Source organism: Gossypium hirsutum, chromosome A06, assembly GCF_007990345.1.
Source record: "Gossypium hirsutum isolate 1008001.06 chromosome A06, Gossypium_hirsutum_v2.1, whole genome shotgun sequence".
NCBI classification, from domain to species: Eukaryota; Viridiplantae; Streptophyta; class Magnoliopsida; order Malvales; family Malvaceae; genus Gossypium; species Gossypium hirsutum.
In genome coordinates this window covers 111,365,324-111,437,412 of record NC_053429.1, presented here as the reverse complement: position 1 = coordinate 111,437,412, position 72,089 = coordinate 111,365,324, and the positions used below count along the sequence as shown (strand labels likewise).

General features: G+C 32.1%; 1 protein-coding gene and 2 long non-coding RNA genes across 6 annotated transcripts; 2 read left to right on the top strand and 1 right to left on the bottom strand.

Moving 5' to 3' along the window:
- Nucleotides 1–43,606: 43,606 nt before the first annotated feature.
- On the top strand, nucleotides 43,607–45,233 carry LOC107962275 (BOI-related E3 ubiquitin-protein ligase 1). 4 transcript variants are annotated; one of them, XM_041115609.1, is made up of 4 exons: nucleotides 43,634–43,967; nucleotides 44,087–44,181; nucleotides 44,284–44,447; nucleotides 44,550–45,233. In XM_041115609.1, exons 1-4 carry the CDS (start codon nucleotides 43,906–43,908, stop codon nucleotides 45,120–45,122), a joined length of 894 nt encoding a protein of 297 aa, XP_040971543.1. In that variant the 5' UTR covers nucleotides 43,634–43,905; the 3' UTR covers nucleotides 45,123–45,233. The 4 variants fall into 4 exon arrangements, with proteins under 4 accessions (XP_016754079.1, XP_040971543.1, XP_040971542.1 ...); XM_041115608.1 differs by having other exon boundaries at nucleotides 43,651–43,967; nucleotides 44,084–44,181; XM_016898590.2 differs by having other exon boundaries at nucleotides 43,607–43,967; nucleotides 44,084–44,447.
- Nucleotides 45,234–45,875: 642 nt separating this feature from the next.
- On the top strand, nucleotides 45,876–48,138 carry LOC121230614 (uncharacterized). Its single transcript, XR_005928606.1, has 2 exons — nucleotides 45,876–46,282; nucleotides 47,825–48,138. It is a non-coding gene; the product is annotated as an uncharacterized lncRNA (long non-coding RNA).
- A 4,349-nt stretch (nucleotides 48,139–52,487) lies between these two features.
- LOC121230613 (uncharacterized) lies at nucleotides 52,488–53,360 on the bottom strand. Its single transcript, XR_005928605.1, has 2 exons — nucleotides 53,055–53,360; nucleotides 52,488–52,753 (listed from the first exon to the last, which is right to left on the bottom strand). It is a non-coding gene; the product is annotated as an uncharacterized lncRNA (long non-coding RNA).
- Nucleotides 53,361–72,089: the final 18,729 nt, after the last annotated feature.

Here is a 72,089-nt window from a genome sequence, read left to right as displayed (position 1 = left end):
GTGTCTCTGTTCAATAATTTCGAATATACCTATGTGTATGCCTCTAATTTGTTAATCTGTATGTTCTTACTAGCATGATTTTGAGTTGTTAAAATTGTAAATGAGCATGTCTTGTTTAAGTATGTTTAATTGAGTTATGACATCTACATGTGCATTTGGGTTGGGATATGTGTATGATACAGAAGAAGCTCTGGTAGATTATGATTTGCGATTCTGGCAGTTTACTCGCAATTCTAATTTTGACAATTAATCTGTAATATTTGTTTCTGACAGTACTTATATACTATACTTAGCAACTCGTTTGCATAATACTCTATTGGCTTATGACCATAATTTAGTTTGTTGGATGAATGGGTTCTTAATAACCCTGTTTGGTGTGATGGTTGGTCAGAGATGGTGTGTAGCGGTTGTGGGTAGGATCTGTAACACCCCTAACCCATATTCGTTACTGAAACAGGGTTACGGAGTATTACCAAAATTTACAAAAAATTTACAGATAATTTATACTAGTTACTAAACATTTTTCGATACCAATCATAACGTCCTTTAAATGGACCCTCGAGCCCCCATACGAACATTAGAAATAAATCGGGACTCAATCGGGATCTCATAAAATTTTCCTCAAATTTTTAAAATTTTTGCTTATGAACAGTACCCACACGCCCGTGTGGTCTAGAGACACGCCTGTGTGGTTGTGTCGTGTCACTACACACGCCCGTGTCCCTAACTCGTGTAACACTATGACTTTAAGGCAAGAAGAAATTGAAGTCACATGCCCGTGTGCTAGACCGTGTGGTGAATTTTATTTTCAAAATTTAGGTGCAGTTTTCACACGGTCGTGTAATACACCCGTGCCCAAGACCGTGCCAACCACACGGCTGGACCACATGCCCATGGGACAAGCCGTGTGTCTCCCCGTGTAGAGAAATAAAGTCATTTCCTAGCCTCATTTGTCACTTATAACTCATGATTTTCCTGCACAAAAACTCACAAGCATATATCCACCAATCCAACATCATATTCACATAAAATTTGCCATCAATCATGTGGTATTAACTCATGCATCAATGGATATAAACTCACTCTTATCATAAACTTATATGCTAACATAGTTCCAACAATTAACACATAATAAGCACTCATGTGATTACTAAAGCATCACTTCAAAAATAGCCAAACTTAGACCATCACTAGCCACTCCAATGGCTAGATTACAAAATAACAATTACAAGCCATCATTGGCCAAAGAAGCTTATACATGTCATTATACCAAATGAGATTTCTAATTATACCAAAATAAGACAGTGGAAGTGTGATAATTGCTCCGACCGACTTCCAACCTTCGCGAGCTTTTGAGCACTATAAAAACAGGGAAAATTAAACTGAGTAAGCATTTTATGATTAGTAAGTTCATATAACGAAAAATAACTTACAGGTCATATTTATTATTACAAGCAAACATAAATATACATTCCATCAATTTTGGATAAGTTACCTAAACACATACACTTACTCAAACAAGTTAGTCACATAAGCTCATATCAAGTAAACATAGATGAGCCCATCATAATATAAGCTTTCATTTAATTTCACCTTTCCACATTTCACAAGTCCTTTCTGTTGAACTATTGAAGTTTTGATGGACATCCGGTTAGTTTACTCAAGGTATACTTGTCAACTATTTGACAATTCATACCCAAAAGTACCCATTGGGGCACAAAATCAACGAGTCCATTCTCGAGCCACATACTATATTATAGGATTACCAGTCCAGGCTAAAGCCTTTTCATATCATACGCGCTAAAGAGGTTAATCTGGATTACCCGTCCAGGCTAAATCCAATCTATAGCATATGCTCGAGCGGCTTACATCAGGATTACCCGTCTGGGCTAAATCCTTGATACAACATGTGTAGTATTATTCTCATTCAAGAATATCACCTTATTCCATCGAATTTCAACATTCAACCGGAACATGAAAATTTGTCCACATTTCACAACTTGTGATTAATTTCATTTTGTGTATCATTTCATACATATCAAGATAATCATACAATTCAATTCAAGCATATTAACATACATATTTAAGTTACACGAACTTACCTTGAAAATGGTTCGTATTTGAATGTCAACTAATCTAAAACCTTTTGCTTTCTTCGATCTAGTTCCGTAGTTGGTCTCTACGGATCTATATGGATAAATTTAACTATTAATATATCACATTTCATTTACATTTGCACTCTATTACATCCTAGGCAAAATTACCATTTTGCCCCTATCCTTTTCAAAAATTCTGATTTCGTCTTTACGCTAGAAAAATGAAATTCATGAAATTTAACCTTCTTTCCAAACCTAGCCAAAATTTATATACTACATTTGCAGCACATACATTTCACAAAATTTAGAATTTTCCATGATTTTTACAACTTTTTCATTTTAATCCCTAAATCAGGTTTTCATCAAAAATTGCTTTGTAAAAGTTGTTTATCTATGAATAACTTTTCATTTTCTATCATAAATTTCTAATTTTCAGCATATTCATCCATGACCCAAACTTCATACCTTGATAACTTTTCAAATAAATCCCCTAAATAGAAAGATTAGACTATCCCGATTCCAAAAATGTAGAAATTACTAAAAACGGGACTTGATTTCATACCTTTTTAAGTTTGAAAAGTTTTCTTCCTCTCTCCTAGGGTTTCCATAGAAAAATTGGGGAAGATGATATGAAAATAGATGATTTTTTTGCTTTTTAATTAATTATCATCTATTAATTTTATTGATTTCCAATTTAGTCCCTATCCTTTTTCTAATTTCTCCATGGATGAGTCATTAAAATATCTACTAACTACTCTTCAATGGCCTAATTACCATATCACCTTAAGTTTTGAATTTCATAGCTATTTCATTCCTATAGCTACTAGGACCTAACTTTTGCATTTTATGCAATTTAGTCCTTTCCCTAATTAAACACACAATCGGTAAAATTTTCGTATCAAAATTTTCATATGACCTTCCTATCATGATGCCAACCATAAAATAAAAATAAAATAAATTTTTATTTTTAGCTCAGATTTATGGTCCCGAAACTACTGTTCCTACCTCACCGAAAATAGGCTATTATAGGATCTGATCTGCCTGATACTTTGCATTGCTAATCATGTCATGTCATCTAATATCTGCTCTGATATGACATATATTTTTTTTTTACGTTTTATTTTATTTGATATGCCATTATGCTACGGCATACAGTGGACTTTGACGTTGGGTTTTAGTAGGTTAGAAAAAAATGTGATGCATGATTTTACTATTAATATATTATGAAGACCATTTTCAAATTTTGATAAGCTATTGATTTTTCCACTACAAATCAAATCGCACAAATAAGTTTTCCAAAAATGCCTAATTTAAAAACACCATTTCTAAAGTAACTCGACTTCAAAATAACAAACGTTTTGGTAATAAATTGCTTAACAACAGTAAGTTATCTGAAGTAAATAAAATGGTTTTTTCATAAGACAACTTCATGAGTTTAAACAATATTTTAAAAATGCGCGAGCATTTTAGCCATCACGGTGGCTAATATAATATTTATAATCCGATCGTAACGTCTAGATCAAGTTTGGGTGTTACAATTTAAGTTCCGCATCACTTTAATAATCACAATTCAGATGATAAAACTTTAGTATTGTTAGTAAAAATTGAGGTTATTAATTTTTGAGTATTTAAATTCAAGTTCTACTATTTACTATTATTATATATGAATTTTAATCTAATGAAACGGTTTTAGTCCAACTTATTATAATTCTTAGTATTTAGTATGTTTGTGACTTGTATTATTTTATTTTATTTCAAAATTGTTTGGATATATGCTTATAATTATAATAATATAATTCTATCGTATTGTAATTCTCAAAAGAAAAAAAAAAATCACAACTCATATGCACATGTCCTAAAATTAATGCTATTGGCGGACCCATTTTAGCCTCTTTTCTGGCTTACTAGAAAAGCATAAGCACTTTATCAGACATTTTTTCCCTAAATTATTACTCATTTAACCACCCCCACTTTGAAAAGGCTCTCCCATAGACTTCACTAAGAAGATTATCTATTTTCGTTTCTTTTTCTTCTTTGTTCATTATGTATCTGCTCTCATTTCATGTTTACAGCATTACATTTTTCATAGAAGAATGAAGAAAAAAAGGAAAGTTTTATGGGCTTGAATTTTTAATTCTTTTGCTTCTTTGTGAATGTGATGAAAACCATTTTGACTTGAGGATCATCTCTATGTGAAAAACTGGGTTTATTTTATGATAAAAACATCTATAATCCAAGAAAAGAAAGTAAGCAAGCCCCCAAGGCAAAAAGGGAGGATGGGATGATACTCCTTTTTTTCCCACATTGAAGAGCTTTTTGAATAATGATTGGGATCTCATCTCCCAGTAGTTGGCATATAAAACCTACCTTTGAAGGTATAATATAGAAAGTAAATTAATAAATAGTGGCTGCCTACAAACTCTACTTTTAAAAGTGGAAGTCTGGGATTTCTAGGAATCAGCATTTTATACTTTAGTTGCCTAAATAATTTAATATTCCATGAACTTGGCATTTCTTTTTACGTAATGCAAACATTTCCATTTTACTTTTACCAAACCAAATCTACAGTAAAATGTTTCTTGACTGTGTATAAATTCTTAATCTAATGTTGGTAATCATCATTTTTTATTTTTACTTTAGTGTTACAATTGTGTTGGAATTTAAATATGTTTTTCACGATAGCTATACTTTTATCTTTGTATGTATATTTGTTTATTTAAAATTTTAAAGGGATTAAAATGATAATTTTCTATTTTAAAAGGAGTCAAGGCCTGCCTGCCCCTTAGCATCGCCTTTATCTCACAATGTCTAATCTCACATCTAAAGTATCAAATCTCATCAAAATGGGACAAAATTACTAAGAACTCTACCTATATATGTATAACATGATTATGGTACAATTGATATACGTTTGATCGGAGCAATGATGGATTTAGGTGATCATATCTTCTATCTACAGTTGTACTTTGCTTCTTCCTTTAATTTGTTTCGGTGTGTTAGGATGTAATGGTTCATTGCTTCCTGTTTAGGTTTACTTTTGTTATCTTTAGAGTTGGTTAAAGTGAAAAAAAAAAGGGGGGAAAAACATTGGGAAATGATGGAAGCAAAGCAATAAAAAAAAAGTAGATGAAGAAAAGAAGAGGGTAGAGGTATAATGCATCTCCATCTCTTAACATTTATTTGCTAATCTTTGTTACTTTGTGGTGTCAATTCCCTTTTATCTTTTTAGGAAATAAATATTTCCACTTTTTCTTTTCAATGTGAAAGTGTTTGGAAGGGAACGATGATGATCAAGTAGGTTAAGGGATGTTAGATATTCTCAGACATTAGTGGGGCTTACCTGTCGAAATCATTTTTAAATCGAGTTTTGGAAAATGGGAATCGACTTTAAGAAAAACAAAAACGGGAGTCGTTACCAATATTTTTAGGTGTGATTGGATCACCTTATAAAATGTTTTGTTTCAAAACATTAATTTTTGTCTATGAAAGTCGAGAAAACAGATTCGGGAGTCGGTTACGTATGAGGAAGGGTTAGCACCCTCGTAACGCCCAAAAATTGGTACCTAATTGATTATCAAGTGTCTTTAATGTTGGAAATTTGAAAGTTTTAAGATGTGATCCCCTTTAGAATATTTTGATTAGGGTTCACTTGTATCAAATGAATCAAAATATCACATCCGCAATATTTTTAAGACATTCGAAGCTAAGCTAACCTTTTGAAAATCTCTATCTCGAAACAACAAAACGCCATATTCAGTAAGTTAGGACACAACACTTCGAAATTCCAAGACAGTTGCTCGTATTTTGAAAACCTTAAAAAACTTAGAAGGGTGCTTGACTATTCGAACTCAACGAGAAAAGTTGCAACCTAGTAAGTTAGGGCACTACCTTTCTCGAAGCTTCCAAATACCAAGAATTGCCTTTTGATTTGAAAACTTTGGAATCTCCTTTTTGATTAATGCATGATGAATCATATTAACCTTATAGAATATAACATACAAGATAGCATATTACAAATAATAGCTAGCTAAAGCATGCATTTAAACAATTCAATGGCAATAATGCAAAGATCATACACTAGATACATACGTGTTTAAAATTACATCATGCACATAAAGATACACGTAGCATATATTGAAGATGAATAAGCAGGACATATAAACATGCAAAATAATAATTAACTTAAAAGTGATGCATGATATACAATTTGACATAAATTACACAATATACACTACCACTTTAGGCATATATCATCATAAATGACCTAAATGTTCATGTATCATTGTTTCATGCAAAAATACAATATAAAGTATAATGAATTCAATAACATAACATTTATATAACAACCTTAAATTAATATAAATAATTAGCTTCCATGCACATACGTAACAACAATAACACATAATTTAATAACGAAATATGAAAAATAAGTAAAGTATAAACATATGAAATATAAATCAAATAAAAATATTCATAGGCTTTAGATTAATATGAAAATAATACAAGAAAACCCAAAAAGATTAATATATAAAAACCATATTATAGGGTATACTTTATAATAAAATAAAAATGATGTAAGGAAACATGGTAAAATAGAGTGTATGACATAATTTACAAATAAAATATATACAAATCATATAATAAATAATATAAAAATATAAAATAAAATCTATAATATATATATATATATAAGAAAGATTGATATTACAAGGAACAATAGATAATATAGCATGTAATAAAAATGCATAAATAAAATATAATGAAATACGATATAAAATAATAATATAATAAGTATTTTTATATAATAATATAAAATATATACCATGTAGTAAAATATAAATATAACAGAATGGATAATAAAAAATAATATGTACTGCTTATATAACTAATATTTAAAAATATGTAAAGTATTTAAAATAAATTTAAAAATATAAAAAGATTAAAATTGAATCTAATTAAAGAATTAGGGGTTAATTGCAAAATAAACGAAAACTCTGGGCCTAATTGAAATGTGCATTAAATTCAGAGGACTCCTTAGGAATTAACCCTAATCCTAAAACGACAGCGCTTCCACCAACTTAGTTTTAAAGCCACTATGAGGATCAAATCAAAATAAAATTAAAATATTAGGGTTGAATTAAAAATGAAATTATAAAGATAAAAGAGGACCAATTGAGCAATTAACCCAAGTATCAAAAACACGCGGATCCTCCCCAGGTTACGGGTCAACACGCGGATCTTGAGGCCTTGAAACGACGTCGTTTCAGTCACTAAACGATCACCCCAACACGACGTCGTTCAGGAGGCTTATAAATACAAAAAAAAAACTCTAAAGTTTCATTTTGATCCGTGTTTTTAAAAAAAATTAGAAAGTCCTCTGAAAGAGGAAGAAAAAAGGGCCCTCGGAGCTCTGGACAAGCCTCCGTCATTGGGCGGTTCACGCGCTTTACGCGCCCACATGCCGCCTTTTTCGCCGTCGTACACGACCTTAAGAGCTTAGAGACCTCGATTTCTGACACAAGATGAAAGGTAAAACCCTTTTTCACACTTTAAAACTATTTATCAAGCTGTTTGTGTATGTATATGTTTTGAATATGAAAAATAAAAATAAAATAGAAGATTCACCTCTTAAAAAAACTGCTTGTATTTGTTTTTTTTTCCTTCGTATTCGTATTGTTTATAGGTTACAAAAGGGGCTTTTATAGCCACTGTTTCTATTACATTTTGGGAAAGAAATCTTTTATTTCTTTCCATATCTATTTTGTTCGTTTGCTGCTATTTCCTTCCTTCTTTTGCAGGTAACACCGAAAAATCCGGCGGTGATGGAGGCTTCACGATGGTGACGACAGATCAGTCACTAATCGCGCACTGGCTTGCGGCGCTGATGGAGGGTAGCTGGATCGACGAACGGAAACAAGTCAAAGGGGCGTGACTCTTGGTCTGATTGCGGCGCAAACCCTAACTAGGGTTCCCTGAAGCTGAAGATAGATTGGGCCAATTGGGCCGATTAAGTCCTGGGTTCAGGGGTAAGGTGTAAATGGGTGTGCTGGGTAATTCTAATTTTGGGCCTACGGTCTGTTGTAAATAGACTATTTAAACATTTATTTTTTATTTTTTTTATTTTTTAAGGCCCGGGCAGATTTGGGCTATTACAGCTGCCCCTCTTTGCTCATTGCTGTGTAACAGGAATCGAGCAAAGACTCATAGAAAGACCAAATTTTCCCGGCCTTATCGGATCATGGTCTTCAATCTGCTTGTTGCAAGCTTGAGACTGTCATGTTGATACCTTCGATCTGCTCTCTGTCGAAATGGAGACGCCCAAATCTGTTTCTTCGATTTGTTTTCTGACAAATATAGAAATACCAAATCATCTTAGATCTGCTTCAGCGTAAACACATGAAAGCCAAATCTGCTGTGTCTTTGATTTGCTCCTTGTGAATACAAGGATGCCAAATCATTTTGGATCTGCTTCAGTAAAATCATCTGAAGGTTAGATCTTGCTATGTATCTGCTCTCCGTCGAAATGGAGATGCCATATCTGTTATCTTGGATCTGCTTTGGTGTGAGAACATCCGAAAGTAAAATCTACTATGTCTTCGATTTGTTCCTTGTAAACACAAGAATGCCAAATCATCTTGGATCTGCTTCAGTCTAATCATCTGTAGGCCAGATCTGCTATGTGTCTCCTCTCCGTCGAATATGGAGACGCCAAACTTCGATTTGTTCTCTGACAATACAGAGATGCCAAATCATCTTAGATTTGCTTCATCGCAAGCACGTGAAAGCCAAATCAGCTATGTCTTCGATTTGTTCCTTGTAAGCACAAGGATGCCAAATCATCTTGGATCTTGCTTCAGTATAAACATCTGAAGCCAGATCTGCTATGTGTCTGCTCTCCGTCGAATATGGAGACGCCAAACTTTGTTTGTTCTCTGACAATACAGAGATGCCAAATCATCTTAGATTTGCTTTATCGTAAGCACGTGAAAGCCAAATCAGCTATGATTTTGATTTGTTCCTTGTAAACACAATGATGCCAAATCATCTCTGCTTCAGTCTAATCATCTGAAGGCCAGATCTGCTATGTGTCTGCTCTCCGTCGAATATGGAGACGCCAAACTTCAATTTGTTCTCTGACAATACAGAGATGCCAAATCATCTTAGATTTGCTTCATCGTGAGCACGTGAAAGCCAAATTAGTTATGTCCTTGATATGTTCCTTGTAAGCACAATGATGCCAAATTATCTTGGATCTTGCTTCAGTATAAACATCTGAAGGTCAGATCTACTATGTGCCTGCTCTCCATCGAATATGGAGACGGTAAACTTTGATTTGTTCTCTAACAATACAGATATGCCAAATCATCTTAGATTTGCTTCATCATAAGCACGTGAAAGCCAAATCAACTATGATTTTGATTTTTTCCTTGTAAGCACAAGGATGTCAAATCATCTTGGATCTTGCTTCAGCCAGATCTGCTATGCTGCAGCCTATTACCCTATTACTTAGAGTATTAAAGCGCATCATTTTTGATAACCTGTAGAATGATTATGCCTGAGGATTAGGATGCCATGATCAAAATGAGTCAAATGTTCCTAATTAAACATGTTATGATGCAAAATGTTGTGAACATGACCCCTATCGTAAATGTCACCACTCATTCCTTCATTTGTCTTTTCTTTTCTCAAAGTATTATTCTTACTCAGCCTGTAGGCCTGTACCCTTCCTCCAATGCTACGATCCACTGAGGATGTCTGTAAGATAATCTTAATCTTTCCTTAGAATTGAATCGTTGGTTTTGTCCATTTTTCTTTTGGACTGGAAGAAAGAAATTCCTTGAGTTCCTTCATCCCTTACTTATGTGAATTTCTCGAACAACTATCCTGTTTTAGTTTCTTGTATTATCTAGAAATTCTAGAGTAATGCGCAAAACTTTGTTTGTGAACATATTTAGTTCATCTATCATTATTTCAATGTAACATACTTAAAGAATAATGGAAGATAAATAAATCTCTAAGAATAATTGGATTTGAATGAATTATCGAAAAAGATACAAAGGAAATTAATCTGAAAGCCTATCTTTGAGAAGAGAGAAAAAAAATCTAAAGATAGCAAACAGGCCAAAAATTAGATGCTCTAGATATCGCCGCTTGAGCGCTTATACATCAACTTCATGAAGGCATGTGTTTAGAAGATTCAAAGTACTCTGTCGATGCCCCCAGTATGCAACGTTCTTCGTTCTTTGTTGAGCAAGATTACCGGATGCTTCAAAATTTGAGTCGCCCTTTCGGGTTTTCAACTTAAAACCCTTTTGGTCACAAGGCGCCCTTTGCGGGTTTTCACCTTGGCCTCTCCATTTTTCTCTTTTTCCTCTTTTTTTTTTTAGAAATCTCAAAGCGTCCTTTGCGGGTTTTCACCTTGGATTCTCTTCTCCTTTAGACAAAGTATTTTTTAACTAAGTCTGAGTTCACTAGGTTGGGTAAACTTTTCCCATCCATTTCCATTAAGATCAATGCACTGCCAGAGAAAGCTTTCTTCACGACATATGGCCCCTCCCAATTCGGCATCCATTTCCCCCTAAAGTCCTTTTGAATAGGAAGGATCTTTTTCAGTACAAAGTTTCCCTCGTGGAACTCTCTTGGTAAACTTTCTTGTCATAAGCTCGCATCATTCGTTTCCGATACATCTGACCATGTTGAATGGCTCTTAGCCTTTTTTCCTCAATCAAGTTCAACTGGTCATATCAGGATTGAACCCATTCAGCTTCATCTAACCTTATCTCCGTCAAAATTCGAAGAGAAGGTATTTCTACTTCAATAGGTAACATTGTTTCCATCCTATAAACTAACGAGAATGGGTTTGCCCCAGTAGAGGTTTTGACAGATGTTCGATAGGCCAGGAGTGCAAACGGTAACTTCTCATGCCAATCTCTATAGGTCTCAGTCATCTTCCCTACTATTTTCTTAATGTTCTTGTTGGCGGCTTCCACTGCCCCATTCATTTTTGAACGATAGGGAGAAGAATTGTGATGCTTGATCTTGAACTGGTCACAAACCTCTGCTATCGTTTTGTTGTTCAAGTTCAATGCATTGTCAGATATGATCTTCTCAGGCATTCCATACCGACAAATGATCTCCTTCTTCAAGAATCGACTCACAGCTGACTTAGTAACATTCGCATAAGAAGCGGCCTCTACCCATTTTGTAAAGTAGTCAATTACCATGAAGGTAAACCGATGTCCATTTAAAACTTTCGGTGATATTGGTCCAATGACATCCATGCCCCACATGGAGAAAGGCCATGGAGAAATCATAACATGCAAAGGAGAAGGTGGTATATGAATTTTGTCCCCATAAATCTGACACTTATGGCATTTCTTGGTATAGTTGATACAGTCCCCTTCCATAGTGGCTCAATAATAGCAAAACCTCATGATTTGCCTTGCCATCCTGAACCGATTTGCATACGTCCCACATACACCTTCATGAACTTCTTCTAAAATTAGCTTAGCTTCCATAGCATCGACATATCTCAAAAGTACTTGGTCTTTCCTTCTCTTGTACAGGATATCCCCGTCCAAGACATAGCCGCAAGCTAACCTTCTCAAAGTTCGTTTTTCATTTTCATTGGCCTGTTCAGGGTATTTACGATCTCTCACATATCGTAATATATCCTGATACCAAGGGTTATCATCATTTTCTTCCTTCTTAATATTACAATAATGAGCTGGAGCCTCGTAGACACTCATTTGAATTGGTCTTATCTCTTCCTCTTTATTTGCCTTAATCATTGAGGCCAAGGTTGCTAAAGCATCTGCCATCTGATTTTCGTCTCATGGGAGATAACTGAAGGTGATGTCATCGAACTCCTCAAGTAACCCCAAAACTACCTTTCGATAATTGATCAATTTAGGGTCTCTTGTCTCCCATTCACCTCTAAGCTGATAAATTACCAACGTAGAATCTCCATATACTTCTAGGGTTTTTATACCTTGCTCTATAGCTGCTTGAAGTCCCATGATGCATGCTTCATACTCAGCCATGTTATTCGTGTAATCAAAGTCCAACTTGCACGTAAACGGTTAATGATCACCATTCGGGGATACCAAGACTGCCCCAATTCCATTTCCAACTGTATCAGAAGCCCCATCAAAATTTAGCTTCTAAGGAGAATCTTCGGTCGTTGCTATACACATTAACTCCTCATTTGGAAAATCAAAGTTCAATGGCTCATAATCCTCTAGAGCCCTACTGGCCAAGAAATCTGCTATCGCACTTCTTTTTGTAGCCTTCTAACTTATGTAGACTATATCAAACTCTGAAAGTAAAATTTTCCATCTCGCCATTCTCCCATTTAGAGCCGTTGACTCCATCATGTATTTCAATGGATCAAGCTTTGAGATGAGTCAAGTGGTATGGTATAGCATGTACTGTCTTAATCTCCGAGTTGTCCAAATCAATGCACAGGAAAACTTTTCAATTGGTGGATATCTCATTTCACAGTCAATGAATTTCTTATTGAGATAATAAATTGCCTTCTCATTTTTCCCTGATTCGTCATGCTGACCAAGCATACATCCCATAGAATTACTGAACACTGACAAGTACAGTATTAACGGTTTATCTAGGCTAGAAGGAGATAATACCGGAGCATTCAACAAATACTGCTTGACCTTTTCAAAAGAATTCTGGCACTCCTCATCCCAAGTACCTTGATTGTGTTTTCTGAGGAGGCGAAAGATAGGATAACATTTCTCAGTTAGTTGTGAAATGAACCGAGCGATGTAATTCAACCTTCCTAGGAATCCTCAAACTTCTTTTTGAGTTTGTGGTGGAGGTAATTCTCGTATTGCTCTGACTTTGTCTGAATCAACTTCTATTCCCTTTTCACTGACTACGAAACCCAATAGCTTTCCTGATCTAGCTCCGAATGTGCACTTTTCCAGATTGAGCCTCAACCGAAACTTTCTCAACCTCAAGAATAGTCTTCTCAAAACTTTAATATGCTCTTTCTCTGTTCGGGACTTAGCAATCATGTCATCAACATATACTTCAATGTCCCTATGCATCATGTCGTGAAACAAGTTCACCATGGCCCGCTGGTAGATTGCCCCTGCTTTCTTCAATCCAAACGACATTACTTTGTAGCAAAAAGTTCCCCACAAGGTTATGAAGGTGGTTTTATCCATGTCCTCTAGATGCATCTTTATCTGATTGTACCCTGAGAAACTATCCATAAAGGAAAACAATGAATGTCTCGCCGTGTTGTCTACCAAAGTGTCGATGTGCGGCAAAGGAAAGTTGTCTTTTGGGCTAACTTTATTCAGATCTCTGTAATCAACACACATTCGTACCTTTCCGTCCTTCTTAGGGACTGGCACAATATTAGCTACCCATTCGGAGTACTTGACCTCTTGTAAGAATCCTGCATCGAACTACTTCTTAACCTCATATTTTATTTTTAGAACAATGTCTGGCCGCATTCTCCGCAACTTCTGTTGGACTGGTTTGCAATCCTGTCTTATCGGAAGACGATGTACTACAATACCGATACTCAATCCGGGCATATCCTGATATGACCATGCGAAGATATCCTTGAACTCCCGAAGTAATTCAACCAGACTATGCCTTGTGTCCTCGGTAATTAGTGTTCCAATTTTTAACTCCTTCCCTTCCTCTAGGGCTACATTTTCTATTGCCCCTTTCTCATGCGACATAATTCGTTTTTCCTCCTGTTTTACCATTCTTAACAGATCAGGAGACACATCACAATCTTGAACATCTTCAAAATCCTGAGATTCCTCTAAACACATGTCTTGCTCACAAGAGAAATCAGGAGTTGCGGTATCAGTGTTCATATCATTGATATCTAGGGACCTGTGGGGGTATGAAAGAATATACAAAAAATGAATGAATCTAAGAATGATTGTTTATGTGTTATGAATGAAAGAATGAGAATTGAAAAAGTTTAACGAAATATTAATTGATAAAAAGAAACCATATTCGTCTAAATTGATAATAATAATAGATGATCATAAGCCTTTTTCACAAACGTAATCTTACTACTCCTAGGCCCTAGAGTAACAGACATGTTTCGAGAATTACTCTGAAAATTTCTAAAGACTATAGGAAGGTCCTTCGTAGTCCAATTGTTCAGAGAGCTCCCCGGTTCATAAGGGCGAATGCCCTCGAGGCTTCCTTGCTCCAATCACTCATTATGTACAGCATTAATCTGATGACTTTCTTCTACCAATAACCTTCCTGACTTAAAGGATTTGGATATAGATTGGAATATCATCGGTTCCTACACCACTTCTCCTCCGCTCAAACGCGCCTTTCTTCTCGCTTGGCGCTTCTCAATCTCTTGCCTCCGGTGCTTATGGTCTGGCTTGAAGCCCAAACCAAAGCGATCTTTCTTCTCAATTAGTTTTGGGATTTGAACACCTCATTGCAACTGTCTTCCTAGTCCCTTTCCTGGCAATGCTCCCTTCCCCATCATCATTTGCAGGGCCATCCTTGTGGCTCTAGACATTTTGGGTACCAACACCTTACTTCCTTCCAGAATAAAGGTTGCATTGGTGATTTCTAAAGAGCGGAAAGAACACTCAATAGCCTCTTCATTCGCCTCGACTTAAGGGGCCCTGCTAGTGGCTGCTGCTATAATGTCCTCCTCTGCATTGATAGTTATTAATCGTCCATCTGTCTCTAACTTCAATTTTTGATGCAATGAGGAGGGCACCACTCCTGCAGACTGTATCCATGGTCTCCCCAATAAGTAATTATAGGAGGGCTTGATATCCATCACCAAGAAATCAACTTCATATGTATTTGGCCCAATTTCCAAAGGAATGTTAATTCGTCCCATCACTTTTCTTTCGGTTCCATCGAAGGCTCTTACCACATTGTGACATGTTTTCATATGCGAACTGTTAATGGGTAATCTATTCAATGTGGATAATAGAAGGACATTTAAAGCAGACCGGTTATCAATGAGTACACTTGGAAGTGTGTAACCCTTGCACCGAGTAGTGATGTGCAAGGCCTTGGTTGACCCTATGCCTCCAGGTGGAATTTTATCATCGTTGAAATAGATGAAATTGTGAACACTGATGTTATTCACCAACCGGTCCAACTTGTTGACGGATATGTCGTGGGTGACATATGTTTCGTTAAGCACCTTCAACAATGCATCCCGATGCACCTCAAAACTCAGAAGTAGGGCTAATATTGATATACGCGCTGGCTGCCTACGCAACTGCTCGACCAAACTATACTCGCTATGCTTAAGGAACTTTAGAAACTCCTTAGCCTCTTCCTCCTTTACTGGCTCCTTGACAGGCACTTCAACCTCTTTTCTCTTCTCAACGTCAACATCCTTTTCTTTCGTGGGCTCCACTCTAATGCTCTCCCATCATAACGCTTCCCACTTCGTGTATGGGAACCTTCGTTTTGCACGCCCCTAGACGCACTGGCTATACTCTCCCCCTCAGGTACTGTTACACTGCAGTCATAGCTCCATGGTACCCTCTTGTCATCCTTGTAAGGGAAAGGAGTGGGTTTATGGATAACGACCTTAGGCCCGATTTGCGCCCCCACTTCATTATTCCCCGGCAAGGAAATAATAATTCTTGGTCGACTGATTCCTTGTCGTTCGTTTTCTAGCACACTTATTTGTCTTTTGCAAGAACTACCCTCAAGAATTTGTAGCTCTTTGTTAACCATAAAGACTTGCACCATGGCCTTGAACTCTTCGCAATTTTGAATCATATGACCCACTTCTCCATGGAATTTACAATAGTCCCCTATTCTTTCTCTACCTTTTCCAGAGATCAACATACCTCTCTTCACCATCTCCTCCCATATTACTTTCATAGGAGTCTTCACCTTAGCAATATCTTCCTTGATTCTTCATTCTCTAGTTTCATCAATGACATTCACTCCTTGATTGCCATGATCTGGTAACGGGTTTTCAGCATTAGGGGTACTGTTGAATTTCACAACCCCCATCTTGATAAGGCTCTCCACGGCCTTCTTGAATCCGGTGCAGTTTTCAATTGAATGCCCCAGTATTCCCGCACAATATTCGCATTTAGCATTTGCATCATACCATTTGGGGTACGGTGGCTGTAACAATTTCAGGTGAAATGAAGCAATAGCATGTGCATCGCATAAGCTTTGATAAAGCTCACGATACGTCACGGGGATAGGCGTGAATTGCATCCTTTCCGAATTATGTCTTGTGCCCGATTCTTGTCTTTGAGTACTTTGTTGCTCGACTGCGGCTGCTTTGGGTTGACCAACTGTGATTGCCCTCGAGTTGAAACTATTTATGTTGTTCACCTCGTTGTTCTTTCTCCTTGGGGTCGATCTTTTAGCCGTTTCCCTTTCAATTTTACCACCCCTTATGGCGTTCTCAATCATCTCTCCTGCCATAACTATATCCGCGAAACTTTTCGTGGTGCTTCCAATCATGTGAGTGAGGAACGGCGCCTTCAAAGTGTTGGTAAGCAACATGGTGGTCTCCTTTTCTAACAGTGGTGGTTGTACTTGCATTGCCACTTCCCTCCATTGTTGTGCGTATTGGCTAAAACTTTTATTAGGCTTTTTCTCCATGTTTTGAAGCGTGATCCTGTCTGGTGTCATTTCAGTCACATCGCTGTACTATTGCATGAAGGCTTGTGCAAGATCTCTCCATGAACTGATTCTTGCACGGCTCAACTGATTGTACCACCTAGCCGCTGCTCCTACTAAGCTGTCTTGAAAACAATGGATCAATAGTTGATCATTGTTCACATACCCAGTCATTCTCCTATAAAACATTGTTATGTGTGCCTCTAGGCAAGTAGTCCCGTTGTACTTTTCAAACTCCGACATCTTGAATTTGTGAGAAAGTACCAAGTCTGGGACCAAACTTAAGTCTTTGGCATCAATATGATGATTGCCAGCGCCTTCCAAAATCCTAAACTTCTCCTCCAACCACTTGCAACGATCCTCTAACTGTTTTGAAGATTCGGTTGCCATTCTTTCCCTCTCCATCATATCCAAATCAGGAGTGATAGGGTTGATAGGACTATCGCCCAAATATTTTCCGACCCAGATGGGAAATTCACGGGGATTCCAGTATCAACCGGCCCATGTTGAGGCCTTAAGTGACAGATGGCCTTCTAGAAGGTGCCTCAGTTTGCAGTGGCACATGAGGCGGAGTAAAACCAATGATAGCTACGGGGGCTTTCCCTTTATCAGTGGCCCTTAGCAGCTGAGCCATTTTAGCCATCATATTCCTCTGAGCCTCTAGCATTTGTTCCCTCATGTCATTCTGCATTTTGGCCAACTACTCTTGCAATTGGTCTTGCATATCCTTTTGCCATTGTTCAAACCTTTGATCTATACTCTTAGTTTTAGTGCGAGTGCCGTAAGGATGTGTGATTTCCAGATTTTCTTCTCTACCTCTCTCTGGAAGTAAAATTTAACTAATTAGGGTCTTTCTATAACTTTGAATGCATATGATGTGTTGTAATACAAATGCATGAATGCAAAAAGGCATCGATCTCGATTCAATCTCATTTAGAAAACTTTATTTAGAAAAATAATATCTTTACATACAAATGGATTACATATACGCCATTGCCCTAATGCCCAAAGTTCTAACTTTATCTAATAAAAGGGCTAACTCTCGACCTTTATCAGACACTGACTTATACATCATACTCAACGTATCAACTCGTACTGCTAAGTCTCAAACATATTCAGCAATCTCTCAGATCTGGGCTATAGCCTCCCCAATAACGTAATCCCTATCTCTGACTTGACCTTTAACTTGATGGAGCTCTCCTTTTATACAATCTTCTTGCGCCTCGAGCTGCTCAATCCGAAGTTTACCATCATGCAATGCCACTTCCAAATCTTCAACCTTTCTTTTTAGCTCCTTTAACTCGACCGTAGGATCATGGTTTCGATGCCAACGAAGGGATCTTCCAAGCTCAGTTACGTTGGTCTTCAACCCTTTATTCTTTTCCTCTAATGCCAAATTCTGCGACTGCATCTCTTGGAACTTCCTCTCCCAATACTCGGCTGTAGCTTTTTCCACTTGAACTTCTTTCTGCCACTATTCCGAAGAGCTTCCTAACCCCACTCACTTTAAAGATACTTGTGCCTTCTTATACTCCTCTTTTAAATCATCTCCGTCTTCCTCAACATTCATTTTTTCCTTCCTAACTTTTTCAACCTCCTTCTTTTACAGGTCAACATCTAGACTCAGGTACATCTTCTCCTCCTCAAGCTTTCCTATCTTCTTTTCAAGTTCCAAATTCTTTCTCTTAAATTCTTGCTTCATGATATCAAGCTCTAAGGATATCACTTGTAGATATTCCTCCATTGGTCGAACGTCCTCTATTTTTGTCATAGGGACATTATCGTTAATCCTTCTACTCCTTCACTCGACATATTCTGGTGTCGTAGTAGGATTAATGGCAACTCCCTTCAACCGACAAGTCTTGTTCCAAGCACTAGAAACCTCGCTAACCTTCCTCTTGTAATCGGCTCCTCTGTATACAAACTCACTTTGAGCCAACCCATGAGTCGCTGGTATGAACTGTCTCAATCCATGCTGCCTTAGCACGAGAAAAGGGGCATAACCAATGGCACCCCAAATTCCCAACAGGGGAACCCAATCAAAGCTGCCGCATCGATAAAGTATCTCTCTAGGAACCATCCATGGACCTCTCCACTCAACATCCTCCGACTGTAGATTCCGAAGTAATGCCATCCAATTCTCTTCCGGCACATCCACTTTCCTAGATAAGGCTACTATATCTTTCAACGGGGAGTAGTTCTCAAAGAAAACCCGACAAACAATCCCATCAATCAATCGGAAGTGACTGTAGAACCAACCCAAAAGTAACTGAGCACACCCTATAAACCTGCCTGCACCAGCCCTCCTACATGCACCTAAGGACCTGAATGTCTCCTCCAAAATCGCAAGGATGAAAGTGACCCTTTTACTGAGTCGATGAAAAAGATCCGTGGTTGCCTCGTCCACGTATCCCAAAGCCCTAGGGAAAACCATCAGTCCATACAAACTTAAGGAAAAAACGTCTACCTTCCTCGTCTCATCGGGGTGTGTCAAAATCAGATCTTTCAAAGAGTCCCACGAAATGCACTTGCACTCACCCTTTTCTTTAATTCTGGCCGTGATCCACTGCTCGCTCATTCCCGTAATGGTCATTAATTTCTTCCAAAAGGTAGGGATACAAGCAGCTCGAAAATAGATCCTATCACTCTGAAACCTGGGACAACAGAGTAAGGCAGTGTACTCCTCCACGGTAGGTACCAAATATACTTCCCCAAAAGTGAAACAACTGTACGCCGGGTTCCAAAACTGAGCAAGGGCTCGGAACAAGTGCTTATCTACCTGAATATCGAGCAAGTAAGGTAAATATCCGTAATTATTGTAGAATAACTGCTTGGTCTCGTTGCCCCACTGATCCCAAATTTTCTTAAGCTCTTGGAGATTATTCTGTGTGACACTAATACGAGTATAATCTGACAGCTCCGACACATATCCCATAGTTATACTGTCTCTCTTTTCTAGCTGAGTTTGCTCTGACCATCTATGAACATTGGCGTTGCCCTCCACTCTATCAAGAAGTCCGTTCTCCATAATAAAACTTTCTAACTTAGAAACTGACCGTGAATCGATACCTTTGTAAATGCAAAATGACATGCAAACAAAAGAAAAGAAATAGTCAGTATCACATGATATCAATAAATTTCAACGATAATTTATAAGGGTAATATCTAAAGTATAGCTCTAACTAAGTTGGGCTCTTACAGTTTTTCTATATGAGGTTAGTTCTAAAGTTTGAGGTACCCGAACCAGTAGATTCCTCGATTCTCACCCATTATAGGCTCATTTGAAATGAGTCCAGTTCAAGGGAATACATTTCCCTATGGCTACACGGAGATGAAAATCTTCCGAAACCATAGGTACGGATGTATCCCGAAAGTGATCCACTATCCTGCACGGAGGCAAAAACCTCACGAAGGCATAGTTTCTCACTCCCACTTAAGGGTGTGACCACAACGGTCATGCAAATGCAATGCGTATCAGAATATAGCAACACATGCAATAATACAAACACATGTAATACAAAAAGGATTAAATTTTAAAAATGTCAACATTAAGACAACAGATAATCAATTACACTGCTTGACTCTCTTATTTTTCCCCAGTGGAGTCGCCAAGCTATCGAAACCATTTTTAAATAGAGTTTTGGAAAATGGGAATCAACTTTAAGAAAAACGAAAACGAGAGTCGCCACCAATCTTTTTAGGTGTGATTGGATCACCTTATAAAATGTTTTGTTTCAAAACATTAATTTTGGTCTACGAAAGTTGAGAAAATGGATTCGGGAATCAGTTACGTACGAGGAAGGGTTAGCACCCTCGTAACGCCCAAAAATTGGTACCTAATTGATTATCAAGTGTCTTTAATGTCGGAAATTTGAAAGTTTTAAGATGCGATCCCCTTTGGAATATTTTGATTAGGGTTCACTTGTATCAAATGAATCAAAATATCACATCCGCAATATTTTTAAAACATTCGAAGTTAAGCTAACCTTTTGAAAATCTCTATATCAAAACAACAAAACGCCATATTCAGTAAGTTAGGACACAACGCTTTGAAATTCCAAGACAGTTGCTTGTATTTTGAAAACCTTAAAAAACTTAAAAGAGTGCTTGACTATTTGAACTCAACGAGAAAAGTTGCAACCCAGTAAGTTAGGGCACTACCTTTCTCGAAGCTTCCAAATACCAAACATTGCCTTTTGATTTGAAAACTTTAGAATCTCCTTTTTGATTAATGCATGAGGAATCATATTAACCTTATAGAATATAACATACAAGATAGCATATTACAGATAATAGGTAGCTAAAACATGCATTTAAACAATTCAATGGCAAAAATGCAAAGATCATACACTAGATACATACGTGTTTAAAATTACATCATGCACATAAAGATACACGTAGCATATATTGAAGATGAATAAGCAAGACATATAAACATGCAAAATAATAATTAACTTAAAAGTGATGCATGATATACAATTTGACATAAATTACACAATATACACTACCACTTTAGGCATATATCATCATAAATAACCTAAATGTTCATGTATCATTGTTTCATGCAAAAATACAACATAGAGTATAATGAATTCAATAACATAACATTTATATAACAACATTTCATGCAAATATACCTTAAATTAATATAACTAATTAACTTCCTTGCACATACGTAACAACAATAACACATAATTTAATAACGAAATATGAAAAATAAGCAAAGTATAAACATATGAAATATAAATCAAATAAAAATATTCATAGGCTTTAGATTAATTTGAAAATAATACAAGAAAACCCAAAAAGATTAATATATAAAAACCATATTATAAGGTATACTTTATAATAAAATAAAAATGATGTAAAGAAACATGGTAAAATAGAGTGTATGACATAATTTACAAATAAAATATATACAAATCATATAATAAATAATATAAAAATATATAATAAAATCTATATAATCTATATATATATATATAAGAAAGATTGATATTACAAGGAACAATAGATAATATAGCATGTAATAAAAATGCATAAATAAAATATAATGAAATACGATATAAAATAATAATATAATAAGTATTTTTATATAATAATATAAAATATATACCATATAGTAAAATATAAATATAACAGAATGGATAATAAAAAATAATATGTACTGCTTATATAACTAATATTTAAAAATATGTAAAGTATTTAAAATAAATTTAAAAATATAAAAAGATTAAAATTGAATCTAATTAAAGAATTAGGGGTTAATTGCAAAATAAAAGAAAACTCTGGGCCTGATTGAAATGTGCATTAAATTCAGAGGACTCCTTGGGAATTAACCCTAATCCTAAAACGACAGCGCTTCCACCAACTCAGTTTTAAAGCCACTATGAGGATCAAATCGAAATAAAATTAAAATATTAGGGCTGAATTAAAAATGAAATTGTAAAGATAAAAACGAGATGACCAATTGAGCAATTAACCCAAGTATCAAAAACATGCGGATCCTCCTTGGGATACGGGTCAACACGCGGATCGAGGCCTTGAAACGACGCCGTTTCGGTCACTAAACGATCACCCCAACACGACGTCGTTCAGGAGGCTTATAAATACAAAAAAAAACTCTAAAGTTTCATTTTGATCCGTGTTTTAAAAAAAAAAATTAGAAAGTCCTCTAGAAGAGGAAGAAAAACGGGCCCTCGGAGCTCTGGACAAGCTTCCGTCATTGGGCGGTTCACGCGCTTTACGCGCCCACGCGCCTCCCTTTTTGCCGTCGTACACGACCTTCAGAGGTTAGAGACCTCGATTTCTGACAAAAGATGAAAGGTAAAACCCTTTTTCACACTTTAAAACTTTTTACCAAGCTGTTTGTGTATGTATATGTTTTGAATATGAAAAATAAAAATAAAATAGAAGATTCACCTCTTAAAAAACTGCTTGTATTTGCTTTTTTTTGCCTCCTTATTCGTATCGTTTATAGGTTACAAAAGGGGCTTTTATAGCCACTGTTTCTATTACATTTTGGGAAAGAAATCTTTTATTTCTTTCCATATCTATTTTGTTCGTTTGTTGCTGTTTCCTTCCTTCTTTTGCAGGTAACGCCGAAAAATTCGGTGGTGATAGAGGCTTGACGATGGTGACGACAGATCAGTTACTAACCGTGCACTAGCTTGCGGCGCTGATGGAAGGTAGCTGGATCGACGAACGAACACGAGTCAAAGGGGCGTGACTCTTAGTCTGATTGCGGCGCAAACCCTAACTAGGGTTCCCTGAAACCGAAGATAGATTGGGCCAATTGGGCCGATTAAGTCCTGGGTTCAGGGGTAGGGTGTAAATGGGTCTGTTGGGTAATTCTAATTTTGGGTCTACGGTCTGTTGTAAATGGACTGTTTAAACATTTATTTATTATTTTTTTATTTTTAAAGGCCCGGGCAGATTTGGGCTATTACATTACCCATTCATTTCTGACTAAGTTTTGATTATTAACAAAATTTAAATTTATCAATAATTTTTTATATAATATATATAATTATTAATAAACTCTCCTCAACATTTAAATAAAAATATAACCCATTTGAGCGTGATTAAATTCACATTTTTATGACAATAATAACAATGTCATCCAAGCCTTAGTTTGATTCACGATTCATCAATAATTTTACTATTTTTTTTGTAATTGTAATATATATTATTTGAGTTTTAACTCAAATGATGTGTATATTATATAGACTTTTGCTGGTTTGATTTCTCGTGTATTTATAGTGATCTTTACTAATAATAAAGTTTGAATAATAAAATGGTACTTAAACTATACTAGTTTTCCTAAATTGATATCTGAACTTTCTTTTGTCAAAACTAATACATAAGCTATTAAACAATTATTTATTTTACCCCAACAATTAGTCTTGTTAGAAAAAAAAATTTGGCCAATCACAACTTGCCAGCTAAGTATCTATTTATTTCTTTTTTTCAAAATATTACTAAAATAGCAGCTCCTTCATTCCTTTCCTCAATCCTTCTTCTCTAGTTTCTCTTTGCATCATTGCCTCACCACTAGACCTTACTTCAGTCGTTTTGTTTCCATTGAAGAACTTGAAAGCTTCAGCCATTGAAGCTAAAGTTCTAGTATGTGATGGTGCTTCTAAAGGATCTTGCCTTCAATCTTTAAAAGGTATTTTCATGGCTGCCTTGGATACATGCGCTTAAATTAAAATAAATTACCCGAATCTAGAATGGGTAATGGAGACTATGCCTTTAGCTAGAGTCATGGTGACATGGTATTTCTTCCAAACAGCAATGTCTGGCTCATCAAAGGTGCTAAGTTGGGGATAGCCGAATGGGGGCAAGGCTGGGACCTAGTTTTGAGTCCAATTTTGTACCGACCCGAAAATGATATTGGCTCACGGTTTGAGATTCAAAACGCAACCACCATCCCTCGGATGTTCCATTCCACAACGACGTTACTTTGTGATGGAAGAGTTTTAGTCGGCGGAAGCAATCCCCATACATTTTACAATTTCACCGGCATACTTTTTCCTACTGAACTAAGCTTAGAGACATTCTCTTCAGCGTACATACAAAATTCAACAACTTGCGAGGCTGCGACCAACCATCATTGCAATGTCAATTAACAAGTTGTAGTACTATTTTAAAATAAATAAATAAATAGATATTTACGTGGCAAGTTGTGAATAACTGCAATTTTTTTTCTTAAGCAAACTAACTGTTGGGATAAAATAAATAAAAGTTTAATAGTCTAGATACCAATTATGAAAAAATAAAAATTCCAGATATTAATTTAGAAAAAGTGTTACAATTCAGGTACTTAAGCCGAATAAAAAAAAAGGATTTGATCAAAGTATCAAAAGCACCCATCCCAATGCCATTCATGGATGTTTTTAACCTTTCACTAATACCTTTATCGCTAGATTAAAATTCCATACATATTCAATTACTTTTTTATTTTCATTTTACTTATAATTTTAAAAATTTACACATATGATCTAACAATTATCTTGTTTTATATAATACCTAAAATTATTCATAATTCTTCCCTAGCCCTTAAATAAGAATACTCAAACCTATACCTTCTTATATTAACAATAATACCAATACTAACTGATCAATATATGCATAAGAGAAATAAAGAATATCTTATATGGATAAATTAAATTAAATTATTTTGTAGAATTAATAACTCAAAAATAATATTTAATTATTATACTACTTGTAAAACTTGCAAATAAGTATTTAACTAATTTATGACTTTTATTTTATCTTTATTATTAAAATATAATAATAATAATAAAACTAAAAGTGAATTTCACCTGGATGTTTTTGTTTGAAGTTGCAAAATTTTCAAACAACTTTTTTTATCTATCCCTAGTATGGCACCGACAAATTTGAGGTGTTTGGAATGCAAGAAAACCCATTGTAGACTAATAAATAAAAGGTAGCCATAGAAATGAAATTGTAAACATTAATGTTAATTCATGTATAAATTTGGAAATTGGAAATAGTTTTTGTGAATCCAAAGCCCCACCTTTGCTATCAACTTTCACACTCAAATAAGAAAAAACATGTGAAAATATGGTGCATATATACATCAGCCACGCCACACTTATCTTCATCCTCTCAACACTTCATTACAGATAAGCAATGGATTAAGTTATATTGGAAATCAAAATTACGATTAATTATTATAACATGCAAATCTTCAGGTAAAAATAATAATATTATTAGCTACAATAACTACTTTATTTTTCCCTACACTTCAACATTGAAGAATTGGATGTGACCCATATGATCTGTTCATTCATAATTTTACGTGGAGAAATATTCACAAAATTTAAAATGAAACGAATATTCTATTTTAATATCCAAAATATTTATCTAGTAATTCGAATTTTGATTAAAATTTCAAATCTCCAAAATATTTATATTAAAATCAAAGTGAATTTAAGCAATGATTTTTCTCTCATATTTATACGCAGAATTAATACCATATCGTAAATCTAATATTCAAATATGTAATATATATCCATAAAAAAAAACTAGATTGAAAATTGTTGAATTTTTAATTTTCAATGACGGTATAAATTGTGTTAAGTATAGGTTATCTTAAATTATGTTATGGTACTCATCACTTTATTCCACTTAAATTTATGATTTAATTTGTATATTTTTATTTTATTTTATCTAATTTGCTTCCTTTATTATTATAATAATATTAATTAGTCTAAATCATTTCGTTAGATAATGTAAATTTTTTTAAAAACATTTATTTCAATTCATAATACTAGTATTTTTATAAAAATTCAAGTGAATATTTTAATTTAAATAGTTAGTGATATTAATTATTTAAACTTATTAGTAATTTATAAAAATATAAATATTATATTATATTATATTATGTTAAAAGTTAAAATAAAATGATTACATCACAAATTTAGATAAATAGAGCGGAAGAAAACGGAAAGATTTACCTTTCTCATCTATACTATTTATAATACGTTTTTATTTTGATATACACAGTTTATTACTTCATGATAAACAATTGTATTTGTTTAATTTTCTTAATATAACGTATTTTTGTCTTTAAATTTCATTTTATTCTCAATTTAAACAATCGTAGTACATTTAGTATTCTTAATATGATGTATTTGTGTGTTTAAATTTAATTTTATTCACAATTTAATCTATTTTTTTTATTTTAAATGTGTTATTATTAATTAGTTTTAAACTATACATTTAATTATTTATTGTATGTTATTTTCAAACCCATCTCTATATACATGATTTTTACATACATACTCATGAGATAGAATTTCTAATAATGTATTAAATGATATTGGGAGCCTAAAATTATTTTGGAGTAAATTTATATCTCTAATTAAAAATCAATTACTTATATGAGCTTCCTTTAAAACAAGTCGGTACTAAAAGAAAAAGATCCCTATCCCACAAATTGTACGTGCAATAGGTTCATGGTTAGACCGTACACTATAGTGATCGACTTACGTGGCAATTAAAAAATAATCTAATCATGGTCAGTATTTTTTTGCTATAGACACTAAATCCCATGTTTCACAGACCGAAAAGTGAGAATGAAATTCCCTTCATGCCCTTATAAATCTCATTTACTCCTTAGGAAATTTAAATTGCGTTGAGGATAATAGTAGTTATTTGTATTTGTTAGTGTAAAAATATGGAAGGTTGTATAAACTAGATAGCTTGGATTTTTTTCTCTATCGAAGCTTTCTTCGTGTTAACCTTCCACCACCGAAAACGGACATGCCTTTGATGTTGTTTTTGAGATTCTTTCTTCTCTTTGTTACTTCCTTCACCTAATTATGTTTTTCTTTTTACTCCTTAGTGGAGAGGCTTGGTTTTATTTCCCATCCTTCACGCCCATTAGGTGTTTTTGTCCTAATCAATATGAGTGTAGGTTATTCTTTGGTCTATTTATTTCCTAAGCGTCATTAGAAGCCTCAACTGGGCTCCTTTTATGGAGTCTGATTTCATTTACCTGGTTCTCTTGGGTTCTTGTTTGTTTTGGGGCTTTTGATTGTTCCTCACTATATGTGTGGAGGAAAGTCGTCCTAGTAGCTCAATGAGTGAATGTTATCTAATTCATGTTTTGTCTACTTGTGAACTATCAAGGTTCCCTCATCAAGATATCCAGGTAACTAATTCTTCTTTATTCTTTAATCAAATTTTCTAGTTAGACAATTCTCACGACTACCTAATTTAATTTCACATTGAATAAATCGACTCCATTAATTTTTTTTCAAAGTTGTAGAACTTTCTTCTCATTCAAATGCAATCCGATCAAGCTTTTGTTGAACTAGCAGAAGGACTAATCGAACATACAATTAGGCTCGAGTAATTGTAATTATGTCTAAAAGTATCGTTTCGATAATTCGTAATTTACTTAATCATGGAGTCAGTCTACAAGAAGTACCGTGATTAAAAACTCTCTATTATATACTTTTTACGAAAGTAATTCATCAAACTATTTTGTCCAATGACCTCGTCATGTGTGTGTTATCCTTATATGATATCATTGATTCCTTTAAGTTAAATTCGTTTACTCAATACAATCTTATTTTATCTCATTTTCACTATTGTGTCTTCTTAATGATTAATATTATCATTGTCAATAAATGATTGTGATAAATTGCTTATTGTGATAAATTGCTTATTCGAGAATAAGCAACCCATGGCCACATTTTATATTTATCAATCCACACAATTCTAGTGAGAGGATATCGTTAAATCTTTATTCAAGCTATGAATTCCATTGTTGCTAGTAAAGCCATGCCATACACAAGTTATGTACCCAAAATACCAGTTATGGGTACGATCAGCTTTAAAGCATAAGCCTCCACTTATATCAAAGCACATGAGTTACATATGCATGGTTAATGACTAACTCAAGATTTAGGTAAATCACACCATGAATGTCATAAGTGAATTAACTTAAAAAAAATTTAGAATTAATTTAACTTGGGTTTAATCCGATGTATCATTCTTCCAATGAGTACATCTATATCTCTACTTGTGAAGTCAATTGGTCCGATAGCCAAGACTAGTCATTTTCTCAATTAGAATTGTAGACAACATAATAATCCTTCTAAGTATTTGAATCAAATGCTCACTTTGATTCTTTTACGAGATTACGGACTTGTTTAGATTATCTACTGAAGTAAATTGTCTTTCTCGCAATGTAAACATTCTTATAGTGCCATTTATCATTATTTTGAACTTAGACAATTAATAAGTTAATTTTTGTTTGTCACAGTTCAGCTATGTATGCAAAACATGAAAGACAGAAACATAAAAAAACATAATAGTGAAATGTGAAATTAATTTTACTTATATATTCATCGTTCAAATACATAGAAAATAATTACATGTTTACTACAATATGAGCACCTTTACCAACAATCTCCCACTTGCCCTGGTGAATTAAATGTGTCATGTTTTACATTCTCAAATCCTCGACATGTTTGTTAAAACTCCTAGTTACAAGAGTCTTAGCAAACAAATCTGCAAATCTGCGAGGTTATATTCAGAAGCTACTTTCACCACAGCTACTATTCCTTCAGCTAAACAAATATTTGGATGTGTGCAAAGCATGATATACATAAGACTTCCAACTATCGAAACATATTGAACCTTACTCATATGCTCTCTTTCTTTTGCTGTCATAGGATAGGCATCCAAAGAAAGATGAAAACTTGATCCAGTCGGTTGAACACTTGGCTTCGCATTGGTCATTGCAAACCGTTCCAGTACCTTATCGATGTATGAAACTTGTGATAGAGCTATAGTTTTATTCTTTCAATCCCTAAGAAATCAAATTCCAAGAATATAACTAGCTTCACCCAAGTCCTTCTTGCTAAATTGTTAAGATAACCACAGTTTAACCGATGATAACCCCCCGTACATTGTTTTTGATAAGTAGAATATCATCGACATACAGAATGAGGAAGACAACCTTTTTGTCCTTTATATGTTTATAAACACAAGATTCCTCAGTATTTTTCTCAAACCCAAAATTCTTAACCATTTGATCAAATTTTTTATTCCATGAGCGGGACGTCTGCATACGTCCATAAATGGATCTTAGCAGTTTGCAACCTTTCTACTTTTTTCCTTTGACGACATAGCTAGTGGGTTGAGCCATGTAAATGGTCTCATCAAGATAGCCATTCAAGAATGTTTTCTTGACATCCATTTGCTAGACCTCGTAATCGAGAGCAATAACAATGGATAAGAGTATGGGGATAGACTTGAGCATGACAACTAGAGAACAAGTCTCATCATAATCGATAATTTCTTTCTATGTGTAGTTTTTCCTTAAAAGTCTATCTTTATATGTTTCTACTTTTCCTTTCGCATTTTTCTTCTTGTAGATCCACTTACACCTTATGGGTTTAATCTTAACTGGAAAGCCTACAAGTTCCCACACCGTATTGGATTCCATAGAATCCATCTTGGCATCCATGACATGTTTCTAGAGCTTGAAATCAATGTCTTGCATAACCTCATCAGAATGATTAGCTTTTGTATTATTAATATTATCATCATAGATGAAGAAGTTTGGTTTCTTAGAAACTCTCCCACTATGACAGACTCCCCTATGTTCTTGATTGTTTGCAGGTCTTTCTACAACTTTCTTGAGAATTGAAATTGGTGATTCTTTTACAACTCTTGAAAGTTCCTCAAGTACCACTTTATTTTGAGGCTTAAAGTTATCCATGTAGTTTTCCTCAAGGAAAGTAGCATGAGTAGAAAATTTAATCTTATTTTCTTTCAAATTGTAGAATAACCCACCCATTGTTCCTTTCAGGTTTCCTACAAACATGTACAATTTTGTCCGGGCATCCAACTTCTTTGCATCTTTATCTAGAACATGTGTTGGACAACCCTATTTCTGAAGTGATTTAGAGTGGGTTTCTTTCTATGTCACGGCTCATAAGGTGCCTTATAAGCAAACTTTGTTGGCACATCATTCAAAATATAGCAAACCGGTTGTATCGCATATCCTTGAAAGGAAGTAGAGAGTTGTGAATAGTTAACACTGAACGAACCATGTCAAGCAAAGTTCTATTCCTTCTCTCAACTACGTCATTCTATTGTGGAGTGTACGGCGTAGTCAAGTGGGATAAGATCTTATTTTCTATGAGGCATCCTAAGAACTCGTCGAACAAGTATTCCTACCTCGATCAAACCTAAGATTCTTTATGGATCAACCTAATTGCTTTTCCACTTTTGTATGAAATTCTCAAAATTTATCAAAGGTTTCACTTTTACGATGCTTAGATACACATATCCATATTGAAAATAGTCGTCGATGAAAGGCATGTAATAATCATAACCTCCTCGGGCACTGATGCTTATCGGACCACATACATTATTGAGCACAAGTTCTAAGGGTAGGTTGCCCTTATACCTTTCATATTAAAAGACCTCGTGGTCATTTTACCTTTCACAAAATTTACATTGTGGAAGATTAACTTCCTTAAGCATACTTAAGAGACCATCTTTTAAGAGTTTAATGATTCTTTCTTGGTTAATATGACCAAGTCTTAAGTGTCATAAGTATCCCTCATTAGAGTTAGAAGTTTTAAGCTTCTTATTCACAATTTCATTTTAAATCATTGAGTAGTTATTTTTTTTGATAAAGTAGAGATTGTTTTTCATCCATCCATTATAGATTAAAGAATAATTTCTATGAATACCAATCCCTTTATTGAATGTCATGGAATAACTGTCTTTAAATAAACATGCTGCAGAAACTAAGTTCATCCTAAAATGAGGTATATAAAATATGTCATTTAAAATAATCTTTTTAAATTTATCAAAATGTAAAATAATTTCTCTCACTACTTCGGCTGAAACATAGTTCCCATCTTCGATTCACAACGAAAGGTTTTTGTCACGTAAACTTCTCATTTTGCTGAACCCCTATAAAGAAACACAACATGGTTAGTGGCACCAAAATCAATAACCTAGTTGTCAATTGATTCTTCTAATAAGCAAAGCTTCAATCACAAAGAGTTTCATACTTTTGCCCTTTTCAGCTAGATAATCTAAATACTCTTTGCAATTTGATTTGAAGTGCTCTTTCCTGTTGTAGAAGAAACATTTGATTTTTTAGGATCCTTTGACTTCTTAGTTTTCTTCCTATCCATGCGAGGTGGAACAAAAAACTTAGTTTGTTTCTTCTTTCTCTTAGCTTTCTACTTCCCCTTAGAGGACGAGGGACACACTGCTAAGCTTACTTCTGGTTTCTCCTGAACCAATTTACCACCATTCAGTATCAACTCATTAGATTGTAATTCCTTCATGAGCTGAGTCAAGGTAAGCGTCTTGTTCCCTAAATTGTAAACGGCCCTAAAGCCAACAAACTCATTGGTCAAGGATTTAACACTATTTCAATTTGAGTGTTCATGTCTCATTCAACCATTGTCCTCCACTTCTACAAAGAATCCCACAGGCTTAAACATATGTTCTTTGACTAGAATGTCGGGTTTTTGCTAAAAGTTCATCAAACTTATAATAGTGGATTGTCAAGCCAATGTGACTTAACCACCTAGCAAATCCTCCAAAATTGTCATGATCTTTTTAGCAGTACGAAAATTCTTATATTACTTTTGCAGCACACTACTTATTCACGCTAATATATAATATTGAGCAATCAACTCAAAATCTCTCCAGAGATTTCTCGCTTTATGCTCAGCTTTAGGTGGGCAAGGTTCGTCAAGGACGAATTTGTAACACTCCTAACGCGTCTCTATTGTCGCATGAGGGTTACAGAGTATTACAACACATAACGACTCTTATTACATCATAAAAACTAATCAAATAATAATTTAAATTCTATTATCCAATCATCATTCATAACATTCATACAAAAACGAGCTTTAAATCTAGTGTACGGAACTTAAAAATTAATTTGGAAACAATTAGGGATTAATTTGAAACCAAACAGAAAATGTAGAAAAAACTAAAAACAAGAGTCACACAACCGTGTGACAAAGCCCAAGACATGTGGATCAAGGACATGGTCGTGTGACCAAAGCGTGTAGAATTTGAAAATAGGATCACACGACCGTGTGGCCAGACCATGTGCAATTCAAAATAGGGTCACATAGCCGTGTTACCAGACCATGTAACAACCTGTGGTTGTGTGGGAAAAGCCTTTACCAAAACTTAAGAATCACACAACCGTGTGAAGCACACGGTTGTGTGGTAGCCCGTGTCACAAGCCGTGTGTGCCCAATATTTCTTTCAAAATCAAACTAATTCACATTCAAATGCGTAGACTCCAAGTAATGCAATAACCAACAACTAAACCTATCTAAAATGTGCCTAAAAGTGTCAAAACATACAATTCATACTCAACCTAAGTGTCTAACCAATATGCCCTAATTGGCACCACAATTCAAATATATATACAACAACCATTCAATCACATGTATCACAAGTAAAATTCTTTCAAGCATCCTTCAAATGAAAGATAACACATTCTAATATTCAATCAAACCATCTAATGTTCATTTAAATTATCATAAGATCATATCTTGTCATAACCAAACTTGCCATTTTTCAAGCACAAGTATTTCAAAGTTGCCTATTAACCTAACCTACCAAAGCAACCATTTAAAAACACCTATACAACCATTCATACATTCATCAACTCAAACCACAAACATTCAAATTTACCAAATAAAACTTACATACTCACAGTCTCTATGATCTTCAAAATACACATCATATGATCATAATGCTTTAGACTTATATAACCAAAACCTTATTTACATGCCACCTATAACCAGCCAAAATGAACAAATAGCTACCAAATGGGTTGCCAGATAGTGTGATCTCCAACACGTTCCAAACGACAGTGCAAATCTGACAATCTATAATGAAGAAAACTAACTAAAGTAAGCTTACAATAAGCTTCATAAGTTCGTAAAACAAAACAACACATACTTATTAACTTATTTTAAAATGTACATACATGAAACTAACAATTCTTGCCATATATACATCATCATTTCTACCTTTTGAAATATTTAAACCTGGATGATTCATATCATCAAAATAAAATGAGTCAAATAATTATATACTATAATGTAAATCATCATAACATCTTATTCCATTTTCCTTTCAATAATTAATTGTTTTGCCCGAAGAACAATAGTAAATCAACTTCGGATACATGAAAGGGAAGTGCTTATATGAGCTAACATAAGGACATTAACCAATACATGATGCTGCTCACACAAGTTTTAGAGAATCCACAACACATGCAGGATCTCAAGTCATCAGTACGCTATCCATCATTGGTACATAGTACCTGCTAAATACACTGGCAAGAAACTTGTTTGAAACATCACTAAGAAGCCTACTAAATTCACCGACTCAAAAGCCTACTGCGCCTAAAATGGCATGTCATTTGTGCCCTAGCTATTCACTAAGTACACACGGGCTTATCATGTTTTTCCAGTACATTTCAAACTCGACTTTATACTTCCATTTCATTTATCAACCAATTGATCATAACCATATTCAATTTCATTTAATTAAACAAGTAATAAGTACAATAATTATAAACATAATAATTGAAATACGAACTTACCAACACACATAACTAACGACATAGACAACGATTACTCAACGACTTTTCTTTTCCTCCGTTTATCAACAAATTGGTTTGTTTCTTGATCTAAATATAATAGTTTAATTCAATTAACCAAATTAAACATCTTACAACACTTAAATTTATAATATTAACCCTTTAATGACATTTTACAAATTTACCCTAAACTTTCACCTTTTATTCAATTTAGTCTATAAAACCAAAATTCTCAAAATTATCATAAATTAACCCGAAAACCCTTCTGTAGAATTCCATACAGTCTCTTTACAGTCCAATTTTATCATTTTATTATAATAATTTCATGTCATTTTACAATTTTAACAACTTAGTCCCTGAACTTTAAAACTAACTAAAATCACTTTACAAAATAGTCCTATTTAATTATCAAGCTTAATAATATATCATAAAAATGGTAAAACTCTAAAAATTTAACAATTTTATGAATTGGTTCCCAGGTTAGCTGGATTAAACTACAACGATGTAAAAAACATAAAAATTACTAAAAATGATATAGAAAATGACTCACATGCATCAATTTTAACTTGGCTAAAACTTAAGCTTTAACCATGGAGTTTCCCCTTCAATTTTCAGTGGATGAAAGACTAAGAAAGATGACAACTTGATTTTGTTTCTTTTATTTTATTAATTAATTTACCATTTTTACATTTAATTAATAACTCAAATTTCATAATTATCACCACCTTAACCGCCCACTATATATTAATTAGGTCTCATTTCCTTTTAAATCCCTTAATTTATGTTTTTATAACCATTAAACACAAATAAACTAATAGCGATTAAATTTTACAAGTTTTATGATTTAATCCTTATTACTTAATTAACTATTTAAATGTTAAAATTATCAAACCAAAATTTAATAAGATTGTAATAACCTTATAAATAATAAATAAATAATAAAAATATTGACTCATTGATCGAAATCGTGGTCTCGAAACCATTGTTTTCGTCACCACTAAAAATGGGCTATTACAGAATTTATGTTTCGCACAACTAAGAACTATTAGCAAGTTTTGTTTCCATTCTTGAAAGTTATCCACATTAAATTTATTCTTAGTAAGAATGCTAATAAGAGGAGTAGGAGACATTTGAATTGAAAATTAGTAAAGATTCACTAATTATTATCTTTGTATGAAGCAAATATTTTCATTTCAGCAACATATCAAGAATATAGTATGATGCATGCGTCTTGTATTAAAACCTTGAAAAAAAATTCTATTACTACAATCATTCTCACATTCATCAATCATGTCGCATTGGGATCCCATAATTAAATAGCAGGAACATGGGTTACATCTAATCAATTTGTGAATCTTAATTCTCAAGACTCCACACGAACCAACAACCATTTAATATTTGGTCATCATCTCTAGCTTAAATATCATTTTTTGAGAAATTATTTAATAAGAGACAATCTTGAGTGTGTAGCCATTGACTCAACACTTATCATGAACATTCTTTCATTTGTGAGTCATATTGGGACAATCTCATTGAAAGTCATGCATGACTAGTTGTCTTTAAAAGGAAATCTCATCTAGTGAACCCAAATGATAAAGTTTACCTTGGGGTGCTACCAGGGTAGGAACCAACTCGAAACTTTATCATGCTATCATTTAAGTACCATCAATAGAGGTTGTAGGTATTACTCAAGGACCTTCTCCCACTCAATATTTTAAAAACATGTAAGGTTTTTATCTCAGATTTCAAGAATGATCATACAATAGTCCTAGTGGCATTCTTACCTAATTTATATGACATGCTTCCATATATGCATGGCATGCTATGGAAATTTTATAATAATATTCACATTCATTTATTCACAAGAACCAATCAATCATAAAAATTTGGGTTGTGCATAGGTTGGGCCACGCCGGGTTCGGGTCAAGCCTAGACAAAATTTTAGGCCCATTTTTAGTCTCGAGCCCGACTCAGCCCGAAATATGGGCCTAAAAATTTGTCCAAGCCCGACCCAAAATAAAATTGTTAAGCCTGAGCCCGGTTCAGTCCGGCCCATATAATTTTTTTAGCTTATTTCATTCAATAAAAATTTTAAAATATAATAAATCAAATACATTTCAAAACATAAAAACAAATATTAAAACAAGAAACAAATAAAAAATGAGACAAACAATTCTTAAAATAATACACAAATTGAAAATATAATAAAAAATGGTTATATTAAAATTAAAAATAAAATGTAAATATGATTAAAAATAAAAAAAATATATTTAGTATATAATTCAGGTCGGGCTGGGCTAGGCCCGGGCCAAAAAAGTTTTACTAGAGGCCTGGCCTATTTTCTAAACTGGCCTCGTTTTTTTGCCCAAACCCATATTTCGGGCTTATATTTTTACCCGAACCCTCCCATTTTTCAGGAAGCCCTTCAGGCCATGCTGGGTAGCCCATCCCATGCACACCTCTAATAAAAACAAATAATTTTGATTCTCCATAGTTTTTCTTTTAAGGGAAAAACTGAAGAACTGAATGTGAACCATGTACCAGGTAGGGTCCCAAGAAAGGGACGTGAGTCATACTTGACCACTTAAAAACCAAGCTTTTCCTTTCCAGTTTCAGTTTTAGGCATACACCTTCTCATTACAACACTTCTCACAACAATCAAATAACCTGAAAAAGTGAATGGAACAATACAATACATGTCTTTACTCATAATCATACTTTTTTTAATTGATCAACTGTGGATCATCTCACACAATTATATAAGTTATAATATAACATAATATAAACATTTTAAACAATTATAAAATAGATATATAAGGAGATGGGTAATTAAAATAAAATTGTCAACCAAGGTTTTCATGGTTCTATTTCTAGAAAATAAATCAAAAATAAAAATTACATAGTTTTTCTCCACAACTTGGGTTTCTAGCCGCCATCGCTCTATATTCTCATCATCATAGACTCCTTTTGAAAAATTACATTTAAGTCTTATGTTCATTTCTAGCTCACAAGAACTCTGTGAATTTAAAAAAAAATCAGTCCTACGTGGAGATGATAGCTCACAGTCTATTTTCTAAGAACCACAACCATAACAAAATTAATAATTATATAACAAATATATAATATCACATCCATTCTCATATATAACTCAAAACATGTATAAGATCTAAAGAATGTCACTTTCTATGTAATTGAATCATTCAAGAATAAGAGAAATATATTTTGATTATCTGTTTATATTTATAGATAGAGCACAACCTAGCTTTGATACTAATTGTTGAAAAATCGGGTTTGGAAAACATAGCGGAAAATTAAGTTTAAGGAAAAAACAGAGTTTTAATTTTTCCAAAACTAGAACTTGGTTGTGATATCTAAAGTAATAAACACTTAATCAAAATTGTACATTTCCGATTCAGCTAGGATAAATGCTTTAACCAAGTAGTCTTCTCTGCTATCCTCAAACTCATGTCTGCGATTGTGGGCTCACTTCAAATCAGAAAATTTTCCACAATCAGTGGGGTAATTTCATAATTTCTCTAAACTTTTATGTCAAGTTGTAAATAAGAAAAATATCTCTAAAAATTTTCTGAAATAATTTTTCAGAAAATTTTCTCTCTTGCAACAATGGAATTCATAGTTCAATTAAAGAGTTAACAATATCCTCTCATTGGCATTGTGTGGATTGATAAATATAAAATGTGGTCATGGGTTAACAAACAATTTATCACAGTTATTTGTTGGCATAATAAAGAAGCTGGGAAAGGGATTTCTTTTGTCAACTAAAGAACAAAAGGGGTATGGCATTCCGAGACCTTCATTTGTTTAATCTGATTGTTTTAGCTAAACAAGGGTGGTGCCTTATCCATACCAACAACTTGCTTTACTGCAAGGTCATTAAGGCTAAATATTTCCCAAATGGCTCTTTTAAGGAAGCAACTACTGGGAAATTTTTTTTTTTATTTGGAGAAATGTTTAGAGTAGTAAAAAGGTGTCATTGAGAGAAACTGTAATAGCCCGTTTTTAGTGGTTTCAAAACCCCGTTTACCGATGATTAAGTAAGTTTTAATATTTAATATCTATTAGCCTATTATAGTGTTATATGAAATCTTGGTTTGTTAATTTGGTTGTTTGGATTATCTATTTTAGTGTAAGGATGAAATCATAAATGTGGTAAAAGTTTACCATTATGGATTTCTTTCATTAGTGGTAATATGATAATCGATTAAGGGCTAAATCAATAATTTAACCACTTTTATATAATGGTTAGACAAGTGTTGGCTTTGTTTATAATGATGTTAATCTTGATTAATAATTAGATTGGACATGTATATATATCGTATCATAATGGATGGAAAGAGGCAATTCATTTTCTTTCCTTCATCCTTTCCACAGCCATTTTTCTTCTTTGTTGAGCTAGGAAAGTCAGTTAAGTTTGTGTTCTTGCACGGTAAGCTAAATCGAATCTGTTGTGCATGAATTTTATATTTTTGATATTGTTGTGTTTAAATCTAGCTAACTGTGGTGTTCATTTCTAAAACTATTAAGGATTTCATGGGATTACCATTATTGGATGCTTGAAATTATAATGCTAAATGATTAGATTAGAAGTTAAGCTATGAAAAAGGATTACTTGATAAAATGAAAATTTATTAGTTCTGAATATTAAGTCTTAAGTAAAGACATTTCGAAGCCAGTTTGAGATTTCCATAAACTATGTTATAAAAAAGGCTCAATTGTATAACGTGCTAGGCTTAAGGGAATTTTGAGTGATAGAACTGAATTGACTTATATGTTTTACAAGCAAATGAATAACGTCGATTGATAAAAATTGAATTAAAATTATGTTATAGATCAAGACTTGAATCTGTCAAAAGAAGATTGTGGGAAAGGAAAAGTTGTTGAGTAGACTTTATTGTGATGTGTTACCATTCTAAAAAATAAGTTCATACAATATAAAAATTATCTAACTTTCTTTCTTTTTGATTCTTAAATTGTATAATTGAAATTTTGGTAAGTAAATTTGGTTGCTAAATATATATAAAGGAGAAATGCTAAATTATGTCTAAAGTAATGTGAATGAAATTACAAAATGATAGCATCCCGATGAACGTAGTAAAGACTCATATAAATGGTTACATGTTATTTCCTGATGATTTCGAGATCCAGCATTTGTTGCGAACTCAAAGATACATGTGGCACAGATTTAGTCTAGGTTGGTAATCTGATATTATTTTAAAGGTTTAGCCTAGATTGCTAACCTTACATGTATATATAGCCCTAGCCAGGCTTTAATTGTGTCAATAAAGGTTTAGCTCAGATGAGTAACCTTACACCCTATTTTTGATTAGTTCGAATGAGCCTTTGATGCGAAGCAAACTTGTGTTTTGAGTTCTTTTATGATGTTCATCGAGTAATACAAAACATGTGAAATATAAAATTGGCAAGTTAAAAAATGAGGAGAAAGGAAAAGTATGAGAATGAATTTGACACAAATATTATTATATCATATTACATACTTAATATACTGTATGTGAAAGTATATGCACTTACCTTGTTGGCGAATAGTGTTGGCTGATAGGTAAACTGTGTTTGCGTATTAAATTATCATATAGTTATATATGATGTAAGTAGACTATCGAAATTGTATGAACTTACTAAGTATTTTAAATATTTACATCTAGATTGCTTTTACCTTATAGATTTTGAACATTCGAAACACATTGATTGGATCGGCAAAAAGTTCACACTTTCCACCAGAAGTTGTGGTAGAGTCCTAATTTATTGAAGTTGATCTAAGTGGCATGTCTATAGTCATTTGGTTATTTTTAAAGAAACTTATTAAACATTGAAGGTGATTATTTTAAGTGCAGTGATGTATGATATTAAATATGAAGTTTTTTTCTGTTTTGTGTTTTAAGTTCCGCGGGACCTATCGTAGTGTAGAGTGTTTGTGGAACAGTCTACCATTTTTGAGCATCCGCAGGAGATGTTTAGATGTCTACCTTACTTTTTGCAATAGTTGTATCTGTAGAGTAATCCTCAATTAGCCATTTGAATATCAATGTGTAGTTTATCGATCTGTTAGAGCGATCTGCCACCTATTAGCCTGCAGTATGATCCACCATGTATGTTGAAGTATGCTAAAGTTATGTGAGTTTTGTTTGGTAACGTCTTGTAACTTAGGTTTGGCGACCGAACCAGGCAAGGGGTGTTACAAGAACTAAATACAGAATTGGGAACGGAAAATGCACACACATTAAAGAAGATGTATAGGTCCCCATGCAACAGAACTCATTGGTCCTATCTCCATGCCACAACATTTCTCGAGAGGTTAAAGTGTGTGCAACCATTGATGTGAACTTAATGCAATGGAGGGAGGATCTTATCAAATATGAATTTTCAAACGATGAACTGGAATCCATTCTTAAGATCCCATTGATGAGGCCAGAAATTGAATATAAACTGGTTAGAATGAGAACTCTAATGGAATCTACTCAGTTAGACGTAGATATTGATATCTACTTCGAGAGGAGAATAAATTGGGGCCACACAAATTTATTTGGAAAGCAATTTGGAGAGCCAATGTTGGCAACAATAATAAAGTTCTCTCGTGCAGAATTTGCAACAACATATTACCCTCCGATTGTGCTTTGAAGTCTCGTTTACAAGGTATAAACATTTCTTGCTTGAGATGTGGCTATGAGGTCGAGGACACATTGCACGCACTGAGAGAATGTCCTATTGCTAAGAGGGTAATGATGAAAAGTGATATCTCGAATAGGTATAATAAAGAGTTCTTAAATGGAGTTTAGTTAATCAAATTAGCAGCGAGGGAACTTAAAAAAAAAAGAGTTTGATATGTTTTTATTCCTTTTATGGTCATTGTGGATCTCTAAAAATGCTTTATTTTCATAAATTCTAAAGATATTGAGGCCAAAGTTAATGAGAATGCTAAAAATATGCATTGCAAGTTTATTGCTACAAATCTTAAAGGATCAGCAAGGGCATCTGCCATCATGCAATTGGAAAGGAATAAATGTTAGCTTAATTAAGGTCAATTTTGATGTTAGTTTCCTTAGCCATTGCTACAAAGAAGGAGTGGGAATTGTTTTGCGAGATTTTGATAGATTCATCATGCGTGCTACAACTATTAAGCTGGTAAATGTAGCTAACCCAGTTGTTGTTGAAGCTATTGTAGCGGTCAAAGCAATTGAAATGACACTGGATATGAGGGTCTCAATTTTATTTTGGAAAGTGATGTGCTTACTATTATAAAAGGCCTTACAAGTAATGAAAAGGACTTTACTAAAATTGGTCCTATTCTGTTAACTGCCAAAGCTCTTCTACAAAATTGTTCTGTTGTACAAATCAGCCATACTCACAGAGAGGGAGCAAAGCAACCCATGATCTTGCTAAATTTAGTCTCAATGTTCTTACTTGTTTATTTTGGATTGAAGATTATCCTTAAGGGTGTTCAAACTTTGATTAAAACTGAATTAATCAACCAAACCGATCTAATTCAATAAATCGGCCAGTTAGCCAAATCTAATTCAAACGGAGGTTGGTTAAAAGTTTTTTAGAATTTCGATTAACAGTTAATTTGGTTCAAAATCGATTAATTAATCAAACTTAATAAATAATATTATATATGAAATGCATTAAGCTATTACTAGTTCGGTTAATCTGGTCAAATGAACATTGTTACTTTATTTTTTTGATATGTTTTATACTTGTTTTAACAAAAAATATATATAATTTGGTTAATTCAGTTAATCGACCGAATTAATCGAAATATTTCAATTCGATTAATGATTAAAGTATAAAAGGTTCGATTAATTCGGTTAATACTAGTTCAGTTTGATTAACCGATCTAAGTGCTAGACTCTTTATTTGAGTCGATCTAAGTGGCATGTATATAGTTGTTTGGTTATTTGTAAAAAAACTTATTAAACCTTAAAGGTGATTGTTTTGAGTTCTGTGATGTATGATATTAAATATGAAGCTTTATTCTGCTATGTTTCGTGGGACCTATTGCAATGTGGAGTGTCCGTGAAACAGTTCGCCATTTTTAAGTATCTATAGGAGATGTTCCAAATTAGATGTCCGCCTTACTTTTTGCAATAGTTGTATCCACAAAATAATCTTCAATTAGCCATCTGAATATCAATGTGTAGTTGATGGATCCATTGGAGCAACCTGCCACCTATTAGCCTATAGCATGATCCACCATGTATGTTAAAGTATGTGAAAGTTATTTAAGTTTCATTTGGTAACCTCCTATAGCTTAGGTTTGGCGCTTTGATCAGGTAAGGGTGTTACAGGAACTAAATGAAGAATTGGGAATAGAAAATCCACACGCATCAAAAAAGATGTATGGGTCCCCATGCAACAGAACTCATTGGTCCTATCTCTACGCCACAACATTTCCCGATAGGCCAAAATGTGTACCTTCATTGATGTGAACGAATGCAATGGAAAGAGGATCTCATCAAGGATGAATTTTCAAACGAAGAACTGGAATCCATTCTTAAGATTCCATTGATGAGGCTAGAAATTGAAGATAAATTAGTTTGAATGAGAACTCCAATGTTGGCAACAATATTAAAGTTTTCTCATGCAAAATTTGCAACAACATATTACCTTCCAATTGTGCTTTGAAGTCTCGTTTACAAGGTATAAACATTTCTTGCTTGAGATGTGGCTATGAGGTCAAGGACACATTGCACGCACTAAGAGAATGTCCTATTGCTAAGAGGAGAATGATGAAAAGTGATATCTCGAATAGGATGCGTAATGGAGAGTTCTCAAGTAGAGTTGAGTGGGTCGAATTGGTAGTGAGAGAACTTAAAAAATAAGAGTTCAATATAGTTTTATTCCTTTTGTGGTCATTATGGATATCTAAAAATGCTTTATTTTCATAAATGCTAAAGATTTTGAAGCCAAAATTATTGAGAATGCTAAAAACCTGCATTGCAAGTTTATTACTGCAAATCTTAAAGGATAAGCAAGGGCGTCCGCCACTATGCAATTGGAAAGGGACAAATGTTGGCTTAATTAAGGTAAATTCTAATGCTAGTTTCCTTAGCTATTGTTGCAAAAGAGGAGATGGAATTAACCAAAAAAATAAATTAAATTTTGGTTAATTTGGTTAATCAACTGAATTAATCGAAATATTTTGGTTCGATTAATTTTTGTTTGAAAAAAATTCAGTTCGGTTAATGGTTAAAGGATTAAAACGTTCGGTTAATACTAGTTCAATTCGATTAACCTATCGATTAACCGTTTGAACACTCCTACTTATCCCTATTGTATTCACCAAGCTATTATGACTGATGCTGCTAATATTTAATTGAAATCTATTTTATCCTTAAAAAAAACTTAAGGTTGAATAAAATAGGTAAAAAAATGCAATTTAAGTTTATTTGATAGGTAAAATAACAAAGATAATATTTTTTTATTTTTTATTTTTTTAACATTAACTCATTATAGATTTTTATAATATATGTTATTTTTTATAAAATACCTAGAACTATTCATACTCATTTCTCAATTTTTAAATGGTTCTTACACTGATAATAATGTCAATACCAATCGAACTAAAACTCTTTTGATTTTTTTTAATTTTTTATACTTTAGACAAATTGTTAAGCAAAGATATAAATCAAATACCTAGATTTCTAAGTTTATATTTTTTAATCAGTCAAATAGAAACTTTAAAATAAAAATACAGAAAAATCCACCTAAAGTTAAAAAAGAGAGATAAGAAAGAAGTTATATGGAAACCAAATCCAAGGAACAAAATCTTCCGCTCCATGTTTTACTAATTAGCAAAGAAAATTTTGTGTACTATAAATAACTACTTGATTCCCTCTTTCCTATCTCTTGTTTTAATTGTGGACTCTCTTTTAATTTATTTTATATATTATCTTTTATATACATATATATATGTGTGTGTGTTTTCATGCTGATCTATTTTCGTTGTTCTCTCCTTGTTGAAATCCAAAGGCTCTCTTTATCGTTCCTTCAATGGCAGTTGAAGCTCGGCATCTGAATATTTTCTCTTCTCAGTTCATCACCAATAGTCACAGGTGCTTGAAAACATCTATATCCCTTTCCTTTCTTTCTTTTTCAAAAATGGGTTTAATTTATTCTCAAGTTTCTTTCTTTGTTTAACATGATCTCTTTCTTTTTTTGGTTGTTGTAGCAGGGTTTTTATTAAATCAAATCAAGGGATTGGGGAAATATACAATACCCAGATGGATTCTTGTGTTCCTTTAATTGATTCAAATTCAATGCATGAAGGTTCACAACTTTTACCATTATATCAACCCCTCCTTTGTCATCCAAATATTTCAGCCAACAAAGCTGATAGCGGTCTTACAACTTACAACATGAGTATCCCAGTTTCAGCTCCAAGAAAAAGGTCTAGAGATTCATTCACCAATGGCTTTGATTCGTATTCGCTCCCTCAAAACAACAACCTTTCTGGTGCTTCCTCAGACGTTGATGATGATGTCTTCTCCCAGATCCAACAACAACATGATATTGACCGTTTTATTTCTGATCATGTAAGTTCCTTTAATATTATTATTTTTAAAAACCAACTTTTGTTAGTACAGTTGTTTCCTTATGGTCAATTAAAACTGGTATGTTTTACATATTAATTACAGACAGAAAAAATGAGGTTGGAAGTTGAAGAGAGACGAAAGAGGCAGTCAAGAATGTTGATTACAGCGATCCAAGAAAGGGTGATGAAGAAACTCAAGGAAAAAGATGAAGAAATCCAGAGAATAGGGAAACTCAATTGGGTTCTTCAAGAACGGGTTAAAAGCCTATACGTAGAGAATCAACTGTGGAGAGACTTGGCACAAACAAACGAAGCGACGGCCAATTCCCTACGCAACAATCTAGAACAAGTCCTGGCACATGCGGGAGACAGCGGGAGAGGAGGTGCCGCTTTGGCAGATGATGCAGAGTCCAGCTGTGGCAGCAGCGACCAAGGGTGGCGTGAGGTGGTGCCACCACAAGCACAGGGGAGTTGTGGGGCGCAGGATAATAATAAGGCGGTGGTTGTTGGGAACAATAATAGGAAGTGCAGAAAGTGTGGGGAGAAAGAGTCAAGTGTCCTGTTGCTGCCATGCAGACATCTATGTCTTTGTACAATGTGTGGGTCCACCATGGTAGGCACTTGCCCTGTTTGTCTTTCTCTTACCAACGCCAGTGTTCATGTTAACATGTTATGAACACTTGCTTTTCTTTTTACTTTTTCTTACAGTTGTTTAGTGAAACAAAATCAAGAAAAAGGAAATGCAAATATATTTCTACAAATGGATCAAGAGTTTTATTTTGATGAATTTTGTATAACAAAAATGGTCAAAGTTAGAGGTTTATTGTTCATTTACTGGGTCAAATTATGTTATCTAAAAAGAAATAAGGAATGGGTAAGTTAGATATGTTATAAATTTAGAGGGGAGGTGGTCATTCATCGATCCATTCCTTTTTACTTTTTTGGTGTATGGAAATTAAAGGGTGGTCGCCACTCACGAGAGCCATTGGCCCTTTGTTCTTTGCCCCCACGGAAAAGGCAATGAGTGGGGTTAGTCCCCTCCCATCACTTTACTCCAAACATCTTTGAATCATCTAATTTAGTAACTTTTTCTTTTTCTAATCCCCTTTAACTACTGAGTTGAAAACTTTTTCAATGTTGGTGAACTTAAATGATACAAGGTTTCAAATTCCCTTTCTTCTACCTCAATATTGTAATAATAATAATAATAAAACCTTAATTAATGAAGATCCAAAGCCCTCTTAGGAGGGAAAAATGATAAAAAAAAATTAACCATGATTTTGGTTTATACTTCACTTCTCAAATTGAAATTGAAATGGAATGATTCTTTTTCTTTTTCACCTACTGGGGTTTTGTCCAGATTTTCTTTTATATTATAAGGAGTTAAAAAGGCAGAGACATATCTGAAGTAAATATTTTCATTCACTTGTCAATGGTCTATTTTTATGATATAATTCCTCACAAGATTTCACAAAATAAACCTTTTTTTTTTAGGATGCTCTTCTTCCTTTCCCTTTGTATAAAAGAATTTTGAAAGACAAGCAATGTAATTATGGGACTCCCCAACAGCCAAGGAATTAGAGCTAGCTATCATTTTCTAGGCAATCAAGTATTAGTTGCCTTTCCTTCTATGATTACATTATTGGTACTAGGGAGAAAGAAAGAAAGAAAAAGAAAAATCTAGTCAGCTCAGCTATTCCTTTGAATGAGTGGTATTTAATACTATCCACTACCTTACTTAAAGGTTGCCTTAGCTTTCCTTGCTACTTCTAGTTATAAGAAATAAAACTCTATCCAACTATCTAAGAGAGGGGGGCTGTCCTATATCTATTCCAGGTTTGGTTCCTTGGCTATATTGTTTTGATTCAGAAATAATTATAATTGTATTTATATATTATTGTTGTTACTATTTTGATTAACAAATTTTATTTATGTAGGATTTAACTATTATTATCTGAGTCAAAATTAAAATTTTAAAATCTAAAAAATAGAGGCATTAATTTGGACTAAATGCATAACTTACATATAATACAAGGAGTAATAGTAAAATTTGACCAAATTTTAAAAATAGATTAATTTTAGTTATAAGTTTAAATATACCAAAAAATCTTTATACTCTATTAAAATTTAAAATTTATTCTATATACTTTAGTTTTGAAACATTGGATCCCTTTGCTTTTATTATTTAAAATCACCTCACCTTTTCAAACCACCAAACTAAGCAGCTTTCTACATCAATATGATATAAATCGCACTTAATCATGCAACTCTCTGCACCTGTACAATATAAACCACCTTAACTAACGGACTCTGCATATGATGTAAACTTCCTTTATCGTACTAATTAAAATCTTATATAACTTTAGAGTCATAAGAAAATTATAGAGATAAATTGTATTTACTATATGTAGAATTATAAATTTAACTATAAATATAATAATTTTTTATACTGATATAAATATGCATATGCACACATAGAATCTTAAAAGAAGGATCATGGGAGGATAAAAATACTAAAATTTTAAAGTATGAAGGCCTTATTTGTTTTTAAGTGAGAGGAGGTAATTAGTAATAATTAAAAAATAGAAAATAAATTAGAGGATGAGATAAATAGGAACTTTTTTGTGCATTAAAGTAAGAGAACGTGGCCAGTGGGCTGGCGGAGCTGACACATCAGTTTAGGAAAGAGAGACAATGATAATTTCTTGAAGTAGGCCCACCCTCCATGTGTAACCTTAAAATAATTATTACATCTTTTACTAACTTATGTCTTTCTGCCACCATAAATCTAATTAATATTTTTTTCCACATAAACATAATAACTATCTCACTTTGTTATATAATTTATAATAAATTAAGATATTTATGGGATTTTTTTAATTCCTTGGATTTCGGATAAAACCTTTAAATGCTTGATAAATGAGCAAAGTCTTTGCTTTTTACTTTCTTAATTTTTTCCATTTTAACTCTTCATTTTTTTTATTTCTTTAAATTTATATTTTTTTATCAAAGTAGATAAACAAATACTGATATGATATATAAGTGAATGACATAACAATATTTAATTATTTATTTCTTGAATTCTCCGGTAATTGATATTTCATATCATACGTGTAGAGGAAAGAGAAAGGTGGATGATGTTTTTATATTTACATGCAATAGAATGGTTGATATATATATAAAGAAAGAAGGGTTAGGGAAGTGTGGAAGAGGGGTGAATAGAAAACCCCTAGAAACAAGGCCAGGAAAGGTGAAGAAGGATAGTGGGGGCGTGAGCATGACCCAACATAAGCATCATGCATTCAAACTTTCCCTTGTTGCAGATTATGACAATAATAATAGGTTTTTTTTTCTTTTCCTGTGTTGGGTTTCGCATAGAGTTGTGATGCCTAATCTTGGAGGGTGCAAAGCCGACAAAATTTACATCAAGAAAAAGCAGAAAAAGAAAACGAGGACCTGCTAATTTAGGCACATTTGTGCGAGTTCAAGTGTCTGAATCATGGAGGGATCCACGTGAAACGACTTTGTTTTTGAATTCACAAATCCCTCCCCCCTTTGGGGTTTAGTGGCTAATTTTCAGTTTCCCTTGATTTTCATTATCTTTGTTTTATAGTTACGATTTTATCCCTGTACTTTATTACTTTAGACTTCAGTTTTATCATTTTTCATGAAATAAATCATGGTATTAGGTATGATGACATAACTTAAAATAAAATAAAAAAACATTTAAATGAAATATATAAATAATATAAAATTTAGAAAATTATTACACTAATGATAAAGAAAACTATACACTTAAGGGTAAACAAAGCTTTCAGCAAAAATATTAAAATTTTAATTATTCCTTGAAAATTTGCACCATTGAACCAATGTAGCTTATGTTTTTACTATTTATGTTTTCAAAAAAAAATATTTATGTTTATGTTTTTACTATTTTTATACAATATCAAAGAAATATGTATTACCATGTTGAAAAGATTGGATATCTATAGTTTTGATTTTTATCACCATCTCTTCCATCCTCATAATTAGATATCTTAGAATTAATGTATGTTTTTTTTACTTGTTGACTGATATTAATTTATTGTACTAGTTATCGAATCGTTACTTGGAGTTCATTAATCTAACTTTTAAAAACAAACTTAATAGCTCAATAATTTAAATAAAAATTTTTAAATAATTTAATCATTTAAATAAGAATTTTCGAATAATTTAATAATCATTTTATAATTTTTTTAAATTAAATCACTAAAACGTAAACTTACTAATAATTTAAGACATAATTTAACCATAAAATACGTTCAACATCAATGTCATAAAATCACACATGTTAATGTGATGTGCGCCTTTTCATTTCTCCCCAAAAAAAACTTTCTTTTTATCCTTCAATCATAACACAAGATTAGAAAAAGTTGATAGACTCAAAGCCCCATACACCATGCATCATGTCTCTTTGATGACAAGAAAAGATGCAGTCAACAGAAAAGGAATTTTGGCATTTTGTTTTGCTTGCTTTGCTTCATAGCTTAATTAGTAAATTTATCCTTATAAGCAATTAACAAAATCGAACAATCAAGCATATAAATAGGTAAAAGAAGTAGATTTCATTCATTGTTTTCGTGAAAGGGCCCATTGATTCAATCAATGTGAATGGAAGGTTTGGAGTGTAGGAGATGCTTAGGGAACTTTGTCATAAAGGAGAATAAGACTCATTCATTAGACAACATGGCCATATCAAGAAGAAAGTAACATAACAGGCTATCAAGACAAACCTACTAGTCCATCCCACATGATTTGCCAACCCTTTGATATCCTACAGGTACTGAAAATGACACATTGGCCCCACCCTTTGGTATTGGTATTTTGTCAGTGTTAAAGGACCCATTAGCTGACACAAAATACAGGATCTCTTAATCTTTCCAAGACAATGAAAAATGTAAAGAGGGATGGGTCCCGGTTGTGTAAAGAGAGAAAGGTGTGTCATAAAGCATTCCACTTTGTACATTTATCCTTATTCCATGCAGTTGGGTGGGGTATTGAAGGGGATGGAGTGCACAAAACAGAACATGAAATATGGATCCAATTAAGAGGTGTGGGACCCTAGTTGTGAATCTTAACCTTTCTTCTACTTTTTTTTACTTGGTTTTTTTTGGTTGAATCCACCAAAACCCAATAAGGATGAGGAACCCATAAAAAGTAACCTTTTTTTAATGGTGTTTATAAAAAAGATGGGTGAACACATCATATATCCCACTAAAACTATAGTAATTCCCTGCCTACATAACCGTTTCGGTCCTATTCAATTCCATTAACGGGGGGTTTTGACTTTTGAGGCAGCTTAGTGCAAATTAACCCAACACCCATCTTGGCTAGAATCATGATGTCTTCCTTTTTCTAGTTTTTAATACCTTAAGTCCTAGTGAGCAACATAAATGGTTTTTTCATTTAGAGATTATGATTCCCTTCATCTTCTCCAACTCAGAATACATAACTTATTGAAATTTTGAAATTTGGGATATAGGTGAAGTATCAAGACTACAAGGCTGAAATTTCACCTTTCTCTTCCATTTTATAAAACCATTTTTGGGACATTTTGAAATGAATGAGTGAATTGGAAGAAATAAAAGTAAAGTATTATGGAATCACTTTTACTTAGGGGCGGATTATATTTTGATTTCTTTATTGAAAAAAAGAAACAAATTAATCTTTATATATTTCGAAACATGTAAATTATCTCCTCTGTTAAAATTTATATGTTAAATGATGATGTAGAAAATTAATTTAAATGATTATTTGCTAATTTGATCCTTGAACTATAGCTAAAAGAGTACACTCTTTTCAGCAACTTGCAAAATATATATATATAAAGTTGAGATAAAACACACACACAAAAAAATTAGGGTTAACTAAACCAATTGTCCCTAAACTTTGCTTGAAATTACATTTGTATCACCTAACTTTCAAAAGTTACATAATAGTCATTAATATTATCGAATTGTTACATTGTGGTCACTTTTCTATTAACGGCCATTAAGAGAATGACGTGACATGATAATTTAAATGGTTAATTATTAATTTAACCCTAAACTATAGCTAAAATTTGACTTTGATACTTTTAAAAATTTTATAACCATAATTCTAAAAAAATAAAAAATCTTATAAATGATAGTATAAATACTTTTAAAAAGTACTAAAATTATATTTTTAAAAAAATTAAATATATTTTTTTCTTAAGAAATCAAGGTCAGATTTCCATTAAAACAAAATCAAACCCAAATTTATTAAAATCAAAACTTACATTCAAATTCAAATAAGCTCCTTTTTGGTGAATCATGGTGTTTTTATTTTTATTTTTATTTTATGAAAAATTTAGCTCTCTTTAGTAATGGGAAAACATTTCCATTTTCAATAAAATTCTCGAGTTTATGAGAATTATCTAATTCAATGAGACAATAACCTTACCTGTTGAAGATGCTCTCCAATGCAATTCTAAAAACACCTATTTCAATAAAATCATGATTTTATTATTGCTGAAATAAAATCAAACCAAAGAAATAACACATTTACAATAAATAAAATCTTTTGATTTTGTATCTCTCTTTAGTGATGAAGAAGAAGATGAAGAAAAAGAGCTCTTTTTGCTGCTTCTCCACCTCCAGAAACGTGTTGATGGCTTTGGGATTTTATTTTAAATTAAAATTCCATTTTTTATCTTTCATTTCTTCCTATAAATTTAAAACATTATTTTCTAAAATTTTAAAACTCATGGAGTCCTTGTTCAGAACCCAAAATTTTATATTAAACATTCAAGACCCAAAAATTGTTAAATCAAGTAACTTAAAGATTAATGCTTCTTAGGGTATTAGACAATAAGATCTTCAAATGAAAAAGTTTGTAATAACTAAGGGAATGTGAAAATGAGTAATCAAAATTTTATAACGGTAATCACACACCATTAGGAGATACAAAAGCATAAGAGATGCGAAAATAAGTATTCACTAAAGTAGAATGAAGTAAACATTAAATTAAATTTTTATGTATCTTTTAGTTGGAAACATGGGTAATGAATGTGAAACTGAACGTTAATAAAACCATGAAAAATTTGAAAGTGAGTAATCAAAACTTTTAGTTATTATTATTTTTTTGCTTCAATGAAGTTTTTATTTATTTACTTTTAGCTTTAATCAATCTTTTTTTATTATATTTCTAGGTTTCGTAAAATAGGGGAAAAAATCTTATAAAAAAATAATAGTTTTTAGGTTTCAAAATTCTTAAGATTTTTTTACATATATAGAAATTTTTTATTTATAATTTTTATTTTTAAAAATTTATATTTATATTTAAAAAATTTTAAAAATTTAAAATTATTGTTACTATAATTTAAAAATTGAATTAATAATTAATAACCTACATATAGAATTTAAGGAAGAAACTAAATTACTGAATCGGGAAAAAGAAGTTGACCATGGAATCTTTCTTCTTTATTGTGTTGGACGTAGATTTGCGGGATCCAAGCAAAGCTTCTTTAGGAAATTATATTTAAGAAATTGTATTATTAGGATTAGGATTAGGATTAGGATTAGGATTAGGATTAGGATACGATGGGTATCCAACCTTATTTTAACTTAATGAAATCCACTCAACTCAAATTTGATTGGTTTGTTAGCACTCTTACTACTCAGGATCAGGTTTCTTCTTAATATTTTTGACATCTTAGATAAATTAATAAAATAGAGTTTTTAAGTTCTTTAAAAGTTAGTAAAAAAAAATTTTAAGTCCTTAAAAGTTAAAAATATTTTTCATGCCATTTAAAAGTTGGTAATTCTTTTTACTTTTAAAAGAAAATTTTTTTGAACTCCTTTCATCGTTAGGCGTTGGGCGACCATGCCTCTAAACGATCCCAAGGCTGGGCCTGTTAGAAATCCCCTTTAAACCCAAAATCAGAAAAAAATTGAAGTAGCAAATAAACAGTAGAATTCAATTTTATTAAATTTTCTGAATGCTTAGACAATTATATTGATGATTCAACCAGAAATCGATACTGTAATTAATTCAAATTATGAAAATATAGTATCAATCCATAATGTAATGGCCAATTTTTTGCCCAGACAAATAAAACAATAACAAAACCCAAAACAATAAAAAAGAGCCCAAATAACAGCCCACTAATCTTAAGAATTTTCAGCAGCCAACCCTAGCCCCAAGCCTCTAGCCGCCGCTCCCCACGTGCTCGGGCAGCACGTTCAACGCTCGACCACCACACCCCGCGCATGTCCTCCTCCTCAATGCGCCTGACACTCCCATAACCTGCAAACATTTGGAAAAGAGGAAAAGATGGCAGCAAGAAGCACAAACAGTAGCAGAGAATAAAACAAACAATATTTTAATATGGGAATCGGCTATAAAGCCGAAATGAAACTGATTGTAAAGGGGGGGATTCAATATACAAAAATTGTATCATGAATTTTAGCAAATCAAAAGCAAAAAAACACATAAAAAGGTTGAATTTTATTTCCTTTTTTCGTTTCTTTATTTTTTATTTTCCTTTTTTGTTCAAAAAATCAGTTTTAAAACAAAAAAAATAAAAAAAAGAAGAAAGGGGACTTACCTGAACTTCGGGGCCGCGACATTGGAGCCCTACTCCGTCGTTGAAATCGACTCTCAAAAAGGAAAATGGGGGTCTCTCCCTTCAGATTTTCGGGCTAAGAAAATAGGGCCTTCAGGCGCCCCCAAAATCGGGGTCAAAAGACCCCATTCAAGCAACCCCGACCACCACCTACGGTGGCTCCATGGCGGCGGCAATGATGGGTATAAACCCTAGAAAAAGGGGAAATGAGGGAGAGAGAGCCAAGGAACTCTCTGTTTTTTTGCTTTTCAAAATGGGGGCTGGAAACACAAAATAAAAAAAAAAGGGTTTTAAGTTATTTGTAAAAAAAGGCCTGCACTTTAACTCGTTTAACAGACCTAATATGTGCCTTTTAATTGAAAATGGGGGAATTGTACATTAGGTCCTTCCCATTTGCGCAAACATTCAATCATGCCACATTTATTTCACTTCTTTTTTAATTTGGCTTTGAAACTTACGCATATTAGCAATTCGGTCCCATTTCTTTTTATTTTATTATTTTCGCCTCGAATTTCTGTCTAGAGTTCAAATTAGCCCCTTTTCGTCCTTTTCTTTTATATTTTATTTTATTATTTGATATTATGGTATTATAATTATATTTTATTTTCTTGCATATTATTTGCTATTATTATTATCACCTTCATTCCATTATTATTATTGCTATTGCTATGTTTTTTGTTGTTTATATTTTTATTTATATTATTAGTATATTGTTATTCCTTAGTTTATTATTATTATATCATTTTTTATGTATTTATCTACATTATTATTATTATTATTATTATTATTGAACACATCATGCATTTTAAATTATTACCAATTTTAAATATTTTATATATATCATTTCATTTAATCATCATATGTAGTATTTATTTTTAGATTCTTATACGTATCTTGGTATTTTAGATTATTACATGTATACCTATATATATATCTTTTATTTTAAACATTTTTCTATGCATTATCTTACATCAAATTTCTTTTTTTTTCACGTTATTCTTTCTAAATATTTTATATGTCATTTGAACTAAATTCTATTTTAAAATTTTTATATATTACTTAGTTACATTATTTTATATGAAAATTATTTTGAACTCTTTTATTATTTATTGTAAACCTTTATTATTATTAATTTTAAGACTATATAGGTATTTATTAAAAAAAACTTTCATAAATATTATTTTGGATATATATATTTTTATTTTTGAACAATATTTATTTTAAATTTTTCTTTTACACATTTTAAGCTCTTTGGTAAATTATTTTAAAGTGTTCTTGTTATTTTTATTTTATTTTATTTTTTGTATTATTCATCTTATTTCATTTAACATATTGTTTATTTGAAGTTTGCTATATATAGGTTACTTTATTTTATGCCCAAAATATTATATATATTAATTATTATAAATTGTTTTTATTCTTTACTTTAAATTGCCTTTTCATTTTAAAATTGTTTTATGTATTATTTATTTAAAACTGTCTTATTATTTTGAATTGTTTTATGCCCCATTTTTTAGAGCTCAATTTATTTATTTTTATTTATCACCCATTATAAGTTATTTCCTTATACTATTACATATTTTATACTTATATATACATATATATGTGTATGCATCATTTGATCTAAATTTTTTTGTAAATAAACGTATCATCTTTCCTGAAATCATTTTATATATTATTGATTTTAAAGATCCATTTTTCACTTTATTTACTTTTAAAACTTAGTTATGATCATGTTAAATAGTTTTTATATTTTATTCGTTTTAATTTGCTTTATACTATATATTTTTAGATTATCACATATGTTATTTCATTTATTTGTTTATTTATTTTTTTCCTTGATTACTAATATTAACATTTAAATAATGCATGTTGAGTGATTATTGTTATTGCGTGTACCTTAATTCATTCACTTGCATATTTATATTTGTCGTACATTTGTGATGTTATTCTTGTATTATTATTTCATGGTCTATACTCCCTTTCATTTTGTTTCGTTTAAATCATATCGTGCATCTACCTCAAATGTATTTGTCCAAACATGGATCGTTTTAATCCAAACAAATGATACACGTCGCTTAAGTATCACACTTGCTATGGTTTAAAAAAACAAAAATTTCAAAATAAGGTAATGTTTCGCATTTTAGAACATCGAGAAATTGTGCCCTAACTTACGGGGTTTCGATTTTCTCATTGGTTCTAAATGGCAAAGTATCCTTTTGAGTTTTAAAATACACGAAATTCTAATTAAAATTAAAGATACACCTATGCTCGAGAATTCATGGTATTGTGTCCTAACTTACGGGATGTGATGCTCCGATATCTCGAGATAAGGAAATCTTTAAACAAATTGTTTTGAGCTAATTCAAAAATTTTAAAATCGATATTGATAGAAAAGATCATATTTCAAATTCATTCCCGATTTTTGATTTTCGACATTAAGACACTAACTAATCAATTCGGTACCAATTTTTGAGCGTGTCGGGGCTGCTAATCCTTCCTCGCACGTAACTGACTCCCGAACTTGTTCTCTTGGAATTCGTAGACCAAAATGCCGTTTTAATAAACTAAAATTGTTTTATTAAAACAAAGGTGATCCGATCACACCAAATAAAGATCGGTGACGACTCTCGTTTTAATTTTTGTTTCCAAACAAAGTCGACCCCATCCTTCAAAAAATGGTTTCGACACATAACACCAAAGAAGAAGGCCTGAATATGGTACAGGAATATGTGCCCCTCCAAAGGGCAGAGGTTAGAAAGGTTTACGAAAAGTCACAACTCAAGCATTTAGTTTGGAAGAAATGATTAAATTGAAATTGTATCCGTTGGAACTGAATGATCATTTTATTTTGTTTAAACAATCGGTTTAGTTAATATTTGAACTGAATTACTATTAATCGAATTGTTTAAAATATAAAAATTTTTAACCATTAACGGAATCGAAATATTTCGCTCGGTCGATTAACCGAATAAACTGAAATTTATACATTTTTTGATTAAAATAAATATAAAACATATAAAAAATACATTGCTAATGTTCATTTTTTTAATAGTTCAAAAAATTTTAAATGAAAGTGAAAACAACAAATAAAGTACTAGAAACACTACATAAATCTTGAAAGTTAACAGCCAAACAAAAAGTTAACAATTATATATAATATATATTATTTATTTCGATTAATTGGTTAATTCGGTTAATTATCTGATTTCGAACCAAATTAATTGATAATCGAAATTTCAAAAAATAATTAACTGACTTCCGACCGAACTAAATTCGATCACTGATAGATTAACCAAATTAGATCGATTTTGTCAATTAATTCAATTTTAACTGAACTATGAACTTCCCTATTTTATTCTAACTACACAATTTTTTAACTAGGAGCTCCATTGATCGAATTAGACTCATTCTCTCAGTTAATACAACTTTAACTAAACTATGAACATCCTATTGTATTTTATCTACACAATTTTTTAAATAACAGTTCCAAAAAAAAATTGAATAAATTGAACAATTTTTTTTTTAAAAAAAGTGAGAACTTGATTCTCACATTTACTTGAAAGTGAATCTAAGAGTCTTATATAAGTAAATATGGGGATTATTGAATTTCTCACAAATCCAAGACAACTAGAGAGATTTCCCCCCAAAGTAAAACTTGCACACTTTATTTTCTTTAAAAACACTTTGTCAAATGTTTTAAAAAAATTACCATCCTTCCTAAATTTTGTGGCATAATAATTTATTTAACTTTTCAATTTTATTAAAAAAAATATTTTAGTCTTTTATTTAATTTTTCGTCTCTTTAAACCTTTAAGTTTGTTCTATTTGTCAAATCAACTCAAAATAGAGAAGAGTTAAGTCTATTTGCTTACATACACGTGGATGCCATTTCAACCATTCATTAAATTTTTAAATTTCAAAAAAATTAAAAATATATATATAAAATATTTTTAAAATTTTAAAATATTAATTAATTGCTTATGTGGAATATTATGGACTACCATGTGGATGTCATATTCAAGGGCGAAGCCAAAACGAACTTTTAGGGGGCCGAATGAAATTTTAATATTTTATAGTTTATATATTTATAATTTTTAAAGGATTAAATCAAATTTTTATAATTTTAGGGGGGTCAAAGTACAAATATACCTTTACTAATTTAAAATTTAAAAAAAATTCAAGAGTCTAAATATAAATTTTCCATTTTAGGGGAGGCCAGGGCCACTGCCAGCCCCCTTGTATCCACCTCTGGTCATATTGGCAAAGTAAACAGATGTTAATTTTTTATTAATTTTTGAGTGATTCAAGAAACAAGGCAAATTTAACGACTAAAAGAGAAAAAAAAGTTAAATGGATTAATTTTTTTTTGTAAAATTGGATTTAGAAGTAAATTATTATGTTATATATATATATATAATATAAATGAGGCTGCAATTTGAAGAAGTAAGCATGTGTTGAGAGCCAAAACTTCAACTACTAACTAGCAAGGCTTTGTTTGTGAAGTTGGAATTGATGCAAGTGGAAATTTGAAGAAATATTGGTACAATATTGTTGAACTATGTAGTTGGGGGAGAAAAATGAGTAACCGAAATGTTAGCAGAGTGACATTGTCCAAACCTGAGGGCTGAAGGAGGTAAGCTTGTGGTTGGCCCAACAGATATATGGATAGGAGAAAATATGTTTTGGTTGTTGAATCTTGAGATGATGTTATAAGATCAACTTCATCATCTCATTATTAGGAGATGGACTCAAATCCATGTAATAACAAAACCAATTTCAACTTTCATTAATTTATGTTGATTCGACTTGCCATATACACATGGGACTAACTGATAAAAGCAGATAAATTAACACTACATATTTTTCACAGTGTGTTTCCAAAGTAAAGAAATAATACCGGCCTAAATATCCAAATTTTTGCATAAATTTGTTAGGTAAAATAAAATTAAAAAAAAATTAGATAAGGAAGCATCTTTAGATATGTCGAAATATTTGAATTTTATGATTTTGATATTTTAAATTAACACACAAGTATTTTAGAGAATGCAATTTTTTCTCTTTTCGGAAAGATGAAATCCTAAAAAAGTTATGTATATGTAACTAGGAGATTAGATCCTTAATATATATAACTTTTGCACATTAACCTCAATTTGTAATTAGTTCATCATCAATTAGAAATTAGTTATATGAGTATCTATATATATATTCGGCCCTTTATTTAATAACTGAAACCCATTAAGCCTTAACCATATTAGATCACTTTTAATTTCGGTGAACTTTTTATGATAGTAAATGATAACATCTAATTGCTCTTATATATACGTGATGTCCATATTAACTAACAACCTCTCACTTAGAGACCAAAAGCTAATTATGTTATAATCACATGTCATAATATAATCTTATGAACTAAAAATTTTACTATTATAACCAAAAGGTATTATGAATAATCTTGTACATTAATTGCATTAATATAAAATCAGGACGACTTTTGTTACATACATCGTAACTAAATCCATCACTAATCATCTATATCAACACAACAAAATGACATAGATCAAGTATGAATGTGTAGTATGGAAGTTGTATGCAATGTGATTTAACCATGTCTATTTCCAATTGGTCCTCTTTTAAACCTTGGTGAAATAAAATCTTACCAAAACCAAAGTGTGAATAAACCAAATAAACTTTATTTCTGCAGAAAATAACCTTAGAATATCCATAAACTAGAATAATTGAAAATGCTAATAGAATAGAAAATATTTAAACCTAAATATCCTCAAATGTCATTACACCCACATGATCGGTGTGCTCATAAAAACCTTGGGTAGTTCCCTTAGTAAGCGAATCAACAATGATGGAGTTTATTCTAATATGTTGTATAAACACCTGTCCAATCTAAACTATTTATTTAATAATTAAGAATTTAAATTCTATGTGCTTTAACTTTGATGTACTCGTATTGTTATGAGAATAAATGGCTACCATCTATTGTCACAATTCATAGTCTAGTGACCAAATTTTGTATGCATATTCCAACAAAATTAGAGTCTGTATACCTGACAATCTTTAACTTAGTAGACCATTGATATGTGAGTATGTAATATTTTGATTTTTGAAGATAATGTATAACTCATTTGGATGCTTTCCTATGATTCATACCTAAATTGCTCAAATGTTTTTTTAACATCCCAATAATGTGCACAATATTTGGATGCGTACAAGCCTAAGCATACGTTAGACTCCTTGCTGATGAAGCATAGGGAGTATTTTGCATTTCCTTAATCTCAAAATCATTCTTAGGCCATTGATCGAGATTAAACTTATTAATGGCAAGCAATATGTTGTAGGCATATAAAACCAGAAAAATATGTTTACTCCTATTACGTAGCAACCCTTACCCAGATTGAAGGCCTGTTTGGATAAAGAGTACCACATAGGTCACTTCGATGACCCAATTGATAGACCAATTGTACATTCAATTCACATTTAAACTAGAGTTAAAAACAAGTATTTCATCAATTTGAGCAATACTAAATCATTACAAACAAAACACTAAGCTCAAATGGGCCTTAAAACATTGATTGGAGGTTTGAATTTAAAAATTGGGAGCCAAGTCTTGATTCCTAAGGCCAGTGTATCGATACATGATCCTATGTGCTGAAACTCATAAGCTATTTCTCGAGACTTTGGTGCCATATCTCAAAATTTTCTCCACCATGTTTTGAGTATACTTCGATATGTCAAATATGTTGGTATAAGTTTGGTTATAAGTTAGCATGTTTTGGATGCAATTTGAGGCATGTTTGCATGATTTTAAACCTTATTTTATGTAATTTTAAACATAAGTCTCAAGACAAGATGAATATGTATCGATATAGGATGGACATTCTAGGAAAATGTATTGAGACTTAAGAAACATGTCTCAAGACATGACATTGATACTATAGCAATTTAGCCATTGAATTGTATAGTCCCAAGGCATAAGGTCCATGTCCTGAGACATTGGATCCTTGGAGCTAAATTTTGGGTACTGACTTTTATTGTTTAAGACCAAGTACTATGTCTTGATACTTAAGAGCAGGGAATCAAATTTTAAGTCCTAAAACACATCTAAATCATACCAAAACTCAATCATATCATAACAGCTCATACAATAACAAAAGAAGACACTTAAAGACGTCTAAAATAGCTCAATCATCAAAAGAATACCATATAAACTAGTCCATAACCCATCACGCTAAAATAAATAAAAAATTATACTTAATGTCATAGTTCATCCTAGTGTCTCAATGACAAACTTTTCAATAATAATTAAAAAACTAACCTAGTATCATTCATACCTTTAAGACCTTTAAGGAATAAGAAACTAAAATATATAGAACATAATTGAACTAACTTAGAACACCTAAGTACATTCCAACTATGAAACGAAATGGTACACATACTAGATTTTCATACTTTTTCTACCTTGTAATGGTGATGTGACCCCAAAATATAAGTTGATCTTCTTTTGATCTACTTTAGTAGACAATAAAACAATGATTTGTTAAGCAAAATAATTATGAGATTGGGATAAATAAATACAAAGAGAGTAATTCCAAATTGCAAATGAGAATGTCATAAGTTAATTAGAAACAAAAACATAATCATATAATAATTTAGTTTCGTTACTCATGTAAAACACTTTAAGAAAGATCAATATTCTTGGACATGTTTTATCTTAGTAGTTTAATTATTTCATTTCTTGTCACATCCCAAAATTTGACCTAGTAGTTTCGGGTTAATGAATCGATTGTTCGATTTGGGCTCGTGATTAATTTTTGAAATTATGGCCTAAAATTAGGTTTGAGAATTCAGAATTAAGTAACCGAGAAATATTTTCCTTAAAAAAATTTCAAAAATAAAAGTTAATTTAAAAAAATGACAAAAAAAATTTTAGTTGGAAAGGAAGACTAATTTGAAAATAAGGCAAAATTGGGAGTTGCCCACAAGTAAATTGACCAAAAATTAAAAGAGTTAGGTTTTTTTAAACGTAACTGTTGTTCCTCCCTCTTCCCTACTTAGTATTTCAAAATTTTACAAACATCAAAACTCTATATTTGCTCTCAAATCAAACTCTTCAATTTGATTTTCCTTTCTCCCAAACTCCAAAATCTCTCTCAATTTTTAAGAAAACCATCAAGAACATCACCAATGTTTTCATTATTTTTCTATTGGGTTTTCACGAAATTCAATTCTAAGTTCATTTTTCTTCACCAAACAAGGTAAGATTATGTGTCTTGAATATGTTTTCATGTATCTTATTTTTAAAAATCAAGGTTTGATTCTTTGGAATGAGTTTTTATGAGTTTAATGGATTATATCAAAAATTGAAGTCAATAACGGTGAAATCGGGAATTCCAAACTAAAATTTAGTTTCTAAGTGATTTTGAAACTTATTTTTATTAGATTAAAAGGTTTCCACTATTACTTTAACCAATTGTTTAGAGATTTGAAAGATTTAATGATTTCTTGATCAAGATGTTCATGAAAGTCAAATTTTCTGGAAACTTTAAATCTAAATTTCTAGGTGTTTTAGTGATTTAGATCTATTCTAAAATGATTAGTTATATATTTAGAATCGATTTCAAGCAACGAAAATAAGATCGGATCAAGAAATTTAAATGTAGGCTTAACTAGTAGAAATTTTTATTTTAAGAGGAGCTAGATTGGATTTGTGTTTTTGTTTGATTTTTATTATGTTTGTGGTTGTTAATAACATACATGTATTCCGTGTATTATGTATGTGAAGTATCAGATCCTCTGGAGCCCTTTACGAGCAAGGTGAAAGGGAAGGCAAAGTTTGTTTAAGCTTTTAGCTAGTAAGCGAAAGCAAGATCGGTGAATGTTCTGGAGTTGCTAGTGGTATGCAGGATTCATAGTGTTAATCGGGAGCTTAGGATTAGCCTAAACCCCTATCCTAAGTTCCAAGAGTAAGCATTTTCTACTTTTTTTTTGCCTTGTGTGTAGAATCATGCCTAAGTAAGACGAGTTGTGATATATAATGCTAATGCAACAAGCAATATGTGAAAGTACATTAATGTGACAGGTGATTTACTGATTTTTAATGCACACATATGAGGTCTAATATATGATAGCTCAGTGAGAACTATTGTGGCACTTGTAAGTGCAATTAAATGTGTATCAGATAAGTATGTATTGTGAATGAAGTTGTGATGTAAAATTGGTGAATACGAACAGAGGTTATGTGCATTAAAAAAGTAAATAAATATGTGTAATTTTGGATATTTTGGCCTTATGATCTGTTAAAACCATTGGATATAGTTGGCATGCCATAGGATTGTGAGTACTCACATTTGTGTTTTATGATTAGGCAATTGAGGCCCTATGACAAGATAGATAGATAAGGGAATGTTGAGATATGCTTCATTCAACGGGACATGCTTGGTGTTTTGGAGAGTGTTTAACTTAATGCTACACTTTTGAGACATGTTAGACTCTTTGAGTCATTGGTGTGATGAAGATCAGTTTATCCAATGTGTGGTGATTGAGTCCACTTATATGTTTCATAATCTCAAGATGCTAATCTATCATTATCTGAAATATGTGAGCTGTGATGTGTGTAATCATATTTAGAAGTATATTCTAAACTTTTTAGACATATAAAATATGAAAATGATTCTCCGACTTGATGAAAATGAGTTCTTGAATATGCCTTTGTATGCTTTCATTTAACTTATAATATTGTGTGTGCTTAGTAGTACTTCTAAACGTTCATTGAGGTTGCAAAAGCTCACACTCTTTCTTCAAAACTTGCAGGCTAGTAACGCATCCAAAGAGTGAAGTGTAGGCAAGGATGGTGACTAGGCATAACTCTTGAGTAGGTGTTTTTGGTTTCAAATTATTGACAAAGGCAATGTGGGATCTTATTTGGGACTAAAATTTCTTACAAACTGTTAAAAGACTTTGGACTTTGATTTGTGGTTTTATTTGAATGGTTGTGAATATTTTTGATGATACATATTATGCTTGCTTGATATATTTATGTTAAAAGAGTTTGAGAAGTGATTAAAATGTGATTTAATGGACAACACAGTATACCACAATTTTTAGCATGTTTCAATTGACCAAATAGTTCATTTTGTACAGGTAGGTTCTTTAGAAAAGCATGGTATGTTAATTTGGTAAGTTGAGCCTAATGATTTGCTAGTATATATTGTTTACTTTGAGGGTCAAAATATGCCATGATGTGTTATGGAGGTTGAAAGCATGTTCTAAATGTTGAATGAGAGTAATATGACTTGTGTGGATTGAGTAGAGACCTTAAATGCACGAAATGGTAAGTGAGGAAGTGCCTAAAACACGAAATTGCAGGTTGTTGGATTTGTAACAGCCTAATTTTCAGTGGTGTCAGAACAGTAATTCGAGATCACTAAATCCGACAAATGAGTAGGAAATATTATTAATTTAGTGAGTATAAGTTAAATGTGAAGTTAGGAAAAATTTTGAAATAGTGAAATATAGTAAAAAATATATATATATTAAAATAATTAAAATAAAAAATGAGGTATCGAGACCTCGGGAATTTTAAATCGAGCCATAAATATTTTTATAAATATTTATGGAGTGTTAATAAGTTAGTATTAAAGTTTCGTCAAGAAATTTTAAAGTACTGATAGCTAATTGAACAAAAATGACTAAATTGTATCAAATGCAAAATTGAGGGAAATGATTAAATAGCTTAAATGATAAAAGAAAGAGGGTTTAAAAGGCAAATGGACCCAAGGTCTATTTGGGATGGACGGCAAGAGCATGAAATCACCAAGAAAATAAGGGGAATTAAGGGCAAAATTGCAAAATTGCAAAATTTACTTAATAAAGCTAGGATTAAAGTGGAATTATCTAGATTTCTCTTTATTTTTCTGCATTCTCATCAGCAAAAACACCATGGAAGAGTTCCCTTAAGCTGGTTTTTCATATTTTTAGTGCAAGTAAGTTCAATTCTTGATTATTTCTTGAAATTTTTGTGTTTTTGTGACTTTTACAACTAGGTCCATTTGTTGAATTCATTAGTTCTTGATTCTATGAAAGAAATTGAAAGTTTCTATGAAAGAAATTGAAAGTTTCTATGAATATGTGCTGGAAGTATATGATGATTTGACATAGAATTAGAGCTTTAAATTGTTTATATGCTGATTTTATTGAAAGAATTGAATAGAAAGTGAATGTTTGGGGACCTAAATTGTAAAAGAGTTTGAGGTTAGAGTTTTATGTGGAAATTCTGAATTTCAATAGTTACGAAATAACTTATAATGTCTAGGAAAAGTATTAATTGAGAAAATTAGTTTAATTGTGGGGTTAATTAAGTAAGGACTGAATTGTATGAACTGTGAAATTTGGGGCAAAATGAAAATCAACATTTTGCACTAAAATAGTTTTGGACAGCAGCAATAGTCTAGCTTTGAAAAATCTCCAAAAATTGTAGAAATATAATTAGAGGATGAATAAAATATAAAAAAAAGCTTATTGAGTCTAGTTTCTTATAGAAGAAACGGTGTAAGCAATGGAATTGTAAATTATGAGATATAATAAGTTTTGTGAGACAATGTCAGAATGACTTTGGGTTCCCCTGTTCTGACTTTGGAAAATCATAAAAAATTGGATAAAAATAATTAAGGGATTAAATTTATATGTTTAAAATCCTTAAAGAGTCTATTTTCAATAGAAATAAGCGAGAACATCATCTGAATCTCGTACGATGAGATAATTAATTCTTAGTGAAGAAGGGTTGGAACTGTCAGACAGCAGAACAGGGGAAACTTTAAAGAATAAAATGTACTTATTAGCTAAAAAAAATTCTAAAAATTTTATGGTAATAAGATAAGTAAGTCTAGTTTCAGGAAAAATTCGCGGATCTTAATTTCGAGTTCTGTAGCTTAAGATATAAATAATTTAGTGACTATGACGCAAATGGACAGTTTTGAATATACATAAGTAAATAGTGAAATTATTGATAATGTTACTTGTTGCATGTTATATAAATTAAGGATGTGGAATGGAGAGGAGGAGGAGGAAAATATGTATGAATATTCAGCTAGCATGGCTAATTTGTATGTTTTAGACTCATGGACTAAATTAAATAAAAGTAAAATTTTATGGGCAATTTTGTAAAAAAAAAAGTTAGAAATGACCAATTTGCATGAAATGGATTATTTTATTATTTAAATTACAAAATTGAATGAAATTGTTAACTTACCTCAAGATCAGGGTAAAACACGTTTTAAGGATTAAATTGAAAAGTGTTGAAATTATGGAAAATTCTGACATTTTATAGAATTCATAGGTTGTTATCAATTTGTGCGAGAATAACGGCTAGAAATAAGGATGAAATTGCAATAATTTTATTTTATTTTAACCTAAGGATGAAATCGTCATTAATTAAAAGTTTAGGGGTAAAATGATAATTTTGTTTAAAGCATTAGTTGAATGTATTATAACATGAAATAAATGAAAACGATGATCAAATTTCTTTATAAAGATCTGGATGACTTGAATACGAGACTTGAACGTGGAAAAGAAAAGATATCGGATTAATGAAATATCTGATAAATGAATCGGTAACTCCGGTAATGCTCCGTAACTCTATTCCGGTGACAGATTCGGGTTAGGGGCGTTACATTTATTGGTATCAGAGCTAAGGTTTAGTCGGTTCTCAGACCGAACGTAGCATATGTGAAGTCTAGAAATACATGCCATTATGTAACTTGTGATAAGATAATTTAATATCTTCTAGCTCTGATGAGATTTATTTTACTTAAAGATAGAGATACTTTCCCAACCGAGCTAATTACGATAATGTTGAAAGCGGTACTCAAATATATGAGCAAAAGTAGATTATGATGAGTCGGAACTCATAAAGGTATGAATAAATGTTATATTTAAATTTATGTGTATAGTAAGTAAAATTTTAAGGTAAGTATCAATATTGAATTAAATTTGTATGGATATATGTGTTTGATGTGGAAATAGAATTTTGGATATATGTTATATTTGAAAATTTTATTGATTGGGAATGCGATGAAATTGATATGAATATGTGATTAATTGAAATGTGTATTGATTGGAAACTGGAAAGTGAATTGAATACCCTATTAACTGTACCGGACTGAGTCGGATATAATTGGCATGCCATAGGATTTTGAGAAGGGATTTGGAGATGAGATTTGGATATGCTGATGTTTATATCCTTCGGATTTATCCGAAGAGGCACTTTATGCTATTCTGGTGTGTTTTGGATGGATTATATTATTCTGGTGTGTTTGGGAGGATTATATGATACTGGTGTGTTTTGGAGGATTATACTGGTGTGTTTTGGTTGGACATTTTGGTGTGTTTGGATGGAATCCGTGTATCCTCCAAACTCCGAGTCTTGTTAATAGGGGTAAATATGAATATTAAGTGAAATTGAAATGAGAATTGAATTCCCTATTAACTTGTCGGACTAGTCGGATATAATTGGCATGCCATAGGAACTGGAAGTGTACGAGATTTGTCGGCTTTACTGATCAGGCACTTTATGTATCGTATTTCAGGCACCTTGTGTGTCGCAGCAAGCACCTCGTTTGTCGTTTCAGGCACTTATGTGTCGTATTCTGATCAGGTACTATGTACCGTTTTAGCCACAATGTGCCTTACTGGTGTGTTTGGTTGGATCCGTGTATCTGTCTGAGTCCGAGTTATGTTAATAGGGTTGAGTAAATGAAATGAGAAAATCGAATGAATTTGATCGATTAAACTATTGAAAGTGTGAAAAAGTGGAATTATGAAAAGAAATGTGAATTGTGAATTGAAATAGAGATATGAGATTGAAAACTTGAACCAAAGGTTCATAAATTGATTAAAGATAATATAGATGATATATGATGCCATTTGATGAAAGACTATTGCCGAGATATGAAATTAAAGCATAATTAACACATATGACTTATATTGTTACATGTTTGATGTCTATTATTTATTATAGTATTTATAATTTGAATTATGGTAATACCACTGAGTACAAACATACTCAACGTACGATTGTATTACTATAATTCAAATTATTTATTATTAAATGTTAAATGTTAAATTATGTATATGGTAAGAGAAGTATGAGTTAGTGATATTGAGATATTTGAAATGTGTTTATGATGAGAAGGAACCTAGAAATGTAAGAATAGAAGTTCATGATATGTATGTGACAATGTACGAAATGATATAATCAAAAGTTGAGAAATGATGAAACGTGAATGAAATGAAAGTTTATATTGTGATAAACTTATCTATGTTTGTGTGGCATTCATATGATATTATGTGTCTGACTTGTTTGGTTAAGTAAATGCTATGAGTAAATTTACTCAAAATTCATGGAATGTATGTTTAAGTACACTAGTTTGAAATGGATAATTGAAAAGTTTGTGTAACATAATCATGTAAGTTAATTTGCTTGAAGTGAATTATGTAATTGTGATGATATGATGTTAATGATAAATGCTAAGTTATATGTGTGAATTTATGAGAACTCAGTTAGAGGCTTTACGACCTCACCCTCTTACCAATGTAGTATTTTATAATGAAAATTTACAAAAAAAAATATTGAATAACTTCACAAATGTGAAACTAATGAGTTCAGTAATGAAATAATTAATAATGCAGACGGAGTTGAAAATAGTTTGACAAGTGAATACAGTTTTGAAAAAAAAAGATATCAGATTATTCTAAAGATCATTCAGATTACGTAATGTCACGGTTAAAGAAAAAGTTAACCTCAGCTAGTCGACTTATTCAGATACAATGTCTGAAGTATGTGTTTGCTGAAATTTTTCCTGAATTGGTTTTCGTTAGTGAATGGAATGATGCGGGGTTCATGATGACAGAATTAGTAAAAAAAATGATAATTAAGTAGTAAAGATGTCTGTGTGTGATAGTTACAGTTGAAACGAATATGATCATCTTTTCTTGGTATTCTATATATTCTTTTATCCTCAGAGATATGTGTGTGGTTGTTCAGTCTCTGGTGGAGTTCTGATGTTTTGAGAATGCTAGTTAATTATGATGTTAGACGAAAGCCCTATTGGTCTGGTCGGTTTATGATCGTCATTTCTTCATCTTCTTGGAATTCTATTTTAATATGTTGGAAATGAAGTTAATGGTAAAAATTTATGTGAGACTGTTCTTATGTTTCTACTGATTATGATTTTGTTTTATACATGCGGGAAATATATTATCTCTGTTATGATGGAAGTCTAGAGTCGGTAAGCAGTGTTTTTCTTCTGGCTTTCTTTGAGAAATTATCAAGATCTTTATTATCTTCTTGTGAGTTAGATGTACTAGTGATTGCACGAGCGTTACATAATATCTTTGAGTTCATGTTCAGATGTCTATTTGTTAGCAAGTAAGCCGAACATTAAGAACATTTAGGATTATTGTAGTCAATGATAATACTAGTGTGTTATGAGATAGAATGACTATAGATTTTGAATTGGGATTGTCATTAACATCGGAAAGGAAAATGTTATTTAGTTTATGGTTGTTCATTTGACAAAGAAAGATCTGTATGATCATTTCAGTAGGTACAGAGTTTTCATTTGACAGATCAGCTGAGTATATGTATCCCTGAGAGGGTAATTTAGAATTTTGACAGTATGTTCCAACATTGTGTTCTAGAGTTCAAAGGTGAATGGAAAAAGATATTCGAGGTTAAATCAAATTGTGATTCTGAGCAGTTAGTAAAGGTGTTTTATGAGTGTTGAAAGCAACTTCTTCTGGTAAGATTTTCGGGGACAAAAATCCCTAAAAGGGGAGAGAGTTGTAACAGCCTAATTTTCAGTGGTGTCGGAACAGTGATTCAAGATCACTAAATCCGACAAATGAGTAGGAAATATTATTAATTTAGTGAGTATAAGTTAAATGTGAAGTTAGGAAAAATTTTGAAATAGTGAAATATACTAAAAATATATATATATTAAAATAATTAAAATTGAAAACGAGGTATCGAGACCTCAGGAATTTTAAATCGAGCCATAAATATTTTTATAAATATTTATGGACTGTTAATAAGTTAGTATTAAAGTTTCATCAAGAAATTTTAAAGTACTGATAGCTAATTGAACAAAAAGGACTAAATTGTATCAAATGCAAAATTGTGGGAAATGATTAAATAGCTTAAATGATAAAAGAAAGAGGGTTTAAAAGGAAAATAGACCCAAGGTCTATTTGGGCTGGACGGCAAGAGCATGAAATCACCAAGAAAATAAGGGGAATTAAGGGCAAAATTACAAAATTGCAAAATTTACTTAATAAAGCTAGGATTAAAGTGGAATTATCTAGATTTCTCTTTATTTTTCTACATTCTCATCAGCAAAAACACCATGGAAGAGTTCCCTTAAGCTGGTTTTTCATATTTTTAGTGCAAGTAAGTTCAATTCTTGATTATTTCTTGAAATTTTTGTGTTTTTGTGACTTTTACAACTAGGTCCATTTGTTGAATTCATTAGTTCTTGATTCTATGAAAGAAATTGAAAGTTTCTATGACTATGTGCTAGAAGTATATGATGATTTGACATAGAATTAGAGCTTTAAATTATTTATATGCTGATTTTATTGAAAGAATTGAATAGAAATTGAATGTTTGAGACCTAAATTGTAAAAGAGTTTGAGGTTAGAGTTTTATGTGGAAATTCTGAATTTCAATAGTTATGAAATAACTTATAATGTATAGGAAAAGTATTAATTGAGAAAATTAGTTTAATTGAGGGGTTAATTAAGTAAGGACTGAATTGTATGAACTGTGAAATTTGGGGCAAAATGAAAATCAACATTTTGCACTAAAACAATTTTGGACAGCAGCAATAGTCTAACTTTGAAAAATCTCCAAAAATTGTAGAAATCTAATTAGAGGATGAATAAAATATAAAAAAAATCTTATTTAGTCTAGTTTCTTATAGAAGAAACGGTGTAAGCAATGAAATTGTAAATCATGAGATATAATAAGTTTTGTGAGACAATGTCAGAATGATTTCGGGTTCCCCTGTTCTGACTTTGGAAAATCATAAAAAATTGGAGAAAAATAATTAAGGGATTAAATTTATATTTTTAAAATCTTTAAAGAGTCTATTTTCAATAGAAATAAGCGGGAACATCATCCGAATCTCGTACAATGAGATAATTAATTCTTAGTGAAGAAGGATCGGAACTGTCAGACAGCAGAACAGGGGCAACTTTAAAGAATAAACTGTACTTATTGGCTAAACCAAAAATTCTGAAAATTTTATGGTAATAATATAAGTAAGTCTAGTTTCAGGAAAAATTTTTGGATCTTAATTTCGAGTTCTGTAGCTTAATATATAAATAATTTAGTGACTATGACGCAAATGGATAGTTTTGAATATACATAAGTAAATAGTGAAATTATTGATAATGTTACTTGTTGCATGTTATATAAATTAAGGATGTGGAATGGAGAGGAGGAGGAGGAAAATATGTATGAATATTCAGCTAGCATGGCTAATTTGTATGTTTTAGACTCATGGACTAAATTGAATAAAAGTAAAATTTTATGGGCAATTTTGTAAAAAAAAGTTAGAAATGACCAATTTGCATGAAATGGATTATTTTATTATTTAAATTACAAAATTGAATGAAATTATTAATTTACCTCAAGATCAGGGTAAAACATGTTTTAAGGATTAAATTGAAAAGTGTTGAAATTATGGAAAATTCTGACATTTTATAGAATTCATAGGTTGTTATCAATTTGTGTGAGAATAACGGCTGGAAATAAGGATTAAATTGCAATAATTTTATTTTATTTTAACCTAAGGATGAAATCTTCATTAATTAAAAGTTTAGGGGTAAAATGATAATTTTGTTTAGAGCATTAGTTGAATGTATTATAACATGAAATAAATGAAAACGACGATCAAATTTCTTTATAAAGATCCGGATGACTTGAATACGAGACTTGAACGTGGAAAAGAAAAGATATCGGATTAGTGAAATATCTGATAAATGAATCGGTAACTTCGGTAATGCTCCGTAACTCTATTCTGGTGACGGATTCGGGTTAGGGGCGTTACATGATTGCTATTACAGAATATCTAGTCAATGTTATGACGTCATTCGAACGACATTGTGACAAAGAGGTGACGTTGAGATGACCAAAGTCACATCATCGTGATGAGGAACCTATCCTAGACCATGTCATGATGAGGTAAATCGTGTGGTCATGACGTGACTCACTTTTTGTTTTTGAGTTGTTTGGTTTCTTTGAAATCTAGTCCTAGACTTTATGCTATGCAATTAGAGTCCTTAAATGCTATGAAATGCCTTGAAATTGTGCATGATTCAATAATTTATGTCTAATTTTATAATTTTACTTATAAATTTTCAAAAAGGTAATTTTTAAATATTGTGTCAAATTTACAAATTAGTTCTAAACTTTTATTTTAAAATTAAATGAGTTTCATATGTCAGTTTTCAGTAATTCTTTCACATATCACTTTTTTTAATACCCTATTGTCTGCATGTATGTTTGATTTATTGTTTTTGAGTAATTGCATGAATAGTGTAAAATGAAAAATTTTCCCCTGAACTTTATTCTGATCATTTTTCTAGGAAAGCATGATTCTAGGATATGTATGCTTATTTTTACTCGATGATTATTTTTTTTATGTATGTATTTGCATGGTGTAACAGATGGTTTTGTGGTTGATTGGTGTTTTGTATGGAGAGTCACGCAAGTGACCAATGTGCTGTTCCAGATTCGAGTTAGATAGTCCGACTGAAGTTAGGAAATATTTTAAGTTTTCATTTAAGATTTAGTGTAGCATCTAGTTTTCTTTGTTCACATCAAACAGTCACACTGATAAATTAGACTTAATTCAGTTGTTAATCATAAGTTGGCAACTTACTAGTGCCTAAATTCAGTAACTTCAATTCTAATTTCCTAAGTGGTTACTATCAGTTCTATGA

What these genes read in the sequence shown, in the direction of transcription:
- LOC107962275 (XM_016898590.2), top strand. Translation starts at nt 43,906, where the DNA reads ATGGCAGTTGAAGCTCGGCATCTGAATATTTTCTCTTCTCAGTTCATC. An exon ending in TTCATCACCAATAGTCACAG is followed by an intron (nt 43,968 to 44,083) that starts GTGCTTGAAAAC and finishes TGGTTGTTGTAG; the next exon opens with CAGGGTTTTTATTAAATCAA. An exon ending in ACCGTTTTATTTCTGATCAT is followed by an intron (nt 44,448 to 44,549) that starts GTAAGTTCCTTT and finishes TATTAATTACAG; the next exon opens with ACAGAAAAAATGAGGTTGGA.